Source organism: Capricornis sumatraensis, chromosome 16 (assembly GCF_032405125.1).
Source record: "Capricornis sumatraensis isolate serow.1 chromosome 16, serow.2, whole genome shotgun sequence".
Classification (NCBI taxonomy): domain Eukaryota; kingdom Metazoa; phylum Chordata; class Mammalia; order Artiodactyla; family Bovidae; genus Capricornis; species Capricornis sumatraensis.
The window spans coordinates 78,695,481-78,767,569 of record NC_091084.1 but is presented as its reverse complement, the minus strand read 5'-3'; the positions used below and the strand labels follow the sequence as shown (position 1 = coordinate 78,767,569).

Genomic DNA, 72,089 nt, shown 5'->3' with positions numbered 1-72,089 from the left:
ATAATTTTCCTTCCAAGGAGTAAGCATCTTTTAATTTCATGGCTAAAATCACCATCTGCAGTGATTTTGGAGGCCCCCAAAATAAAGTCTGACACTGTTTCCACTGTTTCCCCATCTATTTCCCATGAAGTGATGGGACCAGATGCCATGATCTTAGTATTCTGAATGTTGAACTTTAAGCCAAATTTTTCACTCTCCTCTTTCACTTTCATCAAGAAAGTGAAAAGCTTTTTAGTTCCTCTCCACTTTCTGCCATAAGGGTGGTGTCATCTGCATATCTGAGGTTATTGATATACATGTATATAAATGTATATAAAATTTATGATATACATGTATATAAAAACTATATGAAAATATTTATAAAAGATATATATATTAATATATATAAAGGATTATGTATAATACATTGCAATGTGTATAAATTATCTGGATGCAGCTAACTGTGTGATTAGAGAGAATTTTATAGATTTAAATGCAAATATTAGAAAACAATAGACACTTTAAAGAATGAACTAAGCTTCTGTCTCAAAACGCTAAGGAAAAAAGTTTAAAATAAACATAAAGAACATTGTAGTGTGGAAAGTGTTGAGAAGCCATACATCATTAAAAGAGTAATTTATATAAAGAAAAGAATACCAGGAATTGATCCTTTTGAACATTGAATAAATTATAATTTCTAGCCCAATGGACTAAGAAAAAATAAGAGAAAAACCAAATTATCAGAATCAAGACTGAAGCGAGGGCCATCATTGCAGATTCTACAAATTTTAAAAAGACAACAAAATGATATGACAAAAGAATGTATGGCAGTTAACTTGCCAAGAAAAGAAAACAGACCATTGCTATGAGAAACACAATCATCTAAACACACATTGAGAAATAATTTTAAACTGGAATAATAAGTGCAAATAAATTGAATGTTTAGAGTCCTAACATTCTCCTGCAAGATAGTTCATCCCCATGGAGCTTTAATCAATTAATTTTACATGACAACTAATCAAGAAATAACTTGTTACACAACACTTTCATAAAAGTAAGGAAGCACTGTACTTCCTAATGCATTTTATGCACCCAGCATAACCCTTACACCAGCATGACACAAGGGCGTCAAGTGGAAATAATTAGATTAATAGTTCACATTAGCAAAGACACAAAATTTTGAACAAAGTACTTGTTTTGATTCTTTTGGGTGTTTTCTTTGAGGATTTTTTTTAATATATTGTTGATACAGGTCTTGAAGCTGGTGCTGGGTTATGCTCAGTCTAGAACTAGTCACATCCCACAACTAATGAAAATTTTTCTAAGTATTCAACCAACAGCACTGCCCCTGTGAACTATGAGGTTTTCCAGCTAATGAGAGTAGGCTCTCTTCCTAGCCTAGTTTGAGAACCAAGTACTCCTCTTTAATTCATCTGGGTAAATCTTTCCCCAGCCCCAGGTATTTTCCTCAGATGCACACAGAGGTCAGTTCTTTGATGAATACTTGAGATGGATCCTCTTAGCTTAGCATAATTCTCTCTCTCTCTCTTTCTCACACTCAGCCTCTCCAGGACTATAGATGTATTTTCTGCTTTAGTGTCCCTGACTGTGAATTTCAGATTCTCAACTCAGAGGCAGTATCAGGACCTTAGGAGATATCCCTCTCTGTGCCACATCATGGAAACTTTTTGTTATTGTTGTTCAGTGTCTCATTCATGTCCAATTCTTTGTGACCCCATGGACTGCAGCAGCCAGGCTTCCCTGTCCTTCACCATCTCCCAGAGTTTGCTCAAACCCATGTCCATTGATGACTGTGATGCCATCCAACCATCTCATCCTCTGTTTCATCCTTCTCCTCCTGCCCTCAATCTTTCTCAGCATCAAGGTCCTTTTCAGTGAACTGGCTCTTCACATCAGGTGGCTAAAGTATTGGAGTTTCAGCTTCTATATCAGTCCTTCCAATGACTATTCAGGGTTCATTTCCTTTAGGATTGACTGGTTTTATCTCCTTGCTGTCCAAGGGATTCTCAAAAGTCTTCTCCAGCAGCATAGATTAAAAGTATCTAATCTTTGGTGCTTAGCTTTCTGCATGGTCCAACTCACATTCGTACATGACTACTGGACAAACCATAGCTTTGACTTCACAGATCTTTGTCGGCAAATTTATGTCAGCTTTTTAATGTGCTGTCTAGATTTGTCATAGTTTTCTTCCAAGGAGCAAATGTCTTTTAATTTCATGGCTGTGGTCACCATCTGCAGTGATGGTCACAATCTGGAGCCCAAGAAAATAAAGTCCATCCGTTTCCATTTTTCCCCCATCTATTTGCCATGTAGATGCTAAGTAACACCAATAACAGAATTAACAGCATCTCAGAATCCTGGGTAAGTCCCATTAGAATGAATTCAGTCACATTCATCCCGTCTTCTTTCATTTCAATGCTGCTGATGAATTCAGAAGTGGGGGATTTACCTAAAAATAGTTTCCTGACAGATTAGAGGAGAATGGCTAGAGTAATGAGCTATGCCACTTGACACTGCTGCTGATCATAGAGTTGCAACGTCTGTCTAGTGTCTTTTCCCTTTACTATCGGCTCTGTTCTTCTCCCTTCACCTTCCACTAAATTCTCAACTGATTTTAGTGGCTTAGCTAGAGGTATAGCCTAGAATTTTAGCCCGGCGATGTCTAATCATGTCTTCAATCTACCCAAAATGCAGGCCAGGTTCCTGAAGTTTCTTGTTTACTGTCACAATGTGAATTGCAAGAGGTAGCCAAGTGTTAATAGTCACCTGAAATCCAAAAACATTCTGCCCTGTCTCCACTGTGGTTTAGTCCTTGTTGTATGTATCTGATGATCAAGGTCAATTACTTCTGCCAGAGTCATATAAAGAGCATTTTCTCTGAGTTGTTACAGATAGCAATCCTTCTAAGTGCCAGGTAAGTCAGATTTAAGGTAAGTCAGACAAGAAAACAACAAGAAAAGGACTCCTTTATGGCATAATTGATCCAATATATCAACTAACTCTGAAGCTTAGTTTTTTTGAAGTTTGCAGTCATGTTAGCCAATCAACAAATATTCTTAAATTTCAGAAGCATTACAGTTGATCTTTCTGTCACTTACAACCAAAAGTTTACTACGGAAAAATCCTATGAACCTGGGTGAATTTATAAGTCCTATTACCCATTTACATTATATCTATCTTTGAACCAGTACAACATGATTTTAATTATAACATTATAATTTGTGTTGTCACTAGAATGACTCATTACTCTTTCAAAATTGAATCACCAGGACTTTCTTGGTGGCCCAGGGATTAACATTCCGCTTTCCAAAGCAGTAGACACAGGTTCAGCTCCTGACTGGGGAACTGAGATCTCACAGGCCACAAGGCAACTCAGCCCATGTGATACAACTAAGATCAGAAGCAGTCAGAAATATAGATTTTTTTAATTTAGTTGCTATTCGCATAATGTTATGCTTTCAAATGAACTTTGGAAACATAGGAATGTCAGCCATTCTTTACTTTTGTGTGGAAAAGACTACACTATTGCTTTATCATTTCCCCTCCCAAGGATATATACTGAGTATACCGTCACGAGGGAGGTGGGAGGGGGGTTCAGGATGGGGAACACATGTATAACCGTGGCAGATTCATGTTGATGTATGGCAAAACCAATACAATATTGTAAAGCAATTAGACTTCAATTAAAATAAATATTTACTTTAAAAAATTTTTTAAGAATTTTAGGTAGGACCATAATCAAAATAAGTTAATTCAAACTAACTTAATTAAAGGCCAAAGATTCCTACATAGGTTGTAGGTAACTTACAAAAGACCATTAATTGCTTAAGATGGATTTATCTTGAGATAGACATTTAATTTTGCTTTGGACTTCACTTAGCCAGCAATCCAAAGTAACACTGAAAACACCGTTAAGCTATTTGAGAGAGTTTTGTGTGAAGTAGGAAAAAATAGCTTTATTTGCTTTGCCAGGCAAAGGCAGGGGGCAGGGCAGAGCAGCCCTCAAAACTGTGAGTCTCCACTTGGAGAGGATAGTGAGAAGTTTTATAGCAATGGTTCAAAAAAATGTGATCAGCTAGTGGACATTATTCTGATTGGTGGGTGGTGAGGTAAGTGGGAGTCAGCATCACCAACTTTCTGGTTCCAACTGGTCTAGGGTCAAGTGCGTGTGGGCAGCATACCATCGTAAACTTCTCCCACCTGGTGGTGGTTTCAGTCTCTGCAGAACAGCTCCAAGTTGATGTGTGTATCCCTTGATGGGGAATTAGGATCTTCCCCAAGACTGACTATTATTTCCTTGACTGCTTGCTTTTCCCTTGTCTCACACCCTCTTCCTTACCTAATTAACAACTGCTTGAATCTTCCATTTGGAACTCAGGGAAGGTCAGCGATGTTGAATGAAATCAATTTTCTGTCATCAAAGAAATGAGGGACACATGAAGGTTTTTATGCCCAGGAGCCCCACACAGCTTTGCTCAGTAACAATTCCCCCTTTTCTCTGATATTCATCAATCTTGAGGAGAAAAAGTGTTGGGAAAAAATGGAATAATCATTTAGGATAGAGACATCAGTCAAACTTAGCAGAGGAACTCGGTTTTATGGGAGATGCCTTTTCATTTCGCAGTAGGTTAACCTTCCCTAAGTCTTTCAGGGAATGGGGAGACAAAAGTTCTGGCTACTTCCCACTGAAATGGGGCATAGTTCTGCCACAATTCATGGAGTGAATATCAGGTTGAAATATTCCTGACTTCCAAGTTGAGTTTAGTATGGTTAAGAACTCAATCACTTGGGGATTTAGAAGAATAAGTCTATCTGGACCTGACACTCAAGGGAGAATTGCAGCCAGGTAGCCAGTTGTTTAACTTTATCTAAGTGAAGTGAAGTCGCTCAGTCGTGTCCGACTCTTTGCGACCCCGTGGACTGTAGCCCGCCAGGCTCCTCCTTCCATGGGATTCACCAGGCAAGAATACTGGATTGGGTTGCCATTTCCTTCTCCAGGGGATCTTCCCGACCCAGGGATCGAACCCAGGTTTCCCACATTGCAGGCAGACGCTTTAACCTCTGAGCCACCAGGGAAGCCCTAAGTAGGTTTTAACTTCTGATGTGGTGTTTATATATACATATATATATATACATATGACAGGAGTTCTACATATGTCTCCTCTTTTTCGTTAATATCTGATCTAAAACAATTTTAGTGTAGAAGATCTTAATAGTTACAAGAGGATACCTTGAAATCATAAGGTTGCAGCTACCAGTGACCAGTGACCAGTGCCATCCCCTAATCTGACACAGCTCAGAAAATTTAAGTTCTTAGCAATACAAGAATGTGTCTGAAATCCACAATAGCCATCTAATTTTACCTTTGCTATCTGAACTTCAGTTATCCCATTTTGACTTTCAAATCTATTTCCTTCCTAATATCTGAAGTGATGTTACTGTTAATGATTTCAGTACTTTTTTAGACATGAGAAGATGTAAGATTTGTGGCTCATAAAATCTTCTGAAAATATCTATCTGAAGGCCTATTCTGCCAGCTTTTCTCAGAGCACAGATTGCCTCATTCCAAATCTCTTCCCTGAACCCCTTTCAGAGAGTTTTGAGGGTCAGTGACTATGGTGACCATCAACTTAATCCTTGCAGAAGCTGACAACAAGTGCCAATTTCCAGTTGGCAAGGCTCCTTCAGGGTCTTAAATTCAGATATGGTATTAATGACATTTTATGGCTATTCCAACCCATGGTGCTAGAAATGCTCATTCAAAGACCTGCAGAAAATTTCACTGACAGGCCACTCTGTGTGCTATTATTGGACTAGGGCTGATTAACAGTAGCCCAGAGTCTCCAACTTTTAAAGCAAACAGGCAGAGGGAAAAGGAAAACATCTCAAGTCTACTCACAGAGGCATACATTACCAAATTTTTGCAAATAACCAACAACATATAGAGGAAGGATCTCCCAATATCTGGAAATCACAGATCAAAATCAACACCATTCTAGACAAAATCTGTAACAATTATAAGCATATTCACTAGTTCACCTAGTAACTATATATTGTCAGATATAGACCTGTGTGTGTTCAATTGAATAGATACCTAAATAACATTGAATATGTAGTTACAAGTTGTCATAGAGATTCACATGAGATTGGATACAGATCTGAGAGTGTGGTGGGATACCTACATGTGTACTGTTGGATATATGCCTAAGAATGTTTGGATAAGCCCAAAGAAAGGCAATGCCAAATAATGTTCAAACTACCACACAATTACACTCATCCCACACACTAGCAAAGTAATTCTCAAAATTCTCCAATCCAGGCTTTAACAGTATGTGAACTACAAACTTCCAGATGTTCAAGCTGGATTTAGAAAAGAGAGAGGAACCAGAGACCAAATAGCCAAGATCCACTGGACTATCAAAAAAGAGCTCCAGAGAAACATCTACTTCTGTCTTATTGACTATGCCAAAGTATTTGACTGTGTGGACCACAACAAACTGTGGAAAATACTTCAAGAGATGGGAATACCATACCACCTTATCTGCCTCCTGAGAAATATGTTTGCAGGTCAAGAAGCAATAATTAGAACCAGACATGGAACAGACTGGTTCCAAATAAGAAAAGGAGTGCGTCAAGGCTGTATATTGTCACCCTGCTTAACTTATGTGCAGAGTACATCATGTGAAATGCTGGGCTGGGTGAAGCACAGGCTGGAATCAAGATTGCTGGGAGAAATATCAATAACCTCAGATACTCAAATGACACCACACTTATGGCAGAATGCAAAGAACTAAGGAGCTTCTTGATGAAAGACAAGAGTGAAAAAGTTGGCATAAAACTCAACATTCAGAAAACTAAGATCATGGCATCTGGTTCCATCACTTTATGGCAAATAGATGGGGAAACAAGGGAAACAGTGACAGACTTTATTTTGGGGAACTTCAAAATCACTGCAGATGGTGACTGCAGCCATGAAATTAAAAGACGCTTGCTCCTTGGAAGAAAAGCTATGACCAACCTAGACAGCATATTAAAAAGCAAAGACATTACTTTACATTACATTACAGAGACAACAAAGGTCTGTCTAGTCTAAGCTATGGTTTTTCCAGTGGTCATGTATGGATGTAGGGTTGGACTCTAAAGAAAACTGAGTGTCAAAGAATTGATGCTTTTGAACTGTGGTGTTGGAGAAGACTCTTGAGAGTCCCTTGGACTGCAAGGAGATCAAACCAGTCAATCCTCAAGGACTTCAGACCTGAATATTCATTGGAAGGACTGACGCTCAAGATGAAACTCCAATACTTTGGCCACCTGATGTGAAAAACTGACTCATCAGAAAAGACCCTGATGCTGGGAAAGATTGAAGTCAGGAGGAGAAGGGGACAACAGAGGGTGAGATGGTTCAATGGCATCACTGACTCAATGGACATGAGTCTGAGTAAACTCCGGGAGTTGTTGATGGACAGGGGAGCCTGGCCTGCTGCAATCCATGGGGGTTACAAGAGTCGGACATGACTGAGTGACTCACCTGAACTGACTGATATGCCTGTGACCTTTAGAAATAAGCTATAATTCACACCAGAAAAAGACACTGACTCTTCTCTGAGCTGTTCATTGAAAATGTGTCAGTAAATCAAATGCAAATAAGAGAGTCATCCTTTTCTATAAGAAAACGAAAAGACGAGATTTGTATACACTCTATGGAGATACTTACAAATTTTTGCTGAGACATCATTGAATACTTTACAATATGTGTCTTATTCTGGATGAGAAAATATAATATTTATTAAAACATGTAATTTTCATCAAGATAAACATAGAGTGTCATGACAAGCTAAATATATTTTATGAGAACTTTGCAAACTTTTCAAAATGAGCCTGATGTTTAGAGCAGGAGGAGAAGGTAGCAAAGGAGGAGAGTGATGAGAAAGAGCAAGTTCCTCAGAATTCAGCCTGCTAGATGGTGTAATACCTCACATAGTAAAAAAGAAAATTGTCGTTAATTGAATTAATGATTATGTTGATAGATTATTTTACTTGTTGGGGGAAAATAAGCTTAAATATTTCCCTGTCACAAATAAAAGTAAATTCTAGATTGTTAATGAATAATTGAATTTTTATTTCTTTTATTGAAGGGTAATTGATTTACAATGCTTTAGTTTTTGCTACACAGCAAAGTGACTTAGCTATACATATATATATATATACACAAACACTCTTTTTCATATATCTTTTTTAATTTAAATTTATTTCATTGGAGGTTAATTACAATATTGTATTGGTTTTGCCATACATCAACATGAATCCGCCACAGGTATACACGTGTTCCCCATCCTGAACCCCTCTTCCTCCTCCCTCCCCATACCATCCCTCTGGGTTGTCCCAGTGCACCAGCCCCAAGCATCCAGTATCATGCATCAGAACTGGACTGGCGATTTGTTTCATATATGATATTACACATTTCAATGCCATTCTCCCAAATCATCCCACCCTCTCCCTCTCCCACAGAGTCGTGTTTTATTGCTTTCTCACAGGACATTGAATAGTGTTCCCTGTGCTATACAGTAGGACCTTGTTGCCTATACAATGCATACATAAAAACCACCATCTGCTAATCCTAACTTCTCAATCCATCCCTCTCCCCAGATAATCCCTTGGCAACCACAACTCAGTTTGCTCTGTTGTTAGTCCCTTTCTATCCTGTAGAAAATTTTATTTGTGTTACAGTTTAGATTCCACATATGAATGATATTGTATGCTATTTGTCTTTCTTTTTCTGACTTACTTTGCTATGATACTCTCTCGGTCCATCCATGTTTCTTTTTTTAAAAAAAGAGGTTAAAACTTTAAAATAATTGCTAGGAAAAGAAACTTTTCAAAAGTAATGTGATAGAAGAAATAAAAAGGAAAAATATGAAAATAAGACTTATCTATAAAACACTTAAATTTAACATAAACAATAGAATAAATTTTTGCAAGAGATGTCAAAGAATAGTAATATTTGCGAGTATATTTAATGTAAAAAGAGTTAATCGTAACATTTCAGTAGATATTCTCACTCCAATAGATCAATAATTCTGATAATTGACCAAACTATAGCGTAGATTCTATGTCCCATACACTGTGCAAAGAATAGAAAATACAAAGACAGTTAGAACAATGTCCCTGACTTCAGGAAGCTCATAGACGAAGGAACATAGAGAGTTAGCAAATATTTTTATCTTATTACTTGAAATAACTACACAAGTTTTAAAATTAACTAAACATATGTCTTGATATACTTTGCATATGGCCTGCTTTTATGGAACATCAATGGCACCCCACTCCAGTGCTCTTGCCTGGCAAATCCCATGGACGGAGGAGCCTGGTGGGCTGCAGTCCATGGGGTCGCTAGGAATCGGACACAACTGAGTGACTTCACTTTCACTTTTCACTTTCATGCATTGGAGAAGGAAATGGCAACCCACTCCAGTGTTCTTGCCTGGAGAATCCCAGGGATGGGGAGCCTGGTGGGCTGCAGTCCATGGGGTCGCACAGAGTCGGACACGACTGAAGCGACTCAGCACCAGCATAGACTAGAAGATTAAGCAATATGTATTTATTTTTCAGTGGTTTGGCCGCTAGGAAATCCAAGGCTAAGGTGCTGACAGATTCCATATCTGGTGAGGTCCTGTCCCTAGTTCACATACAGCCTTTTTTTTTTTTCTTTTTCCTGTGTCCTCCCACGCCAAAGAGTTAAGTGAACTCTCTGATGTTTCTTTATAAGAGCATCAATCCCACTCATCAGAGTGAAACTTTTATGACCTACAAATGGACAGAGGAGCCTGGTGGGCTGCAGTCCATGGGGTCGCTAAGAGTCGGGCACGACTGAGCGACTTCACTTTCGCTTTTCACTTTCATGCATTGGAGAAGGAAATGGCAACCCACTCCAGTGTTCTTGCCTGGAGAATCCCAGGGACAGTGGGCCCTCGTGTATGGGGTTGCACAGAGTCAGACACGATTGAAGCGACTTAGCAGCAGCAGCAGCAGCAACAGCAGCAGCAGCAGCAGCAGCATTACCCAAAGGGCCCCCCCTCCCAATACCATCACACTAGAAAGGGTTTAACTTATGATTTTGAAGAGGAAAGTAAACTTTCAGTCTGTAGCAACATCCCAAAGTGGAGAAATAAATTACATAAGTTCTGATAAACCCAAAGCTTGTTATTGTTTGGTGATTAGTATTTTATTTGAGAAGACTTTGAGATAATAAAGGGCTTCCCTGATGGCTCAGATGGTAAAGAATCTGTGTGTAACTCAGGAGACACGGGTTTGATCCCTGGGTCAGGAAGTTCCCCTGAAGAAGGAAATGGCAACCCACTCCAATATTCTTGCCTGGAGAGTTCCATGGACAGAGTAGCCTGGTGAGCTACTCATGGACCCCAGTCCACAGGGTCACAAAGAGTTGGACACGACTGAGTGACTAGCACTTTCACTGAGATAATATGAGAAATCTTCAGGTAATAGGGATTAAAATCAGGATATGAGGCTTCTCACACAGTGTGATTTACTAGTAAAAAGCACTCATCACCCCATAGCCTTAGCGCCTCATGAAACCGGAGTAAACAAGAGAGGCAAAATGATAATCTTCTTTGACCACATGCGCTGACCATGTTAGAGGCAGATAGTATTTTGTTTCAAGCCTGATTCAGAGAAGGATTTTATGAACGCTGTTTCTGTCAAATGAAACAATATATCCTGGCAATCTCTATTATATTAATATCTAGCAATCTCTATTATATTAATAAGAGAGATAATAATGGTATATATTGTCAGAATCTTTCTTAACAATGATATAACCCCAAATAGTTAGTGTCAAGTTCCAAACTGAATATTTAAAGTGCACGGATGATGGATTGTGCTAAATTTACATATAAGAGCGACCCATGTGCCTGGGTCTCTGCAGAAGGTTATGTAAGCAAAAAAGGTGACCAGGATACTGAAAATGTATCCAGGGTTTCACCAGGTATTCTAAAGTATCTGGAAAGTGGAATGAGCTACCTTTATGAAAGCATAACTCAAACAAAGCTGACAAAAATGAGGCAATGACATGATTACCCAGTTGGAGTACTGAGTAAGATTTGTTTATTTTTCTGTATAAAACTTTAGTCTTTCAGATTATTTTTACAAACATAACCTCCTCAATAATATTATGACTGAAACGTTCTTCTTCAACATTAACGTGCTAAACAATAGAAATAAAATAATGTATATAAAGAATCTCAAATGTATATAAGAAATCTTCAAATATTAATATGGAATGTCTTTGTGTATAGAGGAATAAACCAAGTTTTTAATCATATTTTTAATATTATTTTTCCTGAAATCTGTAATGAGCTCTATTCTGAAGAATATTATATTTCTCAAGAGAAAAACATGAGAAAACCTTTCCCTAACTAAAAAAAAAATTTGCAGTATTAGCTGCAGCATAACTCATCATATAAAACATAAATCTATCACTTCAATAGAGATATTTTATACCACCAAACCATATTTATTTTCCTCCAAAATTGTGGAAATCATAAAATGTATTTCAAACTAAATATATACTATGCATTAGGAAAATATGGAAATTTTATAAGCTTATTTTGATCATTCAGTTCAGTTCAGTCACTCAGTTATGTCCGACTCTTTGCGACTCCATGAACCACAGAGCGCCAGGCCTCCCTGTCCATCACCAAACCTGGAGTATACCCAAACCCATGTCCATCGAGTTGGTGATGCCATCCAGCCATCTCATCCTCTGTCATCCCCTTTTCCTCCTGCCCTCAATCTTTCCCAGCATCAGAGTCTTTTCAAATGAGTCAGCTCTTCGCATCAGGTGGCCAAAGGAGAGTTTCAGCTTCAACATCAGTCCTTCCAATGAACACCCAGGACTGATCTCCTTTAGAATGGACTGGTTGGATCTCCTTGCAGTCCAAGGGACTCTCAAGAGTCTTCTCCAACACCACAGTTCAAAAGCATCAATTCTTCAGCCCTCAGCTTTCTTTATAGTCCAACTCTCACATCCATACATGACCACTGGAAAAACCATAGACTTGACTAGATGGACCTTTGTTGGCAAAGTAATATCTCTGCTTTTTAATATGCTGTCTAGGTTGGTCATAACTTTCCTTCTAAGAAGTAAGCATCTTTTAATTTCATGGCTGCAATCACCATCTGCAGTGATTTTGGAGCCCCCCAAAATAATGTCAACCACTGTTTCCACTGTTTCCCCCTCTATTTGTCATGAAGTGATGGGACCAGATGCCATGATCTTAGTTTTCTGAATGTTGAACTTTAAGCCAACTTTTTCACTCTCCTCTTTCACTTTCATCAAGAGGCTCTTCAGTTCTTCTTCACTTTCTGCCATAAGGGTGGTGTCATCTGCATATCTGAGGTTATTGATATTTCTCCTGGCAATCTTGATTACAGCTTGTGCTTCTTCCATCCCAGGGTTTCTCATGATATACTCTGCATATAAGTTAAATAAGCAGGGTGACAATATACAGCCTTGATGTACTCCTTTTCCTATTTGGCACCAGTCTGTTGTTCCATGTCCAGTTCTAACTGTTGCTTCCTGACCTGCATACGTGTTTCTCAAGAGGCAGGTCAGGTGGTCTTGTATTCTCATCTCTTTCGGAATTTTCCACAGTTTATTGTGATCCACCCAGTCAAAGGCTTTGGCATAGTCAATAAGGCAGAAGTAGACTGGAAGTATTCAAATGATAAATCTTTTCCATCATACCCAAGTTATTTAAACTGAGGAGACATTTATTACAGTAAAAACAAAACAAAACAAAACAAACCATGACTTTCCTTGCTCATTGAAAGAGCAATTGTTTGTCGAAAATAAGTAATATATTTTGCAGCTGCTTCATTGTTTTTTTCTGATCCAGAGCTTTTTCATGGCATTTTGCATCTCTCCATTTCTCAGAGTATAGATTAGAGGGTTCAGCATAGGGGTGACAATGGTGTAAAACACAGCAAAGTATTTATCAATGGGTAAGGTAACAGGGGGTCTCACATACGTAAAAATACAGGGCACAAAGAAGAGGACCTCCACAGTGATGTGGGAGCCACAGGTGGACAAGGCTTTGTGCTTCCCTTCCCGACTGAGATTCTTCAAGGAGCGCAGGATGACCCCATAGGAGATGAGTAAGAGTGTGAAGATGGTCACACAGATGGCCCCACCGTTGGCAACTACTGTGAAGGCAGTAATGTGGGTGTCAGTGCAGGCCAGCTTTAACAAAGGATACGTGTCACACCCAAAGTGGTCAATGACATTAGGGCCACAGAATGGAAGGTTGTAAAAAAAAATTATATGAAGTAGAGCATGTAAAAACCCACCAACCCAAGCCAATAGCAGCATCAGAACACACACTCTCTGATTCATGATTGTCAAATAATGCAAGGGTCTGCAGATGGCCAGGTAGCGGTCATAGGCCATGACAACGAGGAGAAAAACCTCAGCACCACTAAATAGATGCTCTGTAAACAGCTGGGTCATGCAAGCTTGAAATGAAATGGTTTTCTTCTCACAAAGTCTATAATTGTGTTCGGGGTGATTGAAGTAGAATAAAAAGCATCCATAAATGATAAGTAGCCAAGAAAGAAGTACATAGGGGCATCCAGTGTTGGGCTGAGTACCACCGTCAGGACAATGAGTAGGTTGCCCACCATGGTCACAGTGTAAATGAGCAAGAACACGACAAATAAAATTCTCTGCCCCTGGACACTCTGAGTGAGCCCCAAGAGGACAAACTCAGTTACATTTTCCCTTCGTTCCATAGGTTCTTCTGTATGTCTTATTCCAGAGTTCAGGACAGCATTATCTATAAATACAATTAGCAAAAGTGACTTCCTAAAATCTTGCAATAATTTGTTTCTTATTCAACAAACAGTCCTTATGGTTTATTATGTTTGGGTACTTTCAGATATTATAATAGAAGGCTGATTAAATCATCTTCTTTTACCACAAACTAATAGATAAGCAGGTGAATTTAAAAAAATGGGAAAAGAATATTAAGTAAGTGAAGTCCTGCAACTAATTTTCCATCTAGAAACTTTAAATTGTATATATAGCTAATATCTCAGACAAAAATAAAAGCTGATTAAAGTTTTAAAAAGAAGTAAAGCAAGATGGGGAGGGTGGTGGGAGGGGGGTTCAGGGTTGGGAACTCATGTATACCTGTGGTGGATTCATGTCAATGTATGGCAAAACCAATACAGTATTGTAAAGCAAAAAAATTAAAAATAAAAAAAATTTTTTTAAGTAAAGCAAGATTTAATGTCCATTTCATGAAAGAGATGACTTTCCTCCTTCTAGGTTTGGAAGAAACTTCTTAACCAATCAATTACTCTCAAATAAATATATCTGACAATTTCAAATATTTTAAGGACTTGGGAAAGTATAACAAAACACCACTGGACAAAAAAGTCTGAAGATACGCATGTGAGATGATGTGCACAGAGTTATCAAAAGTAAAGATCTGTAAGCAGTTAACTAACAAAAGACAAAAATATGAAGTAAATTAAAATATCAACAAAAAGTTAGAGGAAAAATGCCTCTAATGACCAACAAACATATGATAGGATGCTGAAGCTCATCTGTGAACAGAAAAGTAAGACTTGAAGTCACAGCTGCTTAGTACAGTATTTGCTTGAGTTCTTGGAAGTCAGTCAGTCAAAATATATGGATGCTACCTCATCAATTAACTTAACAGATTAACATGCCATGTTTAGAGAACATAAAAATTGAAAGTAGGGTCAGATTTATAAATATCTGAAATGAAAATATTGTCATTAACCTTGAAATTAATTTCTAAGAGTACTTTCTGGAAGGTAAATTTATTTCAGATCATTAGAACATGAAATTATCCAAAAGGTGTATTGCTGAATAGAATCAATTTTTACATACTTAATAATCATGAAGGAATCCTAACATGGCTGATTATGAAAATCACAAAGGAAAACTCTTAAAGGATTGAGTTCTCACTCCACCAATGTGCTCTTATAAAACAGAAAGCCTCGTTAAGAATTTTGTGTCTGAACCCACTTCCTGGGTTACCTGCAGAAGATGAAAGTTACTCAATCCATGTTCTGAGCTCTGGTGCCATCTCTCTAGTCCTTCATGCACTGACGCCATCTCTGGCAAAATAATGAGCAAAGTACATGCAGCATCACTGGATTCTGAGTCAGTCTTGCAGGACATGTAATTCATCTCAGACATTCAAGATAAAAAAAAATACTTTTCAATTATTGGAATTTTCAAAATGAATATGAATGTCCTGTTACCTAAGGCACTCTGAATCTTGATTGTGAAAAGAAACTCAAAATGTTTACTACCGTCAGAACTTGTCCTGATAACAAACAAATGTTAAATCACCATTTTAACTCAGAGAAAGAGAGAGAAAACTTCAGATTATGTAAAGATTGTTTAAAGTGAAAAAAATAAATTTGCTGCTTGTGTCTATCCCAGTGAAAGTGAAATGGACTTTGCAACATTTGGATTCTCACTTATATTGTCCTGTCTTCAAACAGCATTGTTGAATTTTGGGCTTCTTGAAGGATGGGAATAGTTTCATACATACCCTTCATTATGTTCTGAGTCCATCATTTCAGTTCTAGTAGAAGTCTGTCGTGTGATTGCTGCTGCAGACAAACGCTCCTCAGATAAAGGCAAAGTGCTCTCAACACGTGGTCCGTATTTAACTACAGTACATACAGGTGAGGCATCCAGCAGGCACATCTCCAAGGGTGATTTTTGTCTAATTAAATTCATTGGAACTTTAATCATAATTTTGAGGGTAGAGTCTTTATTTCCAGAGATGGTACCAGAACAACCATCATGTGGAACAGGACTTATAGAATCCTGTCCTCTGGGGGAAAATTCATAAAGTGTAAATTGAGACCATATCACCAAAAGGGAAAATCAAATCTGGACAGAAATGAAATATGTAAAAACTTTCTAGCTTAAATCAAACCTTAAAAATTGGCAAATAGTTTTAAGTTTAAGCTTTATCTTTGAAGATAATATCTGAATTTATTTCCAAATATTATTAATGTTAACTTCAGAATAAGTTATTTAAGGTTTATTTCAAATAGAGATAAAAGTTGTCATATGATTTCAGACAGACAAATTGATAGAATCTGTTTTAGTATTAAAATGGTGAAAGAGAAAACATTTATGGGATTATTCCATTTATCTCCAAGTGCTCATGGGGCCTTTGCCAAAGTAGAAAACATCCTAAGCTGTGACAGAAGTTGCTGTACATTTTTAAAGTTTTAAATCATACAGCATGTATTTACATCATATATGTATGTAGCAAAAATGTAAATATATACCTATAAATAAAAGAAAAATATAACATTTTTTATTTACAAATTAAGCAATACAAGCCTAAAATTACCTGTGTAAATTTTCAGACATTTTCTAAAGAAAGATAATGATACACATTATATAAAATAATCTATATTAAAGGTATCTAAAAAGTGAGACTTCCCAGGTAGTGTTAGTGGTAAAGAATTTGCCTCCCAGTACAAGAGTTGCAAGAGACGCTGGTTTGATCCCTGGGTCAGGAAGATTCCCTGGACTAAAAGAAAACAACCTGCTCCAGTATTGCTGCCTGGGAAGTCTCATGGACAGAGGGGCTGGTGCGCTGCAGTCCATGAGTCCATTGGGTCACAAAGAGTTAAACACGACTGAACATACATATCTAGAATAAAAATTATATATATATATACACACACAGACACACACATATAAAGGATAATATGCTATATATATATATATTAACTGGATGCAACTAAGAGTGCTTAGAAAGAAATGTAGTTTTCTTCATATGCAAATATTAGAAAACAATAAATATTTTAAGAAATGAACTCAGCTTTTGTCTCAAGATACTCGAAAACAAAAATTAACATAAACCTAGAGAGCATTGTAGTGTGAAACAGTACTGAGAACACAGACATCATTTAAAGAGGAATTCATTAAGAATAATAAATCTATTTAAAACCGGTAACTGAGCACTCACACATGTGGCTCAGATGGTAAAGCGTCTGAATACAATGCTGGAGACCCGGGTTCCATCCCTGGGTTGGGAAGACCAATAAACCAATAGTTAGGTCTTTGAACTTTTTTTTTTTTCCAGTTTCAACAATTTATTTTAATGTTAGCATTTCTTCGTCTTTGTTTTGTTTTGTTCTAGTTAAGAAATCTTTGTATAAGATCATAAAGACATTCTTTATCATACATTTCTAGAGAAATGTACTAAGAAAAAACAAAAGAAAAAAATTTATCGGAATCAAGATTGAAGAGAGGGGAAATTCCCTGATGGTCCAATAGTTAATAATCCACCTTACCGTGCAGGGACTGTGTGCTTATTCATTCAGTCATGTCCAACTTTTTGCGACCCAATGGACTATAGCCTGCCAGACCCCTCTGTCCACGGGATTCTCCAGGCAAGAAGATTGGAGTGGGTTGCCATGCCCTCCTCCAGGGAATCTTCCCCACCCAGGGATGAAACCCAGGTCTCCCGCACTGCAGGCAGATTCTTTACTCTCTGGGTCACCAGGGAATCCCCACAGTGCAGGGGATTTGGGTTCAAGCCCTAGCTGGGGAACGTAGACCCCACATGTGTGTGTGTCCAAGTCACTCAGTCATGTGCAACTCTTTGCAACACCGTGGACTGTAGCCCACAGGGCACCTCTGTCCCTGGGATTTTCCAGGCAAGAATCCCTGAGTGGATTTGGAGCAAGTAAGTTCCCGCCGCAACTTCTGAGCCTGTGAGCTCAGAGAGTTGACACACTGCAAAGAATGATCCTCATTGGAGAAGGAAATGGAAGCCCACTCCAGTGTTCTTGCCTAGAGAATCTCAGGGACAGGCAAGCCTGGTGGGCTGCCGTCTATGGGGTCGCACAGAGTCGGACACGACTGAAGCGACTTAGCAGCAGCAGAGAATGACCCTGCGTGAGACAACCGACATCCTGCAGGCTGAACTAAGACTGGATGCAGTGATATAAATGAAATTTTAAAATAAATAAATAAAATGGTTAAAACGGTAGATTTTAAACAAATATTGAAGAAAGAGCTATCACCCTCGATTTTCGAGATCTTAAAAAGATGATACAATCATAAAATTTAAATTTTTAAAAAAGATGTTACAATGATATTATAAATGAATTCACAGAAGTATCAGTTCAGTTCAGATCAGTTCAGTTCAGTCGCTCAGTCGTGTCCGACTCTTTACGACCACATGAATTGCAGTTTACCAGGCCTCCCTGTCCATCACCAACTCCTGGAGTTCACCCAGACTCACATCCACCGAGTCGGTGATGCCATCCAGCCATCTCATCCTCTGTCATCCCCTTCTCCTCCTGCCCCCAATCCCTCCCAGCATCAGAGTTTTTTCCAATGAGTCAACTCTTCCCATGAGGTAGCCAAAGTACTGGAGTTTCAGCTTTAGCATCATTCCTTCCAAAGAAATCCCAGGGCGGATCTCCTTCAGAATGGACTCGTTGGATCTCCTTGCAGTCCAAGGGACTCTCAAGAGTCTTCTCCAACACCACACTTCAAAAGCATCAATTCTTTGGCACTCAGCTTTCTTCAGAGTCCAACTCTTACATCCATACATGACCACTGGAAAAACCATAGCCTTGACTAGACTCAAGCTCAACATTCAGAAAACTAAGATCATAGCATCTGGTCCCATCACCTCATGGGAAATAGATGGGGAAACAGTGGAAACAGTGTCAGACTTTATCTGGGGGGGCTCCAAAATCACTGCAGATGGTGACTGCAGCCATCAAATTAAAAGATGCTTACTCCTTGGAAGGAAAGTTATGACCAACCTAGATAGCACAGAAGTATACTTGCCAAGAAAAAAAAATGAAGCACTGCTATGAAAAAGACAACTCTCTAATCACACCGAGCAAAATAACTAAAAGCTGGAATAATCTAACATCTAAATAAATCAATGCTTAGAATTACTTTCCCTTTCAAAATGTCATTCTCATGTGGCATTCATCAATCAGTTCTGTAACAGCTAATCCATAAATGGTACCAATCCTACATAAACACTTTCACAGATGGGAGAAAATGAACATGCCTCCTAATGCATTTTATGCCTCCAGAATAACCCTTAACAAGGGCATCACAAGGAAAATAATTAGATCAATTCCTCACATTAGGAAATACACAAAATCCTGAACATAATTCTTATTTTGATTCCTTTGGATGCTTTCTTTGGGGATTTTTTTTTAACTTGTTAATATCGTTTTTGAGTCACATCCTGAGAAATGCTCGATCTAAGAGTAATCACGTCCCACTACTGATGTAAAATCTTTCTGAGTATTCAACCAACAGCACTGTCCCTGTGAACAATGAGGTTTCTCAGCTGGTGAGAATAAACACTATTCCTGGCCCAATGTGAGCTCCAAGCCCTCTTTGTAATCCATCTGGGTAAATCTCCCTCCAGCCTCAGGTATTTTCCTCAAATGCAAGCACAGATTAGTACTCTGATGAAACTTGAGTAATGAATAATCTCTCTCTCTCTTCCACAACCCCCTCAAGACTCAGAACTATAGTTGTATCCTCTGCAGTATTTTACTCTCATAAATTTAGCTGCCTTGGTGTCCTCAGACCCTGAACTTCATATCTTCAACTCAGAAAGTCTATTAGGATTTTTTTTTGATGTATCCTTCTCTGTACAACAGCATGAAACATTTTTAAAGTAATAAACAGGGAAACACTTGGAACTCAACTAAATTTCCATCTCTCTATGATCACTGCCACTTAATTCTTATATCTAGTACCTCAAAAATAATTATTTTCTGTTTTTTCTGAACCTGTTTGCCTATTTCTTAAAAAGTTTACATGCATATTTACAGTAGTTTTAATCATAAGTTAAAATAGCTGGAAACAGACAAAATATCTCTTAATCAAGAAAGCTTAAAAGGACTGTGATACATCCACAAAATGGAATGCTAATTAGCAATAAAATGAATAAACTATTGATAAACACAAGGATGTGCATAAATCTCAAATACATAGTACTATGAGAAAAATTAATATTTAAAACTGTACAGAATAGGCATAATCTTTATACAGAAAATACAGACAACTGAACCAAAATTGCTGGATTTAATAAATAAATCCAATAAATTTTCAGGGTAGAAAATCAACCTGCCAAAATGAGTTGCATTTACATATTTAACAATAAAATATATAAAAAGAAAATTAAGAAATTAATCCCATTTAAAATAGTATCAATAAGAATAACATACATAGGAATAAAGTAAATAATGAAAGTGAAAGACTGGTAAACTGAAAAATATATGACATCAATGAAAGAAATTTAAGGAATAAAGAAGGACGCCCAATGTTCATGAATTGAAGGAATAAAGAAAAATATTGTTAAAGTGGCCACACTATCCAAATCAAATGGAAAAGATCAGCAATCAAAGAAAATATATGAAGTAATTTATAAGCAGTTCATGGAAAAGGAATATAAATGCCTTGAAACATGTTAAGGATACCCAAACAGATGACATTCTGACAATAACTATAAACATCAAAATTTAAATACATAAAATAATTGACTCAACAATTCCACTTCTTGGAACTCATACAGACAAAATTTAAAAACTTCATCACAGAATTCTTAAACATTGAAAAAAACTGAAGAAAACATGAAAATGACCAGATGCATCAGTTTTAGTGTAGCTGCATGAAAGAGCTAAGTAGTGGGAACTCACTAGCCTGAGTTAGGATCTAAAGTAAACTGGCATGCACAGACCTCCAGGAGGCTGTGCAGTAAAGTGAAAAATGTATACACTGAGGCAGAGACACAAACACATAAATGAAAATATGCTTGTGTTTGCAGATTATAACTCGAACAATCTGAGAAAGAGAATATAGTGACTGCACCTGAAAGGACTGGAAGAATCTGGGTCACGATGGGGATAAGTTTTATTCTACATGATTTCATTTTGCATGAATTCCATTATTAGAATAGAATTTTTCTTATTTAAAAACTTAAAATAAATATGCTAAAATTTTATATGAATACAAATGAAACTGAGGAAAAAACACTCTATACACACAATATATTGTAACTAGTACAATAAATAGAAAGAAGATAAAAAATAAGAATCTAACAATAAAAACAAGAATAAGAAAAAATAAAAGTAAACACAAATTAATTTAAAATTAGTAACTCTATAAAAATTTCATTGACTAACATGTGACATGTTATTTATTGACTTCCTAGTTTAAATGTATGCTACCTTTCAAGATTCAGTGATAAACTAGATATTAGTCAGTTTATATGCCATCAGGGGATTGCTATTAATAAATAGCATAAACATATAATTTAATTACAATTGGCATTAGTCTGTTAAAGAAATGGAAAGTATTATCAAATTTATGAAGACTTTTACATTCTAAGGTGGTTGGCCCTAATGCTAATTTACTAACTTCATAATGGATAATGCACTAATTTAAAACTTGGTCTGCTCTTTTTTCCTCTCCAGAGCTTATTTATAGCATTAGTCATTCAGAATTTTTTAGACTGTAGATTAATGAGTTCAGTATGAGAGTTATGACTGTATAAGATACACTCAATTATTTTTTAATGGGGAAGGTCTTCGTAGGTCTTCCATATATAAAAATACAAGAACAAAGAAGCAGACAATCACAGTGATGTGGGAACCACAGACGTGAAGGGCTTTCTGCCTCCCTCCTGACTCAGCTTCTTCAGAGAGTGCAGGATGACTCCATAGGCGATCAATAATGGCAGAAACACAATAGTGCAGATCAGTCCTCCACTGGCCAGCACTAAGAGGCCAATAGGGCGTCCCTGGTGGCTCAGAGGGTAAAGCATCTGCCTCCAATGCGGGAGACCCAGGTTCGATCCCTGGGTCAAGAAGATCCCCTGGAGAAGGAAATGGTAACCCACTCCAGTATTCTTGCCTGGAGAATCCCATGGACAGAGAAGCCTGATAGGCTACAGTCCACGGGGTCACAAAGAGTCAGACACGACTGAGCAACTTCACTCACTCACTCACTCAAGAGGCCAATAATATAGGTGTTAGTACATATGAGTTTCAATAAGTGTTCATGTTACACATAAAGTGATCAGTGACTTTGGAGCCACAGAATGGGAACCCATAAATAGTTCCAAGTTGCATTACTGAGTGCAGAAAACCTCCAACAACAGGACACTACCAGCAGTAAAACACACACCCACAGCCCCATGCATTATGTCTGTGAGTTCAATGTCTTACTAAGAGTTTTAGTCATGATAATGTGCAGGTGGCCCACCATTGTCAAAATATAAAAAAAAAGAGTGAGGCCCAAGAGGACTAAGAAATACTGTTCTTCGGTTCCATCTAGTCTGAACAGGAGCTGAGTTCACATATTAGAAGCAGTTAACCTACAAAACAAGAGGAAACACTTTTAAATGCATTATCAGTTGAGTTCAGTTCAGTTCAGTCGCTCAGTCATGTCTGACTCTTTGGGACCCTATGAACTGCAGCACGCCAGGCTTCCCTATCCGTCACCAACTCCCAGAATCCACCCAAACCCATGTCCATTGTGTCAGTGATGCCATCCAGCCATCTCATCCTCTGTCGTCCCCTTCTCCTCCTGCCCCAAATCTTTCCCAGCATCAGGGTCTTTTCAAATGAGTCAACTCTTCACATGAGGTGGCCAAAGTATTGGAGCTTCAGCTTCAACATCAGTCCTTCCAATGAACACCCAGGACTGATCTCCTTTAGGATGGACTGGTTGGATCTCCTTGCAGTCCAAGGGACTCTCAAGAGTCTTCTCCAACACCACACTTCAAAAGCATCAATTCTTTGGTGCTCAGCTTTCTTTATAGTCCAACTCTCACATCCACACATGACTACTGGAAAAACCATAGCCTTGACTAAACAGACCTTTGTTGGCAAACTAATGTCTCTGCTTTTTAATATGCTGTCTAGGTTGGTCATAACTTTCCTTCCAAGGAGTAAGTGTCTTTTAATTTCATGGCTGCAATCACCATCTGCAGTGATTTTGGAGCCCAGAAAAATTAAGTCAGCCACTGTTTCCATCATTTCCCCATCTGTTTGCCATGAAGTGATGGGACCAGATGCCATGATCTTAGTTTTCTGAATGTTGAGCTTTAAGCCAACCTTTTCACTCTCCTCTTTCACTTTCATCAAGAGGCTCTTTAGTTCTTCCTCACTTTCTGCCATAAGGGTGGTGTCATCTACATATCTGAGGTTATTGATATTTCTCCTGGCAACCTTGATTCCAGCTTGTGCTTCATCCAGCCCAGCATTTCTCATGACATACTCTGCATATAAGTTAAATAAGCAGGGTGACAATATACAGCCTTGACGTACTCCTTTTTGCATTTGGAAACAGTCTATTGTTCCATGTCCAGTTCTGAATATTTAGAACAACTTTAATTATAAACTCAAAAAGCTAGAAACAGCCAGAATATCTCTTAACTGAGAAAAAATAAACTGTGGTACATCCATAAATCAAAATACTACTCAGCAATAACGTGAATAACTTATTGATGAACACATTGACATGCATAAACCTCACAGGCATGTTACTAAGAGCAAGTAGCCACATTTAACAGAGTACAGAGGAGACAATCTTACGTATAGAAAATGCAAATAATTGCACCAAACCTGTTAGAACTACTAAACAAATCCAATAATGCTTCAAAATACAAAATCAATGTAAATGTTAACTCTATGGCATAACAAAGGGAAAAGCTCTATAGAAATAGCACGTATATAGTTCTTCAAGGTTCTACCCATGCCAAACAGAATATCAATTTCTTCAGTGATTGTGCTCAGGCGCTCAGTTGGGTCTGACTCTTTGTGACCCCATGGACTATAGCCCACTACATTCCTCTGTCCATGAGATTTCCCAGGCAAGAATACTGGAGTGGGTTGCCATTTCCTTTTCCCAGGGATCTTTCTGACCCAGGGATCAAACAGTCTCTCTTGCATCTCCTGTATTAGCAAGTGGATTCTTTTCCACTGCACCACCTGGGAAGCCCAATTTAATTCACAGCAGAGGTATAATTAGTAAGAATATATAAAGGCAAATCACTGTACTTGAGCTTCTTTGAGATCTCACACTGGATAAATGAGAGTCATGTTACTGAAGAAGGACAAGAAGTTAGATTGGGAGATTGATATAGGGAAATGGGGTGACCACAGAACCTTTCAGTGAAAGCGAATCACAGGCAGTTAGGACAGCGGGGAACTCGAGGGCCAGGGTATAGATGCATAGGTCACAGTCAGGGAGAGACAGGCACAGGCTGGCGAGGAGGGAGCGGAGACGCCAGGAGAGGTCTCCGGACAGAAGCTGACTTGGAAAGAGGTTAGCAGATTGAAGGCCCAGTCAAGAAGGGGAAGTGAAAAGCACAGGGGAACCGGAACCGGAACCAACTAGAGGAGCAAGAGAGCACGTGCGACTGTGAACGGCAGGTTCCCATCCGGGGGGCCCAGAAGGACGGACACTGCGGACTCGGGGACAGGGCGCGGAAGGCCACACTCAGGGAGAAGACTCGAGACTCTGGAGGCAGGATGTGGTGCCGGCCAAGAGACCTACTCCCAGCGCCACACAGACACAGCAGGGCAGCGCTGTTCCGCCCATCAGCTCGCCAGCCAGGGCCGCAGCCTCTCAGTGCTGGCTCCTGGAAGAAGAGGCTGCGGGAAACACCAGGTACGCTGTCCGGAAAGTCTCCCCAGGGGCCACGTCCCACCACCGTGCTGCCTGCAGCTTCAGTTCAGCAGACGTTGGCTGCTCTAGGTTGTGTCTCCTCTAAACATCTCTTTTACCCAAGTGTCCCTTCCTTTGAAATTCAGCCTGGAATTTCATTTCTTGAGCCTATTATATCCCACTTCTCATGATGCCCATGAAGGATAATACATCTGCCAAAAAGATTTTCCTTGACACAAATGGAATCAGGAGTGTGTGAGAAACCTGGGAAATTGAGATCAACAGAGAGATGAAGGAAAGAAATCTCCCCTCCAAAAAAAATAGACGAATGCATCAAAGACAGTCTTCACAATGTGTCCAGTGATCAGACCTGTGTTTTGATGTTTTCCCAACAAGGAGTGAGAAAGTAGGAAGGTGATACTTTCCCATCATGAAGTGGGATGAGTAGAGGAAGCAGACTCTAAAAGACTTCATATTCTTACTTAACTTTATGGAGTCACTTTTGCCTTGTATAAAATGGATAGAAATCTATTTACCAATACTTGTTCCTACAATAATAATGTATGCAAAGAACCTGTCCAGATGTGTGCCTCATAGTTTATCTTCATCAGTAGTTAGCTCACTTCCCTCACTAACACCTAACATTTTCACCAAATGATATTCCAGATTAAACCAGATATGTTTATGCAACAGATCCAAACATTATGTCTCACTGATTTTTAGGAGAAACACACTTATTCCCTAAATATATATTTTTAATGAATTTTTTAAAAAGTCACATGGCAGTTTATCCTCAGGACAGATTTTTGAGGATGTGTAAAGGAAGACCTAAAGAGCTTTAAATTTACTCACAATCTAGTAAAATTGCATCTGCTGTGAATGCCAGACTGCTTGCCTTTCCTTCTTCAGTTCTCATACCTTCCCGAGTTTTCCTTTTGACAATTTATAATTTGTGCTGCATTAATCTTACTCCTCCACTGAGCCTCTGGTATAGCCCCTAAGACATAATCATCGGCCTTAGTTTTTTCCTCTTTAAATGCTCTCATTGCTCTTAGAGTAGAAACCACATTTACTCAAGACTTATCCCACCCTTGAAGAAAAATGAAACTGAAGGTTTACTCACTCAGTGGTGTCCAAATCTTTGAGATTCCCTGGATCATAGCCTGCCAGGCTCCTCTGTCCATGGGATTCTCCAGGTAAAAGTGCTGGAGGGGGTAGTCATTCCCCTTCTGCAGGGGATCTTCCTGATCTAGGAATCAAACTCAGGTCTCCTCTATTGCAGGCAGATGCTTTAGCATCTGAGCCACCAGGGAAGCCCATGAATACTGCAGTCGGCAGCCTATCCCTTCTCCAGGGGATCTTCCCAGCCCTGGGATGGAGCTGGTGTCACCTGCATCAGGGGAATTCTGTACCAGCTGAGCTATCAGGGTATACATATGTATATATACTTGTTCAGATTCTTTTTCTTTGGAGGTTACCATTACTATATTCATGTTGGTCTTTGTAAAAGTGAAGTGGCATAACAAACCTTCAAAAAGGGAATAAACCTACACTGCAGAAATATGTTGTTACCTCTAAGACAAGGCTGAAGCATACTAACACCATCTACTCGAAGGACAGAGTCAGTCATTAAGACTGCAGATCATGTTCTCATCTATAGCCCTAAACATAAAGCAGGCAACTCTGTTTCATTTGAAAGAGATTAAGACTGAGCTTTAAAGACCTGGATTGGTATTTTGTAGGTGAAATTGTTGACAGGAAACTGCATTCCAGTGCAATATTCCTGACATACTTTAGGGGGAAACACATGTGAAATGAGTCCAGTAAATTAGTTAGTAAACCTCTATTTGCTTCTCTTTGTGCCTAATAGATAATAAAGCGTTCATGTAATGTAAATATATGTATCTGACCTACAGAACAATAGCTTTGGAACCTACCCATATGCTGTTTTTGTTGAGATTTATAAAATGATGTGTACCTTGTTTCAAATGGTTCCTGAAGTCTTGGTTTGGAAAAGGAAAATATTTCCTTTATACACACACACAAAAAATGTGAGTCATACAGGTGTTTAACAAAACAGAGCAAATTAAGAATACCTTCAAATTTTCTGAATATTTTTTTGTTAAGAAAATAATTAGACATAGTGAATTATTTGGTTCTCCCCAGTGGCTCAGAGGTAAAAGAATCTGCCTTCAATGTAGGAGACACAGGAGAAATGAATTCAGTCCCTGGGTCAGGAAGATACCTTGGAGGAGGAAATGGCAACCAACCCCAGTATTCTTGCCTGGAAAATTCCATGGACAGAGGAGCCTGGCAGGCTAAATTCCATGGGGTCTCAGAGAGTTGGACTCGACTGATGGACTAACACACACAAAGAGAGTAAGTATTTCTTTCCTTTTGATTAGTTCATAGTACAGAAAAAATTCCAGCTGCTATTCCTTTCCTCGATTGTCCCTTCTCCACATGTCTACCTAAGAATTTCTATCCCTTATTTGCTTTACAACATTTGAAGCAAAAATGGAAGACGTTCTGAGATCAAAGTCCTATGGACAAGCCAATTTAACCCAATTAACATATATGAAGAATTTGATAAATGGCTAAGATTATGGAGAAAAACTTACTCTACAATCATAAAACCAAAGGTATATAGTTTTTTCCATTGCTTATTCTGAATCTAATAACACAGACATGGAAACCTCAGGAAAATATATTGAAGCTTACCAAAATGCCTAAAATATGTGTGGTCAATATTAAATAATCAACAAATGTTAATTTCTGGGCCTTATATTTTTGCCAGTCATGGAAAAAATTCTTCATTGTCTTCCACAACTCACAACACAACTAATCTTCCCTATGTATATAAATCATTATTCCCTTGGCATCGTGAACAGCCTAAGTCACTCTCTTCTTTAACAAACTCCTCATGGCATTTTTCACTTCTGTGTTTCTCACTGTGTAAATGATAGGATTTAACAAGGGAGTGAGGATTCCATAAAACACTGTCACCAACTTGTCAGCTGGGTAAGTGGCCACAGGACGTGCGTAAGTGAATATACATGGTCCAAAAAAGAGCACCACTACTGTAAAGTGGGAGCCACATGTAGAGAGGGCTTTGTGTCGTCCTTCAGAGCTATGGGATTTCAGGGAGCTCAGGATGACTATGTAGGAAATGAGAAGCAGAAAAAAAATGAGCAAGGCCATGCCCCCAGTGTTAGCTGCCACCACCAATCCAAGCCTGTAGGTGTCGCTGCAGGAAATTGCCAACAGTGAGTAGAAATCACACATGAAGTGGTCAATGACATTGGTACTACAGAAGGTCAAGTCTCCTGTGAAAAGAATCTGCACGGTGGCATGCAGGATCCCCCCAATCCAGGCCACCACCACCAGGAGCTGGCAGAGCCCCTGTCGCATGAGGGTCGTGTAGTGCAGAGGCTTGCAGATGGCCACGTAGCGGTCATAGGCCATGACAGTGAGGACGATGACCTCTGATGCTCCCAGGAAGTGCTCCATAAAGAGCTGAGTCAGGCAGCCTCCCCAGGAGATGGTTCTCCTCTGGTACAGAAGGTCAAAAGTCATTTTAGGGGTGCTGACGGAGGTCAAGGAGGCATCTAACAAGGACAAATGGGTGAGAAAGAAGTACATGGGAGCTGACAGCGTGGGGCTGAGGGAGATGGTGGTGACGATGAAAAGATTGGCCAGGACAGTGAACAGGAAAATGAACAGAAAGACAACGAAGAGTACTTTCTGCAATTGTGGGTTCTGTGTGAGTCCCAGGAGAACAAATTCAGTCACATTGTTGGGAAGCCTGAAGAAATTCATTTAGAAAATAGCACGTTCCTGGGGCCTCAATTATCTACAAAGGAATAAAGAATGATACCTATTAATCATGAAAGGATTGTGTTCTAAACTTCTTAGAAAAAAATATATAAAAAACAAAACAACCTATTCACTGTAACTGCGGAGCATTTCCTCAGCACTTCTGCCCAGTACTTGTTTCAAGTCTTTATTTTCTCCATGATACTTCCCATCTCTTCAGACACTTAGCACCTGTCCCCTGTGAAACACCTCCGCAGCAACATTTTATGTGTAATTTGCTGAAAAAGTACTGGGCTGTCTACATGACATTTGGATTCTCATTCTGGTCAGAATGTCCCACGCTTCTGAGTTTTCCTCTGTCTGTGAGGTTACAAATTATAATGATCAGATGTAACTTTTTAAGTTTACAATTGTTTCAAAGAATTAAGAATTCTTCCCGCTTCCATGAGGATTTGCATTTGAATTCTCTGCTCTAAAGAGGAGGTAAAGGCACCATCAATAAGTATCTGTTATAAGAAGGGAATTTAGGAAAATGTATATTCGTCATTGGTGATACACTCCAGCTGATATCAACCAGAACACATAAACTGTTCCGTTGCTTTCTCACTTACCTCTAGGGCCTGGCATGATGTCTGCAGTGCCTGAATCCTATTGCATGTGTGCTCAGTCGTGTCCCACTCTTTTTGAGCCCATGGACTGTAGCCTGCCCACCTGTCTCCTCTGTCCATGGAATTTTCCAGGCTAGAATACTAGAGCGGGGTTACCATTTCCTACTCCAGGGGATCTTCCCAACCCAGAGATTGAACCTGTATCTCCTGCATCTCTGCACTGGAAGATAGATTCCTTACCACTGCACTACCTGGGAAGCCCCTGAATCCCATTAGGTGATGAGTAAATACTTAGTGAATTGCCTTTTGCCCTGAGTAAAGTATAACTGCTTCCCCTGACCATACACCTATGATAAATTCAAGTGTTCTTTTCCCCCTGCTCTGTTTATCATTAGTCTCTACTTCATGAGAACCATAAATAAATATTTGGAAAGAAGCTGCACTCCAGTTTAATAGTTCCTCACACACTATTAATTGTGTGGAATAAATATGAATATATCTAGCTATCTCTAGGAAAGAGTAAGTTACTGGGTTATTTTACCTTCTGTGTAATTATGGTGTTTGTTTCTTGTTATTCTTTAGTCTTCAAAATTATGTTCCACATTCAATTTGACAGTAATATTCAGTAAATTTATAGCTTCTTTCTGTAAATGTGGATAAACAACTCGTGTAGGTGTTAAGTACACAAAGATCTTTCATGCAGAGGATGTCCTTATTTTCAAAGTTCTGAAGGTAAAAATTTGATGTGAAGAATGAAAAGAAATAGATTGATAGGTAAGATAGAAAGTTAACGTGCTACACATGTAACATGTATACACAGACTAACAGAAACGCATATGAAATCTTTTACTTAAGTACCTGTCACAGGCTTACTCACTCAACAAACATTTATTGATTACTTATTGTGTGTGTTAATGTATGTTTGCTTACACAATGTCATGAAGAGTGTCCTAGTTAAATGCCTTTGATGCCTGAAATTTCATTACCAAAGAGAGGCAAGGCGTCCATCCACGGTAAGAATGGAATTCACACTCCTTTACGTTTCTGCTACATATAGTACTGTGTCTTCTTCTCCCACCTTCCCATAGCATTCATCTTCCTGGTCCTAGGTTACCACATAACCATTAATAACAGAATGAAAAATTGGGGGAACATACATTTTCCAAAGAAAAGAGAAGAGAAAAGATAAACATAAAATGTATTCTGCAAAACATATGACTTTCTTTTCAAAGAGAAATGGATATAATCTTTTATTTTTCAATTATCTAGAGGAAAATTGTTTATATTTATGTACAAGTGCACAGCAGCTCCATTGGATTTTATTGTTTTCAGGTGGGAATCCCCCAAGAGAACAAAAAAGGATATAGTATACAGAAAATAAGAGTTAGACCTGCTTAAAAATGTTTTTGAAATAAATATGAAAAAATAAATCACTTTTCCATTTTTCTTTGGCTCCACAATATTCACTCTAGGAATAAACCCTGACAAAAAAATACTTTTAAAGGACAAAAATAATTTATAATTATGTTCAACACAAATATTAAGAGCTGCAGAAACTTAGAAACAACATGGAATGTTCAAAATTGGGGAAATGGTTGATTAAATGGAGGGCATTACTTTGATTACTGTGTAGATTTTAAAACTTGTGCAGTATCACTGGAAGATTCTCAATTTGTAATATAAAAGTGGAGAAAATTGGGATGCAAATTTGAATTGTATAATTATTCTATTGTAATCCTAACTTGTGCATAACTCAAACTACATTTAAATATATATCCATAAGAAATAAACAAACTTTTTTATTTCTAAAATGATATTATATATGTGTCTATCTTTCTTAAAATTTTGTATGCTGAATGAGATTTCAATGTTAGGTGAAGATAAGTGGTGATTACATGATTTATAAGGTCAATTTAAACCCAAGAATCTATGACTATACAATTTCCTAGAAAAAAAAAATCTCACCTGCGCTCACCTATGTGTGACATGGATCCATGGCCAGGGCCTCAGGAAGCTCTTAGTTCACTAAGAAAAAAGTGAAGTTGTAAGATTTTAAAATATCAACTAGCTCAGCTACAGTAAGTATCTTTGTTGATTTATAAATGATATCTTTGGATGAGCCTTAAAAATATGACCATATATATTGTTTGTAGGAAAATCTGTAGGTTCCTAGCTGTGGCTAATAGGACCCCAGGGGTATTTGACTGTCATTAGCAGACCTTGCCAAGTACTCAATTATTTCACATAGGTTAACTGAAGAGCACGGGAGAACTTTTATAGAGCTCATGTTTAATTCTGAATGCCTCTTGTGTCTACAAGAAGACAAAACACTATGACAAGAGCAAGAAAATAGTTGAGTTTTTAGGAATTTAGATATTTGATAACATATGGGTTTATTATGAGGTCTCAATATTTAGTATTATACAAATTAAACATCTAAGTGGGTAACTGATTTTAAAATTTTATTATAATAATTATTTTTAATTGATCTACTATTCATGCTAATCATAATTTTAAAATATTGCTTTCAGATATACATCATTTATAATTATAAATCCTACTGCAGTATTGTCACTTCACATCAGGTAAAGTATACAGTTCTTTGAATTCTTTCCTGTGTCAATTCTGGAATTAGATTAACATGATAATATTAAGGATAATTCTATTCTTCAATTATACAGAAGAGATGTTGAAATGCATTTATTTCAGTCATTAAAATTAACTGTACAATATTTATATGGAATACAAAAAAATGGCTTCCCTCATAGCTCAGTTGGTAAAAATATGTGCCTGCAATGCAGGAGACCAGGGTTCAATCCCTGGGTTGGGAAGATACCTTGAAGTAGGAAATGGCATCACACTCCAGTATTCTTGCCTGGAGAATCCCATGGACAGAAGAGCCTGGCAGGCTATAGTCCATGGGATCACAAGAGTCAGACACAACTTAGCAACTAAACCACCACCACAAAAAATGGGCAATAATATCCACAATTTATAACAGGAAAATACAAAGACAGGAAAGAAGAATGTCATTTACCAAGGAGAAATAAGAAGCCAGGAGACCAAATCTTGGACCAAGATCCTTATCTAAATTACTGTTTACAACTGAAGTGACAGGACGCATTTACACTGCCACCTACTGTAAGGCCCATTACAATTGTCTATGTAAATAAATAAATACTGATTTGATATTTGAAAACATTTTATAAATAAATTTAAATAAATTCAACTCAGAAATATTTCTGTATAGATCAACACTCATTCAGCATGTTTGAATATGCTTGCATTACTAAGAAGAAAAACACTTTGTACCTAATGCTCAATTACAGGGGTTCCCCAGGCGGCTCAGACAGTTAAGAATCTGCCTACAATGAGGAAGACCTCATTGATCCCTGAATTGGGAAGATCCCCTGGAGAAGGGAATGGCCACTCACTTTAGTATTCTTGCCTCGGAAATCCCATGGACAGAGGAAACTGGCGGGCTACAGTCCATGGGGTCGCAAAGAGTGGGATACTACTGAGCGACTAATACTTTCACTTTCTTGGTGGCTCAAATGGTAAAGAATTTTCTTGGAATGCGAGAGACCTGGATTTGATCCCTGGGTCTGGGGGATCCCCTGGAGAGGGAAATGGCTACCCACTCCAGTACTCTTGCCTGGAGAATCCTATCAATAGAGAAGCCTGGCAGGCTACCATTCATGGAGTTACAGACTCCAACATGACTGAGTAACTAACTGGTTGTTTAGGAAAAATCAATTGGCTCCAGAGAATGTGATCACTGTGATCAGCATGTATTATGAAAGAAAAGAGTTTAAGAAAAGTGAAACCACTTGATCAAACTTATGTTCACTGGACACTCCAGTATTAGGGTACACTAATAACATTTATGGTGCCAGATGCCAAAGACAGTTTGAATGAGAATTTGAAACTATCTAAACAATTATTAGGGGTACGGATTTTCCTGAAGTGTCATCATGAAAATGTCATGATCTTGACTTTATATTTGGAACGAAAGTCAGATCAGAGAAATAGCATGCAGTAACAAAGCCATCATTCCCAACCTCATAAAAGATTGAAACACATTCGGAATTGTCTGTTAAGTGGTCATCCAGTCTCTACTTAATTAGCTACAGCGCTTGGTAGATATATTGATTTAGAACCCCTATGCCTGTCTATTCAACTCCCCAAGCCCGGGAACAGCATAAAAAGGAAAGAGAGTGCGATCAGGTCCAAATCATAGAAGGTTTCCATAAAAATGTTGTTCAAAAGAGGAGCTCCTGGAACTATACCAGGAAAGTCTGTTTTCAGAATACAAGTTCAAGGACATAGTTACTTAAAATTCCAGAGAGACAGCAACTAAGATTCTGAAAACTGAAGGGTAAACCAAAAGGAATGCAAGAGAAATTATATATGGATCTTATTAGAGTTGATCAGAAATTACTTGAAGGATGGTTTGATTTTTGTTGTCAGGACTAATTTTACAAAAACAAGGTACCTGCTAAAGTATTCTAATGGGGAGCTTTATGCATTTATGTAGGTAGAGAAATACATCCTCAAAATAACAAATCCCTTAGGAACAGAGATCATGTTTAGTCCAATCCGAGGAATCTTTCATCACAGAAGGACAACGACATCTCCATTGTTTTTTTTACCAGAAATGGAAATGTTTCAGAGAGGTGAACTGTCATCTCATAACTCCTCCAATTTTACTTCTAATTGAAGTAGAAGTAAAATAAATAAAATTTACAGCAAAAATATATTTTTCTGGGTAGAATTACAGAACTTGGAAACACCTTTCAATTTACCTAAGTGAAAGGTGAAGTCGCTCAGTCGTGTCCGACTCTTTGCGACCCCATGGACTGTACCAGGCTCCTCCATCCATTGAATTTTCCAGGCATGAGTTCTGGAGTGGGTTGCCATTTCCTCCTCCATAACTAGGTAAAGTATTTGTAAAAACAAGGAAAGCTGTTTAAGGTTATAGAAGATGATGGCATAGTCTGAAAGAAAACTAATGTCTCATGATCCTGAAGCTAATGTCCTTACTCTCCATCACATTTTCATGACAATAATATGTGCTAAATATTGTTATGACATAGCGTCCATTGATTTCTTTTCTTTTTTAATTTGGCAACTATTTCTTTTTTCATTTTGTTTTATTTTGTTTTTAATTTTTATTTTACCTTTATTTTACTTTACAATACTGTATTGGTTTTGCAATAAATTGACATGACAACACCACAGGTGTACATGCGTTCCCAAACATGAACCCCTCCTCATAACATCTTTCTGGGTCATCCCAGTGCACCAGCCCCAAGCATCCTGTATCCTGCTTCGGACATAGACAGGCGATTTGTTTCTTACATGATAGTATACATGTTTCAATGCCATTCTCCCAAATCATCCCACCCTCTCCCTCTCCCTCTGAGTCCAAAAGTCTGCTTTACACATCTGTGTCTCTTTTGCTGTCTCGCATACAGGGTCATCATCACCATCTTTCTGAATTCCATATATATGTGTTAGTATACTGTATTGGTGTTTTTCTTTCTGGCTTACTTCACTCTGTATAATTGGCTCCAGTTTCATCCACCTCATTAGAACTGATTCAAATGTATTCCTTTTAATGGCTGAGTAATACTCCATTGTGTACATGTACCACAGCTTTCTTATCCATTCATCTGCTGATGGACATCTAGGTTGTTTCAATCTCCTGGCTATTATAAACAGTTCTGAGGTGAACATTGGGATACACGTGTCTCTTTCTATTCGGGTTTCCTTGGTGTGTATGCCCAGTAGTGGGATTGCTGGGTCATATGGCAGTTCTATTTCCAGTTTTTTAAGGAATCTCCACACTGTTCTCCATGGTGGCTGTACTAGTTTGCATTCCCACCAACAGTGTAGGAGGGTTCCCTTTTCTCCACACCCTCTCCAGCATTAATTGCTTGTAGACTTTTGGATCGCAGACATTCTGACTGGTGTGAAGTGGTACCTCATTGTGGTTTTGATTTGCATTTCTCTGATGATGAGTAATGTTGAGCATCTTTTCCTGTGTTTGTTAGCCATCCATATGTCTTCTTTGGAGAAATGTCTATTTAGTTCTTCTGCCCATTTTTTGATTGGGTCGTTTATTTTTCTGGATTTGAGCTGCAGGAGTTGCTTGTATATTTTTGAGATTAGTTGTTTGTCAGTTGCTTCATTTGCTATTATTTTCTCCCATTCAGAAGGCTGTCTTTTCACCTTGCTTATAGTTTCCTTTGTTGTGCAGAAGCTTTTAATTTTAATTATATCACATTTGTTTATTTTTGCTTTTATTTCCAGAATTCTGGGGGGTGGATCATAGAGGATCCTGCTGTGATTTATGTCAGAGAGTGTTTTGCCTATGTTCTCCTCTAGGAGTTTTATATTTTCTGGTCTTACATTTAGCTCTTTAATCCATTTTGAGTTTATTTTTGTGTGTGGTGTTAGAAAGTGATCTAGTTTCATTCTTTTACAAGTGGTTGAACAGTTTTCTCAGCGCCACTTGTTAAAGAGATTGTCTTTACTCCATTGTATATTCTTGCCTCCTTTGTCAAAGATAAGGTGTCCATATGTGTGTGGATTTATCTCTGGGCTTTCTATTTTGTTCCATTGATCTGTATTTCTGTCTTTGTGCCAGTACCATACTGTCTTGATGACTGTGGCTTTGTAGTAGAGCCTGAAGTCAGGCAGGTTGATTCCTCCAGTTCCATTCTTCTTTCTCAAGATTGCTTTGGCTATTCGAGGTTTTTTGTATTTCCGTACAAATCTTGAAATTATTTGTTCTAGTTCTGTGAAAAATACCACTGGTAGCTTGATAGGGATTGCATTGAATTTGTAGATTGCTTTAGGTAGTATACTCATTTTCACTATATTGATTCTTCTGATCCATGCACATGGTATATTTCTCCATCTATTAGTGTCCTCTTTGATTTCTTTCATCAGTGTTTTATAGTTTTCTATATATAGGTCTTTTTGTTTCTTTAGGTAGATATATTCCTAAGTATTTTATTCTTTTTGTTGCAATGGTGAATGGCTTCACAGCTGAATTCTACCAAAAATTTCGAGAAGAGCTAACACCTATCCTACTCAAACTCTTCCAGAAAATTTCAGAGGAAGGTAAACTTCCAAACTCATTCTATGAGGCCACCATCACCCTAATACCAAAACCTGACAAAGACACCACAAAAAAAGAAAACTACAGGCCAATATCACTGATGAACATAGATGCAAAAATCATCAACAAAATTCTAGCAATCAGAATCCAACAACACATTGAAAAGATCATACACCATGACCAAGTGGGCTTTATCCCAGGATGCAAGGATTCTTCAATATGCACAAATCAATCAATGTAATTCACCACATTAACAAATTGAAAAATAAAAGCCATATGATTATCTCAATAGATGCAGAGAAGGCCTTTGACAAAATTCAACATCCATTTATGATAAAAACTCTCCAGAAAGCAGGAATAGAAGGAACATACCTCAACATAATAAAAGCTATATATGACAAACCCAAAGCAAACATTATCCTCAATGGTGAAAAATTGAAAGTATTTCCCCTAAAGTCAGAAACAAGACAAGGGTGCCCACTTTCACCGCTACTATTCAACATAGTTCTGGAAGTTTTGGCCTCAGCAATGAGAGCAGAAAAAGAGATAAAAGGAATCCAAATTGGAAAAGAAGAAGTAAAACTCTCACTGTTTGCAGATGACATGATCCTCTACATAGAAAACCCTAAAGACTCCACCAGAAAATTACTGGAGCTAATCAATGAATATAGTAAAGTTGCAGGATATAAAATCAACACACAGAAATCCCTTGCATTCCTATACACTAATAATGAGAAAGTAGAAAAAGAAATTAAGGAAACAATTCCATTCATTCACTTTAATTCAAAAGAGTCTTTTATACCTTTACTTGTACATAGAGGGAAATGAAAAATGCAAGGTCATACAGAGTCAGCCCAAACATTCCAGCAGTTGTGCCCTTATCAAAACCAGGATTTTTTCTGCAAACCTTTCCCACAAATAGTGTTGTGTACATTATCTTCTGGCCTTGGAGGCCTGTGAAACATTTTATGACCCTTTTTTGATAAAGAGTGCTCAACCAGAAAACTTATTTTCCCTCAAAGTGTTTTTTCTTTATATTTCTAATCCATGTCAGTCTTAGAAAATGCCAGAGTTACATTTCACAGAGTAAAGGTGAAGTGAGTTACAAGAAAGAACCAATTAGCTCAAAAGTCTGATGTGGTTAATTTCAAGGCTACACTTGTTTTTCTTACATTCCAACTATGCTAACTAATGCACCCCCAGTGCACAGTGGATAAGAGATATAAGAACTTAGCAACAAGCATTGGCCCTATAATGAAATCCTACACCAGCACTACTCTAATAACTTTTAACTCTTTGAAAGGCTCTATGTTGTAGGCTTTCTGTGCCTCTCATAATTGGGAGGCTGTAAATAATCATATGCATAGCTGCAAGAGTCTGGATGTACCTGCCAAGCAAGCTAGAATGCTAACAGAGGGGGTTTGATTTGAAATATTCCTCATGTCCAGGAGACTTATTAGCTATAGACCTAAGTTGATTTTCTCCAGAGAAAGGTGGTCAAGGATAGCCCCCTGTTAATGTCAGAAGCGTTGGTGACAGGCATAATACAATAAGGCAGACAGACTCTGGTTTTGGGGTAGATGCCTGAGAAAGCCTAGGGAGCCCCTCGAGTCCTGAAGCATTGCTTAACAGTTCTCTTCCACATGACCTTGTCATGGGTGGGATCTCCCGTGGTGGCTCCCAGCAACCAACTCTTGGAGTCCACTCAAATTCACCTCCATTGAGTCAGTGATGCCAGTGGTCAAATAGAAGATGGCAAGAGTGAACATCAGCATTCTAGGAATCAGCGAACTAAAATGGACTGGTTGGGTGAATTCAAATGACGGTTGTATCTACTACTGTGGGCAGGAATCCCTTAGAAGAAATGGAGTAGCCATCATGGTCAACAAAAGTGTCCAAAATTCACAGTATTACACACTTCCAAATTATGAAAATAGCGGGAGCTCACACCTGGAAACTGCAGTGAACATGGTTGGGATCAAGGATTAACCACTTGTTCTATCATGTAGGAATATGAAACTAGATTCAAGATGAAAGTTCTCTTCATGTACTTCTCAAAGTCTTTCCCTGCCTCGTTTATAAAGATAATTACCTTTAAACATTTTAAAGTTATTTATTTCACATTTACACATATAACCCACATAGACTATACTTTTTAAAGTATAGTGTGACATGAAAATACACTGTTCTATCATAAGGATAAATAGGGACTTCCTTAGCAGTCTAGTGGTTAAGACTCTGTGTGTCCAATGCAGGGATGCAGGTTCGACCCCTGGGTATGGAACTAAAATCGCATGTGCCTTGTGGCACAGACAAAAAATAAACTAAACTTTTTTAAAATCATGATTTTCTTAAAACAAAAAAAGGATAAATAAATTTTCCCAGTACATATATTGAATAACAATTCTGTCTCCCAATACCCTGGAACAGCATTATTTCCAGATACAAAAGTATATTTACTCTTGTATTTCTTAGCTTTCTCTTTTGTTCAATCAGTATACATATCCATGAGCCAGTACCACAGTGTTTAAATTACTACAGTGTTTCAGACACTATTGTGATATCTGAAAAAAAATCACTATTTAATTCACTATTTTAAAGCATAGTGCTCACTTCAGCAGCACATATACTAAAATTGGAATGATACAGAGAAGATTCGTATGGCCCCTGCGCAAGGATGACACACAAATTCGTGAAGCATTCCATATTTTTTAAATGGATTAAGGATCTAAACATAAGACCAGAAACTATAAAACTCCTAGAGGAAAACATAGGCAAAACACTATCCAACATAAATCACAGCAGGATCCTCTATGACCCACCTCCCAGAGTAACGGAAATAAAAGTAAAAATAAACAAATGGGACCTCAGTTCACTTCAGTTCAGTTGCTCAGTCGTGTCCAACTCTTTGAGACCCCATGAATCTCAGCACACCAGGCCTCCCTGTCCATCACCAACTCCCGGAGTTCACTCAAACTCATGTCTTCGGAGTCAGTGATGCCATCCAACCATCTCATCCTCTGTCGTCCCCTTCTCCTCCTGTCCCCAATCCCTCCCATCATCAGAGTCTTTTCCAATGAGTCCAGTCTTCACATGAGGTGGGCAAAGTATTGGAGTTTCAGCTTCAGCATCAGTCCTTCAATAAACAATCAGGACTGGTCTCCTTTAGAATGGACTGGTTGGATCTCCTTGTAGTCCAAGGGACTCTCAAGAGTCTTCTCCAACACCACAGTACAAAAGCAGCAATTCTTCAGTGCTCGGCTTTCTTCACAGTCCAACTCTCACATCCATACATGACTACTGGAAAAACCATAGCCTTGACTAGATGGAACTTTGTTGGCAAAGTAATATCTCTGCTTTTTAATATGCTATCTAGGTTGGTCATAACTTTCCTTCCAAGGAGTAAGTGTCTTTTAATTTCATGACCTCAATCACCATCTGCAGTGATTTTGGAACCCAAAAAAAAAAAAAAAAAAAAGTCTGACACTTTGGGACCTAATTAAACTTAAAAGCTTTTGCACAAACAAGGAAACTATAAGCAAAGTGAAAAGACAGCCTTCAGAATGGGAGAAAATAATGGCAAACGAAGCAACTGGCAAAGAATTAATCTCAAAAATATACAAGCAACTCCTGAAGCTCAATCCCAGAAAAATAAACTACCCAATCAAAAAATGGGCTAAAGAACTAAACAGACGTTTCTCCAAAGAAGATGGCTAGTTCAGTCGCTCAGTCGTGTCCAACTCTTTGCGACCCCATGAACTGCAATATGCCAGGCCTCCCTGTCCATCACCAATTCCAGCAGTCCACCCAAACCCATGTCCATTGAGTCAGTGATGCTATCCAACCATCTCATCTCCCTTGTTGTACCCTTCTCCTCCTGCCCTCAATCTTTCCCAGTATCAGGGTCTTTTCAAATGAGTCAGCTCTTCGCATCAGGTGGTCAAAGTATAGGAGTTTCAGCTTCAACATCAGCCCTTCCAATGAACACCCAGGACTGATCTGCTTTAGGATAGACTGGTTGGATCTCCTTGCAGTCCAAGGGACTTGCAAGGCTCTTCTCCAACACCACAGTTCAAAAGCATCAGTTCTTCAGCGCTTAGCTTTCTTTATACTCCAACTCTAACATCCATACATGACCACAGATGGCTAACAAATGCATGAAAAGATGCTCAACATCACTCATTATCAGAGAAATGCAAATCAAAACCACAATGAGGTACCATTTCACGCCAGTCAGAATGGCTGTGATCCAAAAATCTACAAACAATAAATGCTGGAGAGGGTGTGGAGAAAAGGGAACCCTCTTCCACTGTTGCTGGGAATGCAAACTAGTACAGCCACCATGGAGAACAGTGTGGAGATTCCTTAAAAAACTGGAAATAGAACTGCCATATGACCCAGCAATCTCAATGATGGGCATACACACTGAGGAAACCAGAATTGAAAGAGACATGTGTACCCCCAATGTTCATCGCAGCACTGTTTATAATAGCCAGGACATGGAAACAACCTAGATGTTCTTCAGCAGATGAATGGATAAGAAAGCTGTGGTACATTACTCATCCATTACAAAGAATATATTTGAATCAGTTCTAATGAGGTGGATGAAACTGGAGCCGATTATACAGAGTGAAGTAAGCCAGAAAGAAAAACACCAATACAGTATACTAACACATATATATGGAATTTTAAAAGATGATAATGATGACCCTATATGTGAGACACTAAAAGAAACACAGATGTATAGAACAGTCTTTTGGATTCTGTGGGAGAAGGTGAGAGTGGGAAGGTTTGAGAAAATAGCATTGGAACATGTATATTATCATATGTGAAACAGATCGCCAGTCCAGGTTCAATGCTTGAGACAGGGTGCTCAGGGCTGGTGCACTGGGATGACCCTGAGGGATGGGGAGGGATGTGGGAGGGGGTTTCAGGAAGGGGAACACATGTAAACCCATGGCTGACTCATGTCAATGTATGGCAAAAACCACTACTATATTGTAAAGTAATTAGCCTCCAATCAAAATAAATATATTTTTTTAAAAGCACCAATATTCACTCTATTATATTAGAGTATTTCAGTGAGTCAAGAATTTATCCATTCAGCTGAATACTTCTGTATCCACCTCTCTCATGATTGTAGTTAGAAATTGTCAGACTGAGGTCATCTAAAAAGTTTATTCACTCCTACATCTTGTACCCTGGCTTGGAAACCTTGAAATGGGGACCTAAATAGCTCACACTCCTTGAGATCGTAGGGTGGGTCCTAATCTGATAGAACTGGCATCCTTATAAGAAGTAGAAAGGACAAAGAGCTTTGTCTTGCCCAAGTGCACAGAAGAAAGGCCATGAGAGACAGAGTGAGAAGGTGCCCACTGCAAGGTAGGAAGAGAGGATTCACCAGAAACCAACCTAGCAATCACCCTGACCTTGGATATCAGCCTGCAGAACTATGGGAAAATAAATGTCTGTTGTCTAAGCTCTGCAGTTTATAGTGTTTTGTTATGGCATCCCATGCAGACTAAGGTGACAATGATAATGATTAAAAAAAAAAATCTAGATCTGGTGAACAGAGGCCTGAACTGAACAACCAGAATTCAACTCAGGAAAATCATGTTCCTTCATCCAATTACCAAATGCAAATATTTTTCAAAGCCAGAGATTTTTGAATTCACATATTCTTGAATAAGATGTATGCAACATGACCACAAATAGGTGGCATAAATCTTCATTCCAACCTTTCTCCGATGGATCTGATACCATTTAGTTTGTGGATAGGAATCCTCAATTCTCTGAAGATACAAATGCTTTCTCAAGCAAATATTTCTCAAAATACTAACTCAATGTAGTTTTTACCAGGCTAGCTTATTGAAACTTAATTTTAAAATGCAAATATGCAAAAATAGGCATACTTCTGATTTTAAAAAGTTAAAAAAATTTAAAAAAATAAAGTTCAGAGACTAATAGCTTCAAAAAAATTAGCAATGAAGGAATCCTAGGCTTTTCAGATAGTAAAGTATATTCTAATCAAATGTACACAATTACATTGTGTGTTAAATGGCACATGAATAAAAAGACATCAGTGGAAGCTAGTGGAGGAATGAATTTGATGCAAACACTTGCCATATTTTGGAATACAAAGTTAGGATATCAAAGCCATGGGGAAAAATAATTATACATCTATAATAATGACAATCTAGAAAAATAATTAAAATATAATCCCTACTTATCTCCTTATATCAAAGGAAAATGTAAGCATAAAATGTAAAGACAAAAAATTGAATGTTGAAAAATGTGAAGAATATTTTGACAACATTGAGTTAGACAAATTCAAGATATAGAGGTAAAAAATATTGATAGAATTAATTATGTAAATGTATAAATATTTGTACATGCCAAAAAATATTCTTCACTGTATTTAAAAAATTTAAAAAGAAATCACAAGCAGGAAAAATAATAATCCAAACACAGGGTAATAGGGGTAATTAGTGTGTCATTCAATCATTAAAATCAGTATGGAAAAGTGTTGGCAATCAAATACACACAAAAATTCATTACTAGGCAGTTCATGAAAAAGGACTACAAATCATTTAAACATGGATGATACTCAAATTCAACTATGTTTATTGAATAGAAATTAAACTATACAAATGAAACAATTTGTTTAATCACATTCTCATATGCCATGAATGTTTATCAAGCACTAGTGGTTCAGCATATTGTTTAATGTATTTTCCAAAGTGAGGAGAATAGTAAGTTTGTTCAACCTCATAATGGCATTTTTGCAATAACTATGAATATCAACATTTTAAATACTATACCACTTAACAATTCCACTTCTAGAACCTCATGCTTAGAAAATTTTAAAAAGACTTCTTTGCAGAATTATTTATTGTAGAAAAAGAGAACAGAACAAACGAAGAAAACTGGATACCTAAATTTTAGAGACTTTTTTATCTTTGTTTTTAATTTAGATTTATTTTAAAGAAGCTGATCAGTATGAGAAAATTAGAATGAGTTAGATCTGTGAAGACTATATGGAAAGATCTTCAGAAAACTGAGTTGCAAAATGCAAAATTTATACACAGAGACATACAGGCAAACACACATGAAAATATGCTTATTTTTGCAAAAATTATTATTTGAGTAATCTTATAAACAGTATAGTGACTACATCTGGAAAAACTGGGAAATTTTGATATTGGTTGGACAGGAGGTACATTTTACCTGATTCTATTTCAGTAGGGATTCTATTTTTTAACATTTACTATTATACATCATACTTTCAATTTCCTGTAAAATGGAAAATGTTACACTAAATTTCATATGTAAGCAAATAAAAGTGAATGAAGAGGATAGAATATATAGTATAAAATATTTTAATTAGTACAATAAAAAGTGAGGATAAAAGGTAAGAATCTGGTTACAAAAAATGAGAAAGTAATAAAAGTAATGCATATTAGCTAATTATTTTTGTAATTCTGACCAACGCATTACATATGACTTATTGACTCTATTTTAAATGCATTTCAGCTTTCCAGTTGCAGTAATAAACTAGACATTAATGTTTACATTCAAGGAAGGAAACTGCTATTAATAATATAAAGAAATATTTTATTCTTTAATAAAACATGATCAATTCTTCAGAGAAAAGTTTCATCAATGCAATAGACTTTGATATTTGAAGTAAATTCCTAGTGTTAAACTATTGTCTTTGTAATGCATAATGCCCTTATTTGCTACTTGACCTCACTTTTTTGGTCCAGAGCTTCTTTATAGCATTCATGATCTCGGAACTTCTTAGACTATAAATCAATGGGTTCAGCATGGGGCTTATGACTGTGTAAAACACACTCAATGATTTGTCAAAGGGGAAGGTCTTAGCAGGTCTTGCATACATGAAAATGCAGGGAACAAAGAAGCAGACAACCACAGCGATGTGGGAACCACAAGTCTGGAGGGCTTTCCGCCTCCCTTCCTGACTCAGGTTCTTCAGAGAGTGCAGGATGACTCCATAGGAGACGAGCAAGAGCAGAAGCAAAAGAGTGCACATCAGCCCCCCATTGGCCACCTCTAAAATGCCAATGACAAAGGTGTCAGTACAGACGAGTTTCAGTAAGGGGAACATGTCACACATAAAGTGATCAATGATATTGGGACCACAAAATGGGAGCCCACAAACAGTGCTAACTTGAATAATTGAGTGCAGAAAACCTCCAACCCAGGACACCAGCAGCAGTACAACACATACCTTTTTCCTCATGATCACCAGATAATGCAAGGGCTTGCAGATGGCCACATAGCGGTCATAGGCCATCACCAGCAGAAGGGATATCTCAGATCCACCAAAAAAGTGCTCTGTAAACAGCTGAGTCATGCAGGATTCAAAGGATATGGTATTTTCCCCAGAGAACAAGTCTGAAATCAATCTGGGGGAAGTAGAAGAGGAATAAACTAGATCTATAAATGATAAACTAGCAAAAAAAAAGTACATTGGTGAGTTCAGTGTCTTACTGACAGCTACAGTCACAACAATAAGCAGGTTGCCCACTACAGTCAAAATGTAAAAGAACAAGAAGATAACAAAAAGGACTTTCTGCTCCTTTGGATTCTGTGTGAGGCCCAAGAGGATGAAATAAGTTACATTGTTCCTTGGTTCCATCTAGTCTGTATAGGTGCTGTGTTCACATATTACAAACGGTATGCCTACAAAACAAGGGGAAATTTTTAAATGAATTATAATTTTCATCCTTTGTTATAAATTCAATTAAAAGAATGTATGTGGAGAATCTTTTCATATCCAATGTATTATTGATATTTTAATTGCCAAGTTGAATAAGGTAGAGTTGCTTGCCCTCATGATATAATACATGGCTAGGGATCAGATCATTCCAGACCCATGTATTAAATTATAAGGATAGTCACAGAAGTTAAGAGTCACAGTACAAGGATATATCAATCAAAATTAGAATTAGAGAAGAATTTCCAGAAGAATTAATGCTTTAGCTGATTTTTTTAATTTAATTAAAAAGAAAGGACAGGAATGAACTTCAGTGAAGTCACAAAGTGTAAGAGTGAGACTCACTTAAGGTAATTTACATAATCAGTGTAAGTAGATCAAATCATGAAAAGGTTTCTGTCCTGAATTATCCCAGATCTCACTGATACTTCTCAGGTCTTTAAGTGAATATTTCCCTTTTCATGACCAATAAATACTCCAACAGTCTAATTTTGTGCCTCCAGACCCTGTGTTTCCCCTAATTTTCAAATTATATATCTCTTAATTGTGGACATCTAATTGAATGCAACTTAATATTTGTAAACTCTGGGAGTTGGTGATGGACAGGGAAGCCTGGCATGCTGAGGTACATGGGGCTACAAAGAGTTGGACACGACTGAGCAACTGAACTGAACTGAACTAATATTTATAAAATAAACTTTTTTATTTTCCACAATAAATGTAGGCATTTCTACACAAAACTTAAAGAATTATTACCTATTTATCTTGCTAAATGGTATAATTTTCCATGTTATTGCTCAGATAAAAAATTTCAGTTCTCTTCACTTATTTTTCACTCTCATAAAAATTAAACAAATCCTATTGACTCTACTTTCGAAATATATCACAAATTGCAATCCCTTCTCTTTTTTTCTGCTATACTTTATTATTATTATTATTCCTGGTCCACTGTGATAGCCTCCTACCAAGTCTCTCCATGTTTATTCTGGCCTCCAAAAATTGGTTGCCCTGAAGCAGTCCAAATTGTCCTTTTCAGTCTTATTCTGATGATATCACCCTGCTGCTCAAATATTGCAGTATATCCCAATCATGCAGTCATAGTTTAATGTATCACATTTAATATTTATAGTAACATAGACTACAATCCCTGTTTCCTAAGTGAAAAAGCTAAGGCTCAGAACATCTATTTCATTTTCCCAAAGTCATACATTTTTAAGTGCTATACCTAGAATTGAATCTAAGTTTCATTTATTTCAAAGTAAGTTAATTTTTTTCATAGTAAATAAAGTCACTCAATTGTTAAGCTATCTCCCAGTATTTTCCATTAGTCTTACCTTGTGGAGGCTTGTTCACAATCTGAAGAATGAGTTTTAACTCAATGTAAGCCCTGAAATTCTTTCATCCAGTATGACAGTAGAGGGCAAAGGATGCCTTATTACTTGAAGATAAAATTATGTCATTTGACTGTTCATTTTCTAAATGGATTCTTCTCATTATTCAGAGGGTCATTTTTATATGCAGTGTAGATTTTTTGAAAAGAATTCCGTGATGTACACAGAAAAACAAAGGTTTATCACAGTAGGAAATTTATCAGAATGGCCAACAAATCCTATATAAACATAGAAGGTAGCAACTAGTCATTTCCCAGTGAAATTTTTCCATAAGTAACCTCTTTCCTAATGACATTAAAAAGATAAATAGCATTTGATTGTTTAGCCCTTCTCACTCCGCCACATTGACATGGCCAGACTGTATTTTTTAAATCTAAGAAAGGACCTCCTGACTTCGACTTAAGAATGATGATCATGAAACATTCCATCCCTTCCAGTTGCAATTATTACTGAATCTTAGATTTGGAATGTGTCCAAGACTGATTCTTGCTTAATTAATTCAGTGGGATTTTCCACAAAGTTTTTAAAGAACATCTATATGTAAAGATATTAATAGGCCAAATCACATAATTCATGTCAGAAAAGTGCAACATGGGAAAAAAATAGTATTTTAGATCTCTATCAGACCACTGCCAATCAAGAATAAAATATCAACCCAGTCATTCTGCTTCTCTGAACTTACTTGTTGTGTATTTCCCCACCTGCAATAGCGAGATTTTCTTTACTTTTGTTTAATACTCAATTTAATCACCATAAAATTTGGTTACAAATATAAAAATTATATCAAAAAACACAATTAAATATATTAAAATTGTAGATATAAAGCTAATAATTTCAACAATTAGTAATTTTTTTAAAAAGTAGGCCACCTCTGTAATGTCAACAACTGTACAATAAGAGAGGACACAGCAATTAATAAAACTGGGCTAAAATCATGTAAAATTTCTTTTTCTTGCATTCCTTTATTATTTTCTCATAAAGTAAGACAATAAAGAAAGACATTAATTGTAGTTGTACTCATGGTTTATAATATAAGAAATAGAGTAGTGGATAGAAAATAAGAGGAAGAATTCTACTGTGGGTAATGTAATCAGAGATGGTCTTTCTTAAAAAGTGATGCTTAATTAACCTTCAATTAAAATAAATAAATTTATATTAAAAAAATAGAAATTTTAAAAAGGAAAGGAAATAGCTACCATCAGAAGCACTGTTACAGAAAGCAAAACTAAATAAAAATTAATAACAAAATTATCTCACTTCAGAAAACAGAAGCTAAACTTAGGAAAATCTAAAATTTCCACAGGAATTTTTATGTCAGTACTATGTTACAAAAGACTTGTGAGAGCGTGACCATTTGTCTTCTTCAAGATTTTAATGTGGAACTTTTAAAGCTTTAATGTTGAAGAAGATGTAAACAATGGCTCTGTCACATGTGGACTTGGTATGCCGAGGTACATTCCTGTTCGTGGCATCGTACAGGAGACAGTGATCAAGATCATCCACAAGAAAAAGAAACGCAAAAAAGCGAAATGGCTGTCTGAGGAGGCCTTACGAATAGCTGTGAAAAGAAGCGAAACAAAAGGCAAAGGAGAAAAGGAAAGATATTCCCATTGGAATGCAGGGTTCCAAAGAATAGCAAGCAGAGATAAGAAAGCCTTCCTCAGCGATCAGTGCAAAGAAATAGAGGAAAACAACAGAATGGGAAAGACTAGAGATCTCTTCAAGAAAATTAGAGATACCAAGGGAACATTTCATGCAAAGATGGGCTCGATAAAGGACAGAAATGGTCTGGACCTAACAGAAGCAGAAGATATTAAGAAGAGGTGGCAAGAATACACAGAACTGTACAAAAAAGATCTTCACGACCTGGATAATCACGATGGTGTGATCACTCACCTAGAGCCAGATATCTTGGAATGTGAAGTCAAGTGGGCCTTAGAAAGCATGACTATGAACAAAGCTAGTGGAGGTGATGGAATTCCAGTGGAGCTATTTCAAATCCTGAAAGATGATGCTGTGAAAGTGCTGCACTCAATATGCCAGCAAATTTGGAAAACTCAGCAGTGGCCACAGGACTGGAAAAGGTCAGTTTTCATTCCAATCACAAAGAAAGGCAATGCCAAAGAATGCTCAAACTACCGCACAGTTGCACTCATCTCACATGCTAGTAAAGTAATGCTCAAAATTCTCCAAGCCAGGCTTCAGCAATACGTGAACCGTGAACTTCCAGATGTTCAAGCCGGTTTTTGAAAGGGTAGACGAACCAGAGATCAAATTGCCAACATCTGCTGGATCATCAAAAAAGCAAGAGAGCTCCAGAAAAAGATCTATTTCTGCCTTATTGACTATGCCAAAGCCTTTAACTGCATGATCACAATAAACTGTGGAAAATTCTGAAAGAGATGGGAATACCAGACCACCTGACCTGCCTCGTGAGAAATCTGTATGCAGGTCAGCAAGCAGCAGTTAGAACTGGACAAGGAACAACATACTAGTTCCAAAAAGGGAAAGGAGTACATCAAGGCTGTATATTGTCACTGTGCTTAGTTAACTTATATGCAAGTACATCATGAAAAACGCTGGGCTGGATGAAGCACAAGCTGTAATCAAGATTGCCAGGGGAAATATCAATAACCTCAGATATACAGATGATACCACTCTTATGGCAGAAAGAGAGGAAGAACTAAGGAGCCTCTTGATGAAAGTGAAAGATGAGAGTGAAAAAGTTGGCTTAAAGCTCGACATTCAGGAAACTAAGCATCTGATTCCATCACTTCATGGCAAATAGATGGGGAAACAGTGGAAGACTTTATTTTTGGGGGCTCCAAAATCACTGCAGACGGTGATCACAGCCATGAAATTAAAAGATGCTTACTCCTTGGAAGAAAAGTTATGACCAACCTAGACAGCATATTAAAAAGCAGAGACATTACTTTGCCAACAAATTCCGTCTAGTCAAGGCTATGGTTTTTCCAGTAGTCATGTATGGATGTGAGTGTTGGACTATAAAGAAAGCTGAGTGCTGAAGAATTGATGCTTTTGAACTATGGTGTTGGAGAAGACTCTTTAGAGTCCCTTGGACTGCAAAGAGATGCAACCAGTTCATCCTAAAGGAGATCAGTCCTGAATATTCATTGGAAGGATTGATGTTGAAGCTGAAACTACAGTATTTGGGCCACCTGATGTGAAGAACTGACTCACTGGAGAAGACCCTGATGCTGGGAAAGATTGAAGTCAGGAGGAGAAGGGGACGACAGAGGATGAGATGGGTGGATGGCATCGCTGACTCAATGGACGTGAGTTTGAGTGAGCTCTGGGAGTTGGTGATGGTCAGGGAAATCTGGTGTACTGCAGTCCATCACATCATGACTGAGCAACTGAACTGAACTAAACGGACATTCCTTCTATTTCCAACTTGCTGAGAGTTGTTTATGAAAAGATGTTTAGTTTTTATATGATCATGATCAAACCGAGGAGAAATTAAGAAAATAATTTCACTTACAAAGAACCAAAAAGAACAAAATATTAAGAGCAAACTTAACCAATGAGACAAAAGTCTTGTAAACTGAAAATCATAAAATGTTACTCAAAGTATTTATAGAACACACACATATGTGGAAAAACATTTATGAACTATAATATTTAATAGTATTTAGATGTTAATATTACTTCAAGTGATCTAAAGATTCAGGACATTCCTTATCAAAACTCCAAAAATGTTTTTTGCAGAAGTAAAAAAATTCATGATAAAATTCATATGGAATATTAAGGACTTCAAAATTGCCAAAACAGTTTTGAAAAGGGAGAAAGTTGGAGGTCTCATAATTCCTGATTCTAAAACATACTACAAAGCTACAGTAATCACAGCACTAGCATTGGGATCAAGACGGACAACAGACTAATGGAGTAAAAAGAGTCTAGAAATAAACTTTTGTCTACGTCCTAGATAATTTTCAACTGCTGAGAGTATTTTATGGAAAAAAGATATAATACGACATTAAGTGAAAAAAAAGGCAGTCACCAAAAAACAAATCTTGTATGATTCCACATGAAAGTGAAAGTGAAGTCATTCAGTCGTGTCCAACTCTTTGCGACCCCAGGGACTATAGCCCACCAGACTCCTCCATCCATGGGATTCTCTAGGCAAGAGTACTGGAGTGGGTTGCCATTCCCTTCTCCAGGGGATATTCCCGACCCAGGGATCAAATCCAGGTCTCCCGTATTGCAGGCAGACACTTTAACCTCTGAGCCACCTAATAATCAAATCATAGATCAAAAGTAGAATGGTGGTTGCCCACAGGTCAGTGATGGAAAATGGAGAATTTTGTTTAATGGTTTTAGAGTTCAGTTTGAGTAGTTGGAAAAGTTCTGGATATAGACAGTGGTAATATTTGCATAACAATGAGAACTAACTTAATGCCACTTTAAAATGATTAAAGATATGAATTTTATTATGTATATTCAGCCATAATTTAAGAAGTAAATTTATGAACTAAGGTGACCTCATTAATTGATTTTTGATAGGAACATAGCATACAGCATGATAGCCCAAAGTATAGGCTAATATCACTGGCTTCAGATACATCTGGGTAATTTAAGAGATAAATATGTCAATACAGTGACAAAACTACTAAAGTAAAATTGTTGTTTTTAAATTTTTATTTTAGTTTGGAGCGTGCATGGTTGCATGCTCGGTGGTTTCAGTCATGTCCCACTCTTTGTAAGTCTGTAGACTGTTGCCCGCCTGGCTCCTCTGTCCATGGGATTTTCCTGATAAGGATATTGGATTGGGGATGCCGTGCCCTCCTCCGTGGGATGTTTCCAATCCAGAGATCCAGCCCTCATCTCCTGTAGCTGTTGCATTGCAGGTGGATTCTTTACCACAGAGCCACTGGGTAAGCCCATATTAGAGTGTTTAACAATGTGCTGGTCTCAGGTCTACAGCAAAGTTTGAGTAGGGTTCCACATGCTGTCCAGTAGGACTTGTTATAATCTATGTCAAACATGTGGTGACTTAGTTGCTAAATTGTGTCCAACTCTTGGGATACCATGGACTGCAGGCCACGAGGCTCCTCTGTCCATGGGATTCTCCAGGCAAGAATACTGGAGTGGTTTGCCATTTCCTTCTCCAGGGGATCTTCCCAACTCAGGGATGGAAGCTGGGGCTCCTGCACTGTAGGCAGATTCTCTACAGATTGAGCTACCAGATGTATTGTGGGCTTCTCTGGTGGCTCAGTGGTAAAGAAACCACCTGCAATGCAGAAGACACAGGAGATGTGGGTTCCATCACTGAGTTGAGAAGATACCCTGGAGGAGGGCATGGCAACTCACTCCAATATTCTTGCCTGGAAAATCCTATGGACAGAGGAGCCTGATGGGCTACAGTCAATGGGGTCATAGAGTCGGACATGACAGACGTGACCGAGCATGAGCAGGAGTGTATATTTATCAACTTTAAATCTCTTTGTAATCAATTCAACAAAGTACCCACATGAGCTAACACTTTCACGATAGGCTAGGCATTGTTCTAAGTCAGGATGCATCACAAAACAAAGACAAAAAGAAGAAGAAAGCGGGGAGCAAGAAGGAAACGAAACCCAAACTATTTTGGAGTTTGAAAATCAGATTTTAGATGCAAGTTAGCAAACATATTTCAAGGATTTTTGTGCCCCTCCAGACTAGTGCAAATTGCCTGCTTTTGCAGGGGAAAGAGGGGATTTTATGATATGAAACTTTCCTCCCTACAAAGCAGTGGGAATACACACTACAGATTGTATTTCAGTTCCACGCTGCAAACAGAGATGCCCGAGTGACTGATGAAACACTGATTGGAAAGAGTTTACCCTCCAAGGAACAGAGAATAATTCATGCTACATGGATGAGTGATGACTTAAATAGAAACTGTAATACTTGAGATAAACAAATATATTTCTATTTCAAAAGAATAAAATCTCTAGAACTGTATCTTAATGGCTTCTCTCTTTTTTGATTGTTAACTAGATTTTATTCGTTGTTTTGTTTGTTTGTTTTTGGTTTTTGGTTGTGCCATGTGGCTTATGGGATCCTAGTTCATTTACCAGGGACTGAAACCCTGACCCTTGTCAATGAAACCAGGTAGTCACAACCACTGGACTGCAGGAAATTCCCGAATACTAATTCTGATAGAAATTAAAGTTCAACTGACAGTTAAGCAATACATAAATCTAAATAGTCTTTATAATGGTAAATAATGCTCAGCCTGGATCTTTCCTCTGAGTGCCTATATTTCAAAACCAACATAATTTTGATAAGTGGTGTTCAGTTGTCCCCAATCATAAACTTGTATTTTCTCTTTTCCATTTTAAAGAAAAGCTCATTGTATATTGTTATAGACTCACTTTTTCATTCCAGAAATTCCTCAGAACAATTTCACCTCTAAATTACTGAGTGTACAAGCTTAAGAAATGTACCAAAGAAGTTATCACGATCTGAAAGGTAGCCAGGACTTGGGAACAGACACACAAATAAGCAAACACAAAGGCTAAGATGACCAGAGTGATGTGAGAGACACAGGTGGGGAGGACTTCGCCTCTCCCTCCAACAGGTAAGTCTCCAGGGAGCACAAGAGGACCACACAGGAGACCTTCAAGGGAAAACACTCAACAGGCAGATGGACCCACTGCTGGTAGCAACAGAGACCAAGCGTGTGAGCATCCCTGCAGACAAGTTTCAATAAAGAATTTGTCACACATTAACTGTCCATGACATTGGAACCACAGACAGGCAGCTGCACTGTGAAGAGAATCTGGGTGGTTCCAAGGACAAACCCTCTAGCTCGTGTTACTTGAAAGAGGGAGCCACATCTCTTTCATTCATGATGGTTTCACAGCACAGGGTTTTGCAGATGGCCACATAGTGCTTATTGTAATCATGATGGGCAGAATGATCTCAGCAGAGACAAAAGATGTTCAGCAAAGATTTGAGTCCTGCACTGACTGAAAGAGAAGGGTTTTTTTTTTGTTTTTTGTTTTTGCTTTGTTTTGCTTTTACAGCAGTGTTAGCCAGCATTTTAGGTGTCATAGCTGAAAAACAACAGCGATCTATAAGGGATAAGAAAGCGATCTACAAGAAACACAAACAGGAACTCTACCCAAGTTTACAAGAGGTGACTTTTTGACTAAAGATGTGTATTATGGCACCTAAATAACAGTGTTTCAAACTCTTCCTAATTTCACCTTCCTAAGGTGCTGACTCGATGGACATGAGTCTGAGTGAACTCGGGAGTTGGTGATGGACAGGTAGTCCTGGAGTGCTGCAATTCATGGGGTCACAAAGAGTCGGACACGACTGAGCGACTGAACTGAACTGAACTGAACTGAAGGTGAATCTTATTGAAAGTAGTGACTGAACATTGTTTTGTGACTAGCCTCTTTTAAATTTCTTTTCACTTAATTTTAGTTTTAGTTTCAAACTATATCATTTATTTTATTTGCATAAATTTATCATTAATTTTTAATAATTTTGAAATAGAAATATGTAAGTCTAAGCATATTTGTGAGAAACAATAGAAACGAGAGACTGCTAGTCTCCTCACAGATAAAAATATGTCACATATTATGGCAATTATGTGTCAACCTGCACATGAATAAAGAGATTAGTGAAACGAAAGAGTGTCAAATTATGTCCAAATATATGGGGATTTCAGGATATAGTAATCATGATTTCAAATAATGACCAAAAGATAATCAACCTGAAATTGAACGGTTCTATGAAGACCTACAAGACCTTTTAGAACTAACACCGAGAAAAGATGTCCTTTTCATTATAGGGGACTGGAATGCAAAAGTAGGAAGTCAAGGAACACCTGGAGTGGCAGGCCAATTTGGCCTTGGAATGCGGAATGAAGCAGGGCAAAGACTAATAGAGTTTTGCCAAGAAAATGCACTGGTCATAGAAAACACCCCCTTCCAACAACACAAGAGAAGACTCTACACATGGACATCACCAGATGGCCAACACTGAAATCAGATTGATTATATTCTTTACAGCCAAAGATGGAGAAGCTCTATACAGTCAACAAAAGCAAGACCAGGAGCTGACTGTGGCTCAGATCATGAACTCCTTATTGCCAAATTCAGGCTTAAATTGAAGAAAGTAGGTAAAACCACAAGATCATTCAGGTATGACCTAAATCAAATCCCTTATGATTATACAGTGGAAGTGAGAAATAAATTTAAGGGCCTAGATCTGATAGATAGAGTGCCTGATGAACTATGGAATGAGGTTCATGACATTGTATAGGAGACAGGGATCAAGACCATCCCCATGGAAAAGAAATGCAAAAAAACAAAATGGCTGTCTGCGGAGGCCTTACAAATAGCTGTGAAAAGAAGAGAGGTGAAAAGCAAATGAGAAAAGGAAAGAAATAAGCATCTGAATGCAGAGTTCAAAAGAATAGCAAGGAGAGATAAGAAAGCCTTCCTCAGCAATCAATGCAAAGAAATAGAGGAAAACAACAGAATGGGAAAGACTAGAGATCTCTTCAAGAAAATTAGAGATACCAAGGGAACATTTCATGCAAAATGGGCTCAATAAAGGACAGAAATGCTATGGACCTAACAGAAGCAGAAGATATTAAGAAGAGGTGGCAAGAATACACAGAAGAACTATACAAAAAAGATCTTCATGACCCGGATAATCACGATGGTGTGATCACTCATCTAGAGCCAGACATCCTGGAATGTGAAGTCAAATGGGCCTTAGAAAGCATCACTATGAACAAAGCTAGTGGACATGATGGAATTCCGGTTGAGCTGTTTCAAATCCTGAAAGATGATGCTGTGAAAGTGCTGCACTCAATATGCCAGCAAATTTGGAAAACTCAGCAGTGGCCACAGGACTGGAAAAGGTCAGTTTTCATTCCAATCCTAAAGAAAGGCAATGCCAAAGAATGCTCAAACTACCAGACAATTGCACTCATCTCACATGCTAGTAAAGTAATGCTCAAAATTCTCCAAGCCAGGCTTCAGCAATACATGAACCGTGAACTTCCTGATGTTCAGGCTGGTTTTAGAAAAGGCAGAGGAACCAGAGATCAAATTACCAACATCCACTGGATCATGGAAAAAGCAAGAGAGTTCCAGAAAAACATCTATTTCTGCTTTATTGACCATGCCAAAGCCTTTGGCTGTGTGGATCACAATAAACTGTGGAAAATTCTGAAAGAGATAGGAATACCAGACCACCTGACTTGCCTCTGGAAATATCTGTATGCAGGTCGGGAAGCAAGAGTTAGAACTGGACATGGAACAACAGACTGGTGCCAAATAGGAAAAGGAGTACGTCAAGGCTGTATATTGTCACCCTGCTTATTTAACTTATATGCAGAGTACATCATGAGAAACGCTGGACTGGAAGAAACACAAGCTGTAATCAAGATTGCGGGAGAAATATCAATAACCTCAGATATGCAGATGACACCACCCTTATGGCAGAAAGTGAAGAGGAACTAAAAAGCCTCTTGATGAAAGTGAAAGAGAAGAGTGAAAAAGTTGACTTAAAAAAACATCCAGAAAACTAAAATCATAGCATCCGGTCCCATCACTTCATGGGAAATAGATGGGGAAACAGTGGAAACAGTGTCAGACTTTATTTTGGGGGGCTCCAAAATCACTGCAGATGGTGACTGCAGCCATGAAATTAAAAGACGCTTACTCCTTGGAAGAAAATTTATGACCAACCTAGATAGCATATTCAAAAGCAGAGACATTACTTTGCCGACTAAGGTCCGTCTAGTCAAGGCTATGGTTTTTCCAGTAGTCATGTATGGATGTGAGAATTGGACTGTAAAGAAGGCTGAGCACTGAAGAATTGATGCTTTTGAAGTGTGATGTTGGAGAAGACTCTTGAGAGTCCTTTGGACTGCAAGGAGATCCAACAAGTCCATTCTGAATAAGATCAGCCCTGGAATTTCTTTGGAAGGAATGATGCTAAAGCTGAAGCTTCAGTACTTTGGCCACCTCATGCAAAGAGTTGACTCACTGGAAAAGACCCTGATGCTGGGAGGGATTGGGGGCAGGAGGAGAAGGGGACGACAGAGGATGAGATGGCTGGATGGCATCACTTACTCGATGGACGTGAGTCTGAGTGAACTCCGGGAGTTGGTGATGGACAGGAAGGCCTGGCGTGCTGCAATTCATGGGGTTGCAAAGAGTCAGACACGACTGAGTGACTGAACTGAACTGAACAGAACTGAATGAAGTGACTTAGCAGCAGCAGCATTTTAAACTATATTATTTATCTTATTTATATCAATTTATTATTTTATTTGTAATAAATTGGAACAGAGATATACAAGCCTAGGCATACCTCTGAAAAAGAATAGTAATGAGGGACTGCTAGTCTCTTTACTTATCAAAATGTGTTATATATCATAGCAATTCTATTATGTGCCAATCTCCACATGACTAAAGAGACCCTTGAAAAAGAATAGTCATCCCAGTGCACCAGCCCCAGGCATCCTGTATCCTGCATCGAAACTAGACTGGGGGAAAAAAAAAAGAATAGAGTCTTGAATTAGATCCAAATACATTGGACTTCAGGATACAATATTCAGGATTTTAAATCAATGGCAAAAGTACATTTACATGACCATTTAAAAGAAACCTAAAATTTGGAGAAACAACAAAAAACTCAATCCATATTTATCTCCAATAGCAAAATTAATTCAAGACAAATCAAAAGTTTCCATATATCAAAAATGTTTTAAAAATGAAATACTAAAAGAGAAGAATTGTCACAAATGAAATGAGAAAATTCTTCATAAGCAATATACAAAAAAAAACCTGAGTATAAAGTATAAAAATATTACATGCAAAAAGCACTCTACATAGGATAAAAATTTAAGAACATATAACCAGAAAATATATATACAATGTAAAAGAGATCATTTCTTTAATATATAATCTCATAAAAATCAAAAATTGACTGCAATAAAGACATACATATATAATGTCTACCAAAATATAAATACAACTCAAGTTAAATGTATTGAATGATGACCAGCTAAATTATATAAAAAGGGTAGCAAAGTATAAAAATAACTTTAATCAGTTGTTTTAAATATTTATCAGGTACTGGTCTTGAAAGTATGGACAAATGAATTCTCACCACCAGTGGACAACACCGTAGTTGTTATACAACCTCCAGAAAAATAGTTTGTCAATAACTATCAATATCAACATTTTAAATGTGTATGTTACCTGATCATTGATTCAAATGTCAAATCAACAATTTTATGCCTAGGTAATCATATTTGCACATATTTGAAAACATATATTTATTTGAAAGCTGCTTATCATAAAGAAGTTTAAAAGCACATGAAAAGGAATGAATTTTAATATAAATTTATAAGAAGTATTGTGAAACATGAGAAAAGTTAAGGGATATGTTTGAGCTGGCATTGAAATATCTTTAAGATGTGGCATAGTAAAAGCAAGTGTGATATATATAGAAAAAGCAAATATATATGGCAAATACACTGGCATTTGCAAAGATTTTTATTAGATGAAAATTAAGAAATAAAAATTGGATTCTTCCTCTTAGAGTGAAGATTGGAAAATATTGAGAGAAGAGGGAGAAATTTGTTTGACACTTCACCCCATATTATTTGGTTTTATTTATGTTGTTTATTATTATCTATTTTACTTCAATTTTCTTATGAACACTAACAGTATTAAAGTAAAACGTGTGTATAATGCAACTGAAATATACTAACAAATGGACTTATATACAATTAAATATTTTACATTGTAAAAATTAAAGTTTATGTAAATTACAAGAAACAATAAAAATTATCTTGTCTCTGAAAAAAAGTAAAAAAGCTAAATGCATAAATTGACTAAAAATCAGTGTTACTATATAATGCTTTTTCCACTTAATCATTATTTATTATTAAGTCCTTACCATATAGGCATTACACATTTCTAGGTACAGTGATAAAGAAGTAATTATGGACCTTACATTCCAGTATGGAGGAAACTGTTATTAATAGCACAGCTGTATAATTGTAATCTTTAATTGCAATGATCATAAACTCTTTGAAGACAGAGAATCTTTTCTTTTTAAAGAAACAAATTTAAATCAGAATCTAATTTTAAAATGACTTCTGTATTCTAAGGATATGGAACCTGTTGTCAAATGACTCCCTTCATGGTAGATGATGCACTTATTTAATATGAGATATGAAATTAAAAGATGCTTACTCCTTGGAAGGAAAATTATGATCAACCTAGATAGCATATTCAAAAGCAGAGACATTACTTTGCCGACTAAGGTCCATCTAGTTAAGGCTATGGTTTTTCCCATGGTCATGTATGGATGTGAGAGTTGGACTGTGAAGAAGGCTGAGCGCTGAAGAACTGGTGCTTTTGAACTGTGGTGTTGAAGAAGACTCTTGAGAGTCCCTTGGACTACAAGGAGATCCAACCAGTCCATTCTGAAGGAGATCAGCCCTGGGATTTCTTTGGAAGGAATGATGCTAAAGCTGAAACTCCAGTATTTTGGCCACCTCATGTAAAGAGTTGACTCATTGGAAAAGACTCTGATGCTGGGAGGGATTGGGGGCAGGAGGAGAAGGGGACGACCGAGGCTGAGATGGCTGAATGGCATCACGGACTCGATGGACGTGAGTCTGAGTGAACTCCGGGAGTTGGTGATGGACAGGGAGGCCTGGCGTGCTGTGATTCATGGGGTCACAAAGAGTCGGACACGACTGAGCGACTGTACTGAACTGATGATGTTCCTTCTCCAGAGCTTCTTCACAGCATTAGTCAACTCAGAATTTCTTAGACTGTAGATTAGTGGGTTCAGCATGGGGGTTATGACTGTGAAAAACATGCTCAATAATTTGTCAACAGGGAACGTTCTAGCTGGTCTTACATACATGAAAATACAGGGAACAAAGAAGCAGACAACCACAGTGATATGGGAACCACAGGTCTGGAGGGCTTTCCGCCTCCCTTCCTGATTCAGGTTCTTCAGAGAGTGCAGGATGATTCCATAGGAGACGAGCAAGAGCAGAAACACTATAGTGCAGATCAGTCCTCCATTGGCCACAACTAAGATGCCAATGACATAGGTGTCAGTACAGACAAGTTCCAATAAGGCATACATGTCACACGTATAGTGATCAATGACATTGGGGCCACAGAATGGGAGCCCATAAATAGTGCTAAGTTGAATTACTGAGTGAAGAAAACCTCCAACCCAGGACACCACCAGCAGTACAACACACACCCTCTGCCTCATGACAACCAAGTAATGCAAGGGCTTACAGATGGCCACATAGCGGTCATATGCCATTACCAGCAGAAGGAAGACCCCTGATCCAGCAAAAAGGTGCTCTGCAAACAGCTGGATCATGCAAGATTCAAAGGATATGGTTTTTTCCCCAAATAACAACTCTGAAATCAATCTGGGAGTAATAGAAGTGGAGTAAGTGACATCCATAAATGATAAGCTAGCAAGAAAAAAGTACATCGGTGAGTTCAGGGTCTCACTGACAGCTATAGTCACTATAATAAGAAGGTTGCCCACCAGAGTCAAAAGGTAGATGAATAGGAACAAAACAGAAAGGACATTCCGCGCCTTTGGATTCTGTGTAAGGCCCAGAAGGACAAAGTAGGTTACATTATTTCCTGATTCCATCTAAACTGTACAGGAGCTGACTTCACATATTAAAGCAGTTTACCTAAGAAAAACAAGGCGGGGCGGGGGGGGGGCACTTAATGGGGAAAAGGTGCTCAAATGTTTAAGAATAATTTTTTATTCATTCATTGGAAGAACATGTATAGAACATCCATTTGTATCTAATGTGTCATAGACATTTTGATTAATTGAATAAGGCATAGTTTTCTGTTTGTTTGTTTGTTTTAACCTCAGTAATATGACACAGAATGAAAAAGTAAGCAATTCCAGACACATGTATTAAGTTCCATTAAATTCACACAGTGCTGAAGAGTCATAATATAGGAATATGTCAAATGAGTATCACAGAAGACTTTCAAGAGGAAGCAGTACTTGAGCTGAGTGTATAAAATAATTGAAAGTATAAAGAAATAGGAAGAGAAAGCCATGAAAAGGTATAGCATTTATAGACACAAAGTATAATATATGAGACACACTTAAGGTAATACATGTAATCAATGGGTAGATGACTGTGTGAGTAGAAGATCCTTGTCCTGAATTGTCTCTAACCTCACTGACACTTCTTAGGTCTTTAGGTGCATATTTCCCTTTTCTGACCAATAAGTTAGACTGCAGCAGTCTAATTTTGCATCTCCAACCCCTAAATTTCAAATGTTTATTTGCAACATCTCTAATTTTGATATCAAATTGAATAGCAATTTACTATTTGTAAAACTAACTTCTGAATTTTCCACAATAAACATGAGCATTTTCTAAACAAAATTTAAAGAGGCATTCCTTATTTATCTCATTAAATACTATAATTTTCCATGTTATTGTTCAGAGACAAAATTTTAGTGTTCTTTACTCATTCATTACTCTCATAAAATTTAAATAAATCCTACTAACACTACTTTCAAAATATATCACAGATTTGATCATTCCCTACTTAAATTCTTCTAGGTCCACCATAATAGCCTCCTACTAAGTCTCTCCACATTTATATTGGCCTCAAAAGCCAGTTCTCCTGAAGCAGCCCAAACTGTCCTTTTTAATTTTATTCTGATAACATCACTCTACTTCTCCAAACTCCTACAGTGTATTCCAATCACATATTCATAGTTTAATGCAACTCACTTAATATTTACTGTAGCAAGAGCTGTAATTCTTATTTCAGAAGTGAAGACATTAAGGCTCAGAATGTCTAATTCATTTTCTCAGGTACACATTTTTAAGTCATATACCTAGAATTGAATCTAAGTTTGATTTACTCTAAGTAATTTACTCTCTTATATAACAAAGAAAGTCTCACAACTATGAGCCTGGTTCCCAGTATTTAATGTCAGTCTTACCTTCTGGACGCTTATTCAGAACCTGAAGAATAACTTGAAGTTACTCATAAATACTTGGAATTATTTTTCATCCAGTTTGACAACAGAGGGCAAAAGGCTGCCTTATTACTTGAGCATATAGTTTATTTGACTGTCTGTCCATTTGCTTCATGGAGTCTTTTGATTATTCAGATCATTTTTATGTGCAGTGTAGATTATTTGAAAGGAATACCATGGTGCACACACTGATAAACAAGTTTATTGCATTAGGAAATATATCAAAATGAGAAGCAAATCCTACACATACATAGAAGAAATTAACTAGTTATTTGGCAGGGAAATTTTTCACAAGTAACTTCTTTCCTACTAACTTCAAAAACAAAAATAGCATTTGACTGTTAGTTCTTTTCACTCTGTCATATTAACATGACCAGACTCGTTGACTGAAATTTTGAAAGACATTCCCATGATACTTTTTAAATCACGCTATAAGTCTAAGAATGGACCTCCTGAAATTGTTATGCCAGGTACTAAGCGAATAGCATCTTCTTTCTATTAGGGGTGAAGATCGTGGGCTATTTCATCCCTTCCAGCTGCAATTATCACTGAAACTTGGAATGTGTCCAAGGCTGATTCTTGTTTAATTAATTCACTGGGATTTTGCACAAAGGTTTTAAGGAACATCTATAGGGGCTTTCCTGATGGCTCAGTGGTGAAGAATTCACTTGCCAATGCATAAGATGCAGGTTTCAGCCCTGGGTTGGGAAGATCCCCTGGAGAAGGAAATAGCAAACCATTCCAGCATTGTTGCCTGGGAAATCTCATGGACAGAGGAGCCTGGCAAGCTACAGTCCACGGGGTGGCAAAAGAATTGGACATGACCTAAGAACTAAACAACAACGAAAAATATGTGAAGATATTACTAGAGAAATCACATAATTAATATCAGAAAGGTATAACATGCAAAAAAAGCAGCTTTAGAATCGTTATGAGGCTGCTGCCAATGAGATAAAATATAGACGCACTCATTTTGATCTACTGGACTTATCAATATATTCTCCCCTGCCATGGAAAGAATATCTTTCCTTTTATTCAATACTAGATTTAATCACCTGAAAATTTGGTTCAGTTCAGTCAGTTCAGTTCAGTCACTCAGTAGTGTCCAACTTTTTGCAACCCCATGAATTGCAGCACGCCAGGACTCCCTGTCCATCACCAACTCCCGGAGTTCACTCAGACTCACATCCATCAAGTCGGTGATGCCATCCAGCCATCTCATCCTTTGTCATCCACTTTAAATAAATAAAATTATACTAAAAATAAAATAAAATGTTTTATTTTTTTGTTTTTTCAAAATATTTTGTCTTATTTTATTTTTAATATAAATTTATTTTTAAAATAAATTTATTTATTTTAATTGGAGGTTAATTACTTTACAATATTGTATTGGTTTTGCCATACATTCACATGAATCAGCCACAGGTATACACTTGTTCCCCATCCTGAACCCCCCTCCCTTCTCCCTCCCCATACCATCCCTCTGGGTCGTCCCAGTGCACCAGCCCCAAGCACCCAGTATCATGCATTGAAGCTGGGCTGGCAACTCGTTTCATATATGATATAATACATGTTTCAATGCCATTCTCCCAAATCATCCCACCCTCTCCCTCTCCCACAGAGTCCAAAAGACTGCTCTATACATCTGTGTCTCTTTTGCTGTCTCGCATAGAGGGTTATCGTTACCATCTTTCTAAATTCCATATATATGCGTTAGTATACTGTATTGGTGTTTTAATTTCTGGTTTACTTCACTCTGTGTAATAGGTTCCAGTTTCATCCACCACATTAGAACTGATTCAAATGTATTCTTTTTAATGGCTGAGTAATACTCCATTGTGTATATGTACCACAGCTTTCTTATCCATTCATTTGCTGATGGACATCTAGGTTGCTTCCATGTCTTGGCTATTATAAACTGTGCTGAGATGAACATTGGAGTACACATGTCTCTTTCAATTCTGGTTTCCTCAGTGTGTATGCCCAGCAGTGGGATTGCTAGGTCATAAGGCAGTTCTATTTCCAGTTTTTAAAGGAATCTCCACACTGTTCTCCATAGTGGCTGTACTAGTTTGCATTCCCAGCAACAGTGGAAGAGGGTTCCCTTTTCTCCACACCCTCTCCAGCATTTATTGCTTCTAGACTTTTGGATCACTGCCATTCTGACTGGTATGAAATGGTACCTCATTGTGGTTTTGATTTGCATTTCTCTGATGATGAGTGATGTTGAGCATCTTTTCACGTGTTTCTTAGCCATCTGTATGTCACCTTTGGAGAAATGTCTATTTAGTTCTTTGGCCCATTTTTTGATTTGGTCGTTTATTTTTCTGGAATTGAGCTGCAGGAGTTGCTTGTATATTTTTGAGATTAATATTGTAAGTTGCTTCGTTTGCCATTATTTTCTCCCATTCAGAAGGCTGTCTTTCTACCTTGCTTATAGTTTCCTTAGTTGTACAGAAGTTTTTAAGTTTAATTAGGTCCCATTTGTTTATTTTTGCTTTTATTTCCAATATTCTGGGAGGTGGGTCATAGAGGATCCTGCTGTGATGTATTTTGGAGAGTGTTTTGCCTATGTTCTCTTCTAGGAGTTTTATAGTTTCTGGTCTTACATTTAGATCTTTAATCCATTTTGAGTTTAATTTTGTGTATGGTGTTAGAAAGTGTTCCAGTTTCATTCTTTTACAAGTGGTTGACCAATTTTCCCAGCAGGAATAGAAGGAATGTATCTCAACATACTAAAAGCTATATATGACAAACCCACAGCAAACATTACCCTCAAGGGTGAAAAATTGAAAGCATTTCCCCTAAAGTCAGGAACAAGACAAGGGTGCCCACTATCACCATTACTATTCAACATAGATATGGAAGTTTTGGCCACAGCAATAAGAGCAGAAAAAGAAATAAAAGGAATCCAAATTGGAAAAGAAGAAGTAAAACTCTCACTGTTTGCAGATGACATGATCCTCTACATAGAAAACCCTAAAAACTCCACCAGAAAATTACTAGAGCTAATCAATGAATATAGTAAAGTTGCAGGATATAAAATCAACACACAGAAATCCCTTGCATTCCTATACACTAATAATGAGAAAATAGAACGAGAAATTAAGGAAACAATTCCATTCACCATTGCAATGAAAAGAATAAAATACTTAGGAATATATCTACCTAAAGAAACTAAAGACCTATATATAGAAAACTATAAAACACTAGTGAAAGAAATCAAAGAGGACACTAATAGATGGAGAAATATACCATGTTCATGGATCAGAAGCATCACTATAGTGAAAATGAGTATACTACCCAAAGCAATTTATAGATTCAATGCAATTCCTATCAAGCTACCATGGTATTTTTCACAGAGCTAGAACAAATAATTTCACAATTTGTATGGAAACACAAAAACCTCGAATAGCCAAAGCAATCTTGAGAAGAATGGAACTGGAGGAATCAATCTGCCTGACTTCAGGCTCTACTACAAAGCCACAGTCATCAAGACAGTATGGTTCTGGCACAAAGAAATATAGATCAATGGAACAAAATGGAAAGCCCAGAGATAAATCCATGCACCTATGGACACCTTATCTTTGACAAAGGAGGCAAGAATATACAATGAATTAAAGACAATCTCTTTAACAAATTTATTTATTTTAATTGGAGGTTAATTACTTTACAACATTGTATTGGTTTTGCCATACATCAACATGAATCCACCACAGGTGTACACATGTTCCCCATCCTGAACCCCCTCCCACCTCCCTCCCCGTACCATCCCTCTGGGTCATCCCAAGGCACCAGCCCCAAGCATCCTGTATCCTGCATCGAACCTGGACTGGCGGTTTGTTTCATATATAATATTATACATGTTTCAATGCCATTCTCCGAAATCATCCCATCCTCTCCCTCTCCCATAGAGTCCAAAAGACTGTTCTATACATCTGTGTCTCTTTTGCTGTCTCGCATACAGGGTTATCATTGCCATCTTTCTAAATTCCATATATATGCATTCAGTTTGGTTCGGTTCAGTCACTCAGTCGTGTCCAACTCTTTGCGACCCCATGAATCGCAGCATGCCAGGCCTCCCTGTCCATCACCAACTCCCAAAGTTCACTCAGACTCACATCCATAGAGTCCGTGATGCCATCCAGCCATCTCATCCTCTGTCATCCCCTTCTCCTCCTGCCCCCAATCCCTCCCAGCATCAGAGTCTTTTCCAATGAGTCAGCTCTTTGTATGAGGTGGCCAAAGTACTGAAGTTTCAGCTTTAGCATCATTCCTTCGAAAGAAATCCCAGGGTTGATCTCCTTCAGAATGGACTGGTTGGATCTCCTTGCAGTCCAAGGGACTCTCAAGAGTCTTCTTCAACACCACACATCAAAAGCATCAATTCTTCAGTGTTCAGCCTTCTTCACAGTCCAACTCTCACATCCACACATGACCACTGGAAAAACCATAGCCTTAACTAGATGGACCTTAGTCGGCAAAGTAATGTTTCCACTTTTGAATATGCTATCTGGGTTGGTCATAACTTTTCTTCCAAGGAGTAAGTGTCTTTTAATTTCATGGCTGCAGTCACCATCTGCAGTGATTTTGGAGCCCCAAAAAATTAGTATACTGTATTGGTGTTTTTCTTTCTGGCAGTTTTAGATGTAACAACTAATGATTTATCCAATTATTAGTTGTTTTAAAAAGTTAGGGTATATCTTTTATGCCAGCAACTGTGCTATGAGCTAGGACACAGCACTTAATAAAACCAGAGGGAAAGTCACATAATTTTTTTTTCCTGCATGGATATTATAATAGGTCAGACAATAAAGAAGGAGACATTTAATAAAATAGTTATAGTCTTATTCACGGCTTATAAGGTAAGAAATAGAATGTTAGTGTTAGTTGCTCAGTCGTCCCCGACTCTTTGTGACCCCATGGACTGCAGCCCTCCAGGCCCCTCTGTCCATGAGATTTTCCAGGCAAGGATACTGGAGTGGGTTGCCATTTCCTTCTCCAGGGGATCTTCCCAACCCAGGGATCGAACCCGGGTCTCCTGCACTGCAGGCAGATTCTTTACCAACTGAGCTACAAGGGAAGCCCAAGAAATGGAATAATGAGACAGAAAAGAAGAGGGTGAATTCTACTGTGGGTAATATAATCAGAGAAGACCCTTAAAAGGTTATCTTTAAGCTGTGATTGAAAGGTATGAAGTGACTGCCATTAAAAGCACTGTTCCAGAAAGTAATACTAAATAAAAATTAATAAAATTATCTCCTGTCATCAGAGATGACAAGACCTATATTTAGAAAAATATAAATTTTTTACAGGAATTTTTATGGCAGTGCTATGTTATAAACAGACTTGTGAGAGTGTGCCCTCTTGTCTTATTCTAGATATTTTTTGTAGTTTGTTTTTAGCTTTTAATTTTTTTATTATTAGATTTTAATCGGGAAGATTTCAACCTTTCTATGTTGGGGATGATGTTAACTATAAATCTGTTATATATGGACTTTTTTATGCCAATGTGCATTCCTTCTATTTCCAATTTGTTGAGAGTTTTTTATGAAATGATGTTGAATTTCTATGTGTAATTAGCAACTCAAGGAAAAAATAAGAAAGTAATTCCATGTACAAAAGCATGAAAAAAGAATAAAATATTTAAATAAAATTAACCAAAGAGATAAGTCCTGTAAACTGAAAACTACAAAAGGTTACTGAGAGATATTATGGAATACACACAAATATGAAAGGACATTTATGATCTGGGATATTTAAAAGTATTAAGTTGTTAATACTACCTCAAGTGACCTACAGATCAAGATAGCAAAACTGATTTTGCAGAAACAGAAAAATCCATGCTGAAATTCATATGAAATCTCAAGGACTTGAAATTGCCAAAACAATCTTGAAAAGAAAGAAAGCTGGGGGTCTCATACTTCTTGACTCTAAAACATTTTAAACAAAGTGATGGTAATCATAGCACCAGTATTTGAATAAATATGGACAATGGACTAATGGAATAAAATAGAAAGCCTAGAAATAAACCTTTGTATATGTCTTTAGATAATTTTCAACAAGGGCACTAAGAGTATTTGTGTACTATTGGTACCAAGAGTGGGGAAAATATAACAAGTTATAAAAAGGCAATCACAAAAAAGCAATTATCATATGATTTCACTTACATGAAGCACTTAAAGCAGTCAAATTCATAAACAGAAAGTAGAATGGTGGTTGCCTGGGGCTCCATGAGCTTATATGGTGAATTCTGTTTAATGACTGAAATTTCAGTTTGGGAAGTTGGAAAAGTTTACAAATGGATAATGGTAATGTTTGCATAACAAGTAGGTGTCACTTTAAAATGATTAAAATTGTAAATTTTGTTATGTATGTATTACTAATCCATGTCCAACTCTTTGCTGACCCCATGGACTGCAGCACACCAGGCTTCCCTGTCCTTTGTTAATCTCCCAGAGTCTTCTCAGTCATGCTCACTGAGTTCGTGTTCCTATCTAACTGTCTCATCCTCTGTGATCCCCTTATCCTCCTGCCTTCAATCTTTCCCAGGATCAGGGTCTTTTCCAATAGGTTGGCTCTTCAGGTGGCCAAAGTATTGGAGCTTCAGCTTCAGCATCAGTCCCTTCAATGAATAGACAAGGTTGATTTCCTTTAGGATTGGCTAGTTTGATCTCTTCGCTGCTTAAGGGACTCCAAGAGTCTTCTCCAGCACATTTGAAAAGCATCAGTTCTTTGACACTCAACCTTCTTTATGTATATATGAGCACAATTTTCAAAATAAATGTAAGAACTAAGGGACTTCCCTGGTGGTGCAGTGGATGGAAATCCTCCTGCCAGTGCAGGGGACATAGGTTCAATCCCTGGTCAGGGAAGATTCCACGTGCTGCAGAGCGATTAAACCCATGCTCCACAACCACCTGGAGAAGGCGATGGCACCCCACTCCAGTACTCTTGCCTGGCGAATCCCATGGACGGAGGAGCCTGGAAGGCTGCAGTCCATGGGGTCGCTGGGCGTCGGACACGACTGAGCAACTTCACTTTCACTTTCATGCATTGGAGAAGGAAATGGCAACCCACTCCAGCGTTCTTGCCTGGAGAATCCCAGGGATGGCGGAGCCTGGTGGGCTGCCATCTATGGGGTCGCACAGAGTCGGACGCGACTGAAGCGACTTAGCAGCAGCAGCCACAAGCACTGAGCACACGCTCTGGAGCCTGATAGGTAAAACTAGAGAGCCCGCAGGCCACAGCTACGGAGGTCCACATACTCCAGGGTCCTCTAGCCACAACTAATGAGCCCGGTGCTGCAAGTACTGAAGGCCAGGCGCCCTAGAGGCAGCAAGTCATGACTACTGAGCCCTCAGGATGCAACTACTGAAGCCCGTGCACCTAGAGCTTGTGCTCCTCAACAAGAGAAGCCACAGAAATGAGACGCCCACGCACCACAACCAGGGAGCGGCTCCCACTCTCCGCAACTATAGAAATCCCGCGTGCAGCGACGAAGACCCAGTGCAACCGATAAATAAAGAAAACAGTGTATGTGTTAGTTGCTCAGTCATGTCCAACTCTTTGCAACCCCATGGACTGTAGCTCACCAGGATCCTGTCCATGGGATTTCCCAGGCAAGAACACTGGAGTGGGTTGCATTCCATGTCAAAAAAAAAAAAAAATGAAGTCAGTTTCTTAAAAGGAAAAAAAAAAGAAAAAAATTCTAAGGTGACTTCATTAATTGAAATATGAGAGGAACATAAACTGTACCTCGATAGCCCAAAGTATATGTAAATATCATTGGCTTCAGATTAACTTGGATAACTTATTTAAGAGGTAAATATGTCAATCCAATGGCAAAACCACTAAAGTAAATTCTTTAGTTTTTATTTTTATTTTATATTAGAGTACAGTTGATCTGCAATGTGTTGGTGTCAGGTCTAATTCAAAGGGACTGTGTTATACATATATATGTATCTATTTTATCAAATTCTTTTTCCATTTCAGTTCAGTTCAGTTCAGTTGCTCAGTCGTGTCCAGCTCTTTGCGACTGCATGAATCGCAGCACGCCAGGCCTCCCTGTCCATCACCATCTCCTGGAGTTCACTCAGACTCACATCCATCGAGTCCGTGATGCCATCCAGCCATCTCATCCTCTGTCGTCCCCTTCTCCTCCTGCCCTCAATCCCTCCCAGCATCAGAGTCTTTTCCAATGAGTCAACTCTTCGCATGAGGTAGCCAAAGTACTGGAGCTTCAGCTTTAGCATCATTCCTTCCAAAGAAATCCCAGGGTTGATCTCCTTCAGAATATTGAGTTACCTGTGTTATGTTGATTATCTATTTTAAATATACTAGTGTGTATTGTCAATATCCAGGTATTATGTAATCTACTTGAGTAGCCTGCCAGGCTACTCTGTCCATGGAATTTTTCAGGCAAGAATACTGAAGTGGGTTGCCACTTTCTGCTCCAGGGAATCTTCCCAATCCAGGGAGAAAACCCAAGTCTCTTGCACCTATTGCATTGGCAGGTGGATTCCTTACCACCAGCGCCACCTGGAGTTGTAATAAGTCATAATAAAATAAACATGTTCACATTTCAGAAAAAAAAAAAAAATCTCTAAAACTTCATCCTAACACATTTTTTTTTGTCTTTTTTTCTTTTTCTTTTTTTACTTCTTTCTTTCCTTTTTTTTTGTGGCTATATTCTTCCTGGCAAAGCCCATGGACAGAGAATCCTGGTGGGTCGCAGTCCACACAGTTGCAAAGAGTCAGACAGGATTGAAGCGACTGAGCACAGCACATGGCAAGAAGATCTCAGCAGCACAAGATGCTCAGCAGTAATTCAAGTCCTGAACTCCCTTGAAAGAGATGATTTTTTCCTAAAGCAAGTGTCAGGTAGCATTTTAGGTGTCATAGCTAAAGAACAGCAGCTATCTACAAGGGATTAGAAACATGGGCAGGAACTGCAAGTTCAACCCAATGTTACAATAGGTGGCTTGTTAACTGAAGACACCAATTCTTATCTAGATAACAGTTTTTTTATACTCTAAAGGTATAAACTCTTCTTAACCTTCTTAATGGGAATCTTACTGAAAATAATAGGTTTAAACATATTTTAAATTTATTTTAACAATTTTAAGCTAACTTTAATTTAAACAGTTTTATCTTATCTATACTTTATTATTTAAGTTTTAATAATTTTGAAATAGGAATATACAGGCTTAGGCAAAATTCTGAGAAAGAATACTAAGTGACTGCTAGATTCTTCACGTGTCAAAATATCTTAGATATCATAGCAATTATTTGCCAATGTGTACATGAATAAAGAGATCAGTGAAAAAGATTAAAGCTTTGAATTGGACCCAAATACATTGGGAGTTCAAAATACAATAGTCAGAATTTTAAATCAATGGCAAAAGATAATATGTGAATTTTTTTTAATTCTAAAATTTACAGAACAAATAAAATCAACCCCTATTTAAACTCCTAAATAAATTCAAGATGAATCAAATGTTATAAGATGTAAGATATGAAAAATGCTTGAAAAATTAAATGCAAAAAAAAACTGAAGAAATTTTGGTGCAAATGAAATGAGAAAATTCTTCCTAAGCAAGATACAATTTTATTTAATATAAACTACAAAAAATTTTATATGCAAAAATAATTCTACATAAGATAAAAAGTTAAAAACATATAGCCAGAACACATTAACTATATATGCAATGTAAAGAGATCATTTCTTTTGCTTAAAATTCTCTCATAAAAATCAAAAATTGAATGAATCAGATTAAAGACATATATATAAAATCCACAAATAAATACAAATCAAATTAAACATGTAGGAAGATACTCAAACTCAATTATATCAAAAGGTTTGCAGTTAAAGTAAAAAGTAACTTTAATCATGTGTGATAAATGTTTATCAGGTATTGGTCATTGAGAATGTGGTCAAAAAAATTCACATTGACTATAGGGTCACACAGAGTCGGACACAACGGAAGCGACTTAGCAGCAGCAGCAGCAGCAGGGAGAGGACAGTAGTTGTTAGTGGGGCTTTCTCGATGGCTCAGTGAATGAAGGAGACACAGGAGACGCAGGTTCGACTCCTGAGTCAAGAAAATCCCCTGGAGGAGGAAATGGCAACCCATTGCAGTATTCTTGCCTGAAAAATCCTAAGAACAGAGAGGCCTGGCAGGCTACAGTCCATGGAGTTGCAAAGAGTAGGACACAGCTGAGCAGCTAAGCAGAGACACAGTAGCTGTTAGTACAACCTCAGGAACGATAGTTTGGAGTAAAGTAGGTCAGAAAGAGAAAAACAAATATAGTATATTAAGGTATCTATATGGGATCCAGAAAAACGGTGTTGATGAACCTATTTGCAGGAAAGAAATGGAGATGCAGATACAGAGATGGGACTCGTGGACACAGTAGGGGAAGGAAAGAGTGAGATAAACAGAGAAAGTAGCATCGGCATATATACACCACCTTGTGTAAAATGGATAACTGTGAGAAGTTGCTATATAACACAGGGAGCCCAGCGTGGCACCCTGTGGTGACCTACAGGGGTGGAGTCGGGGGAGGAGAGGGAGGCTCAAGATGGAGGTGGTGCTGGTTCA

At 37.9% G+C, this 72,089-nt stretch overlaps 3 protein-coding genes, 1 non-coding gene and 1 pseudogene across 4 annotated transcripts; 1 reads left to right on the top strand and 4 right to left on the bottom strand.

Annotated features, from left to right (window-relative positions):
* Positions 1-12,892: 12,892 nt before the first annotated feature.
* On the bottom strand, positions 12,893-13,806 carry LOC138092576 (olfactory receptor 4A47-like; annotated as a pseudogene).
* A 13,834-nt stretch (positions 13,807-27,640) lies between these two features.
* LOC138092948 (olfactory receptor 4C3D-like) lies at positions 27,641-28,567 on the bottom strand. Its single transcript, XM_068989021.1, has one exon. The coding sequence runs from the start codon at positions 28,565-28,567 to the stop codon at positions 27,641-27,643; it is 927 nt and encodes a 308-aa protein (XP_068845122.1).
* Positions 28,568-38,906: 10,339 nt separating this feature from the next.
* Positions 38,907-39,013, top strand: LOC138093322 (U6 spliceosomal RNA). The gene has a single exon (XR_011146056.1). It is a non-coding gene; the product is annotated as a U6 spliceosomal RNA (small nuclear RNA).
* A 5,020-nt stretch (positions 39,014-44,033) lies between these two features.
* Positions 44,034-44,972, bottom strand: LOC138092540 (olfactory receptor 4A47-like). The gene has a single exon (XM_068988553.1). It carries the CDS (start codon positions 44,961-44,963, stop codon positions 44,034-44,036), a length of 930 nt encoding a protein of 309 aa, XP_068844654.1. The 5' UTR covers positions 44,964-44,972.
* A 9,062-nt stretch (positions 44,973-54,034) lies between these two features.
* LOC138092251 (olfactory receptor 4A47-like) lies at positions 54,035-60,118 on the bottom strand. Its single transcript, XM_068988063.1, has 2 exons — positions 59,198-60,118; positions 54,035-54,046 (listed from the first exon to the last, which is right to left on the bottom strand). Exons 1-2 carry the CDS (start codon positions 60,116-60,118, stop codon positions 54,035-54,037), a joined length of 933 nt encoding a protein of 310 aa, XP_068844164.1.
* Positions 60,119-72,089: the final 11,971 nt, after the last annotated feature.

Bases quoted from the DNA above. Each gene is read 5' to 3' on its own strand.
- LOC138092948 (XM_068989021.1), bottom strand. From the start codon at position 28,567: ATGAATTTCTTCAGGCTTCCCAACAATGTGACTGAATTTGTTCTCCTG.
- LOC138092251 (XM_068988063.1), bottom strand. From the start codon at position 60,118: ATGGAATCAGGAAATAATGTAACCTACTTTGTCCTTCTGGGCCTTACA.
- LOC138092540 (XM_068988553.1), bottom strand. From the start codon at position 44,963: ATGGAACCAAGGAACAATGTAACTTATTTCATCCTCTTGGGCCTCACA.